General features: G+C 39.1%; 5 protein-coding genes and 1 non-coding gene across 8 annotated transcripts in view; 4 read left to right on the top strand and 2 right to left on the bottom strand.

Annotated features, from left to right (window-relative positions):
- LOC111261555 (uncharacterized) overlaps window positions 1-8,177 on the top strand; it is a 134,960-nt gene extending 126,783 nt beyond the window's left edge. For both annotated transcript variants that reach the window (XM_022835148.2, XM_086968755.1), the window contains 2 exons: window positions 132-332; window positions 1,936-8,177. In XM_022835148.2, coding sequence (XP_022690883.1) covers window positions 132-332; window positions 1,936-4,552 — 2,818 coding nt within the window. In that variant the 3' untranslated portion in view covers window positions 4,553-8,177. The remainder of the gene's footprint in view (window positions 1-131; window positions 333-1,935) is intronic.
- A 1,272-nt stretch (window positions 8,178-9,449) lies between these two features.
- Window positions 9,450-15,003, top strand: LOC111261561 (kelch-like protein 40). Its single transcript, XM_022835154.2, has one exon. The coding sequence runs from the start codon at window positions 9,575-9,577 to the stop codon at window positions 10,505-10,507; it is 933 nt and encodes a 310-aa protein (XP_022690889.1). The 5' UTR covers window positions 9,450-9,574; the 3' UTR covers window positions 10,508-15,003.
- Window positions 15,004-22,506: 7,503 nt separating this feature from the next.
- Window positions 22,507-23,316, bottom strand: LOC111261557 (uncharacterized). Its single transcript, XM_022835150.2, has 2 exons — window positions 23,206-23,316; window positions 22,507-22,928 (listed from the first exon to the last, which is right to left on the bottom strand). Exons 1-2 carry the CDS (start codon window positions 23,215-23,217, stop codon window positions 22,692-22,694), a joined length of 249 nt encoding a protein of 82 aa, XP_022690885.1. The 5' UTR covers window positions 23,218-23,316; the 3' UTR covers window positions 22,507-22,691.
- Window positions 23,317-38,670: 15,354 nt separating this feature from the next.
- On the top strand, window positions 38,671-41,765 carry LOC111261556 (dihydrolipoyllysine-residue succinyltransferase component of 2-oxoglutarate dehydrogenase complex, mitochondrial). The gene is made up of 2 exons (XM_022835149.2): window positions 38,671-39,234; window positions 40,061-41,765. The coding sequence occupies exons 1-2, from the start codon at window positions 38,736-38,738 to the stop codon at window positions 40,906-40,908; spliced, it is 1,347 nt and encodes a 448-aa protein (XP_022690884.1). The 5' UTR covers window positions 38,671-38,735; the 3' UTR covers window positions 40,909-41,765.
- Window positions 41,766-44,559: 2,794 nt separating this feature from the next.
- On the bottom strand, window positions 44,560-44,632 carry TRNAM-CAU (transfer RNA methionine (anticodon CAU)). The gene has a single exon. It is a non-coding gene; the product is annotated as a tRNA-Met (tRNA).
- A 4,494-nt stretch (window positions 44,633-49,126) lies between these two features.
- Window positions 49,127-63,582, top strand: LOC111261558 (uncharacterized). 2 transcript variants are annotated; one of them, XM_022835151.2, is made up of 16 exons: window positions 49,127-49,766; window positions 51,448-51,531; window positions 52,784-53,017; window positions 53,140-53,243; window positions 53,689-53,725; window positions 54,013-54,096; window positions 54,340-54,564; window positions 54,965-55,081; window positions 55,195-55,299; window positions 55,747-55,935; window positions 56,161-56,248; window positions 56,634-56,746; window positions 57,819-57,890; window positions 58,208-58,318; window positions 58,398-58,547; window positions 58,818-63,582. In XM_022835151.2, the coding sequence occupies exons 1-16, from the start codon at window positions 49,749-49,751 to the stop codon at window positions 58,977-58,979; spliced, it is 1,893 nt and encodes a 630-aa protein (XP_022690886.1). In that variant the 5' UTR covers window positions 49,127-49,748; the 3' UTR covers window positions 58,980-63,582. The 2 variants fall into 2 exon arrangements, with proteins under 2 accessions (XP_022690886.1, XP_022690887.1); XM_022835152.2 differs by lacking the exon at window positions 54,013-54,096.
- Window positions 63,583-72,089: the final 8,507 nt, after the last annotated feature.

Below are 72,089 nucleotides of genomic sequence, written 5' to 3'. Positions count from 1 at the left end.
GTTAAATACTATAAACGAAAAGCTTTCCAACAAGTTTTCCGTTCCATACAAAATATTTCTATCTTCATCGCATTATCGTCCATGCTTGTATTTATGTGTTTGTCTGCACATGTGTACCTTATGTGTTCCAGGTCATCGAGTCTCCATCTGGCTAACCCGGGTCTTTCGCCCAGTGGAGTGGCCTCTAGCTACTCGTGCTCATCGATGACGCATCTTCATACTCTCCAGGGCAACGAACGGCCAGTTAGCGGACCGCCAGCCAGCGACAACAACAACGAAGATTTCAGTAAAACTACCGTGTGCCTATCTGAACCGAATACGCCCCAGCACAGGTGCGAGAAACAAACACATAAGTACAATCAAACATTCTTATGCAGCAGAAAGAAGTATAGGTTAAGTATGACTTCACCCTCACCTTCAAAGCATTTTGTGTATTCCCGATCGTGGAAAGATTATATAATATAATGAAAAAAAGAATGTGTTGGCTATAGATACCGTAGATGAGCTCGATTATTCAAACGTTTATTGAAAATAAAAGTACAACAATTTATGGTTTATAACATAATGTAGGCTTACCAGAAGCGCAATAAAAATAGATCAGCTTTGTTGCACTAGTCGGTGCCAGGGCAAAGGCCGCTCTCTATGATAATCGAACTCCGGTTCCACTTTTTTGAAGATGCCATTGTTATTTTCAGTTTACATCCTATCGATTTAGACCAGCTCGTTCCAATCGCATATATATATATATATGTGCAAGCATTGACTGACTTCGTTTGGTTAGGATTTGTGCGTGAAAAAAAAACAGATTTTTTTCTGCAATTTTGTGCTTGTGCTTAGAGTATCAGTTCTTGCAATGTATTGGATAGTTGGCCTGTGTTTATAGTCTTAGCCTCGATTATAGATTATTTTAGATCTATCACAATTTCACTTTGCAATTGTGCGAGCGCCTCTATGATGATAGTACGGGTAAGCAAGTAGATGATGTCGGGTCAGTCGTGAAAGACTTCTACTCAATAAGGCAGCAGATACGAATCCCAGTTGCGCGATGGCCATATACGGCTATTCGGAAGCGATTCTCAGCTTGCCAAATAGCCAGTCGTGTAATAGCCGGCTGGTATAAGTCAGTGATCCATTATATTGAAAGGCTTATGACCCTCCCTCGGACTCTTCGTTTATCCATAATTGTGCATCAACCTGTAGAACAAGCAGATACATTTCCTTCTTGATGTTTCAGCTCCCCGAAAAAGATTCGGCCGCACGTTTCCCTTATTGTACCTTATACTATGAACGTTGACCTAAACAGTGAGCACCTTCTATAGATCGCAAGTAGGCCAGCAATAACAGATGAGATCGCATCGAAAGTATATAATTTTTCGCCAAAGAAAAATCGAAGACGACCTGATACGTGCTTCTTAAGAGCAGAAGGGGCATCGAGGTGATCGAAGTTTTCGTGGCATCGGAGGAAACCTGTTTAATGTTTACGACAATGACAAACATCCTCTTTGAAACGATTTTTTAATTTAATCGTACCTGTTTCGGATGAATGGCATCTACTCAAGTAAAATATCCAAATAAGCTTATTTCAGCTAACTGCTCTATTTGTATATATGTTTATATATTCCATTCCTACGTTAACCCTGAGCCTACTTTTGCCTTTCCTGTCCATATATGCTTATGTATGCACGTTTAGTAGTAAACATTTTAAGAAAATCGTGCAAACAAAGTTTCCAGATGCTGATTATTAACCCTTCAATCTTTGCAAAATTAGTGCTACGTCTTGTTTATTCTCATATTTTTCTTCAGCTGTACCATATTGGAACTGGTTATTATTGGGCGATCTTTATCTGTATAATGCTGAACGACTATGAATGGCCCAGTCTAACCTTTTTCTGATTTTTCTGTCGTCTGCTTGCCTAAAACATCTGATCCTTGCAGGGTGAACGTTTCGGCAGACAATATCGACAAAGATGATACAATTTCACATGAATCGTATCATTGTGTTCTCAACCAGTCGTTAGATGATCCAGCGGTTAACATCACGCTGCCGTTGGACACGTCGACAGCGTCCAAAGGAGCAGTGCACGACGCGAACCGTGAATCGGACAACGAAAGTCCGCTACATCGTGGTCGGACCAGGGCCCAGAGCCGTAGTCCTGAACCTCGATTATCCGAAAAGCAAGGTCGCCAACCTCGGGCTTCCCGATTATTCCCCGGAAGCGATCCAAGTGATGATCCGACCAACGGGGGTCGATTGACACGACACGGCTCGATCGAGTCGAACGAAGTGCCCTACACGTTGCATTATCGCCGTGAATCTAATGCACAGATAAAATACAAGCAGACAGAAATAGAAGAGTACGAAAGGCGTAAGTCACAGATACGCCGCCATAAATCACAGCCCCGTGAACCGCGCAGTCGCTATCGAACGTCACCGGATCATGAGAGGCTATGTCGTTCCTCAAGCGAGAAGCGAGCCAAGGTGAATTACGCCCGCTGGGGTGAACTGCCAGCGGCCGACAGCTATTCTAGTCGCGACGACAGCATCGATGGGACTTTTGAGAGCGAAATCCGTGAACGATGGACGGAAATGCGAAGGCAACGGGAGCGCCAAAGAGCGCGCCACTTATGGCAACAACGGAGCGAAATTGAGAAGAGCTTAGAGGCGGAGGAAGCTGAAGAAGCGCTAAGCTCGCGGCAACGACTACAGCAGCAGCAGGAATTGGAAAAACAACAGCAACACATCCAACAACAACATTATGCCGAACAAGACCATCTACTGGGAGTCACTTCAGAGGTGGCAGTCGAATCGCCATCTGAAATGCCTCCACCGCACCTGCCGCACGAAATTCTAGCGGACTTTAACAGAGCGCAGCTCCTCGATGAGGCCGCCGTAGAGCCTTCTGCTGAGTCCGTGTTGCAGATGATTGTTCTGGAGGGAGCACCCAGTAGCAGCCACCTAGTGGAAACAGAAAGTGACTTGGGAGCCCGTCTTGAGCATCTCGAGGGCAATCTTGAAGAAATTGAACTTCTCAAAGAGCTTGAATTGGAAGCCGTCCAGCAGGAGTGTCAGAGACTGGAGGAAACGCTTGCGTTGAACACTGAGTTGAAAGAGCAATATGAGCGAGTGCTAAAGAGCGAAGGCGCTGAAGTAATGTCGCTTTTACAAAGTCTGCGCGAAACCACATCAGCGCTGCGTAGTATAACCGCAGCCGCTCTTACCACTACAGCTGCGACCGCGACCCTCAGCATGTCTTCGGAGAGCCTCGTCAGTTCGCCAAAGGATCAAGAAGGTGATGGGGATGATGATAACTCTCAAGAGGACGACGCTGCCAGAAAGGATCTACCCTATTCGGAACAGAGCACCAGCTCCGACCGGGGTACAGCTCTTCAGCCACTAGATAGAAGGAAATCGAACACACAAGGTAGCAGCGTTGAAAGGGTTTTTTCCGAACAAGGAGACGATTTCTCTTCTCTGCAGTCAACTCACGTCCCCAAGGTAAGCGTTAGGGATGCATACGTCGCTTGTCTGCAATCGCTTTTGCACGATCCCACTACGGCCGTGCTTGCAACGGCGGCGACGGCTACCGGGACGATGCTGGCGTTTGACACCGTCGGCGCCAAGGAAATGGTAAACGGCAACGGTAGACAGCCGCCCATTAAGTACCATCTTACAGTCATTTCCACAGCACCAGAACATGAAGCAATGGCCGGAACAGAAATAGTAGAAGAGGAGAAAAATGTGGGCAAATCAGAAACAGCTTCACCCTCCCAGCAAAAGACTCAGCTGCAGCGAGAGATGCAGCAGCAGTTACTTCAGCAGCCAGCGCAACAGCAAGATCAGCATAAGGATGGCCAGGGTTATGAAGGACCACAGCTCAAGTTGACGCGAGAGTTCTGCGCCGAAATCGAGGAGTTCCTGTCGAAAGTTCCCAGCACTTCTGAACGAGACCTAACAGCCGAAATAACCAGTAGCCTACGAGCAGAAGACCCCTGCAGTACGTTTAGCGAACGAGGAAGAGCTTCTAAAGAACGCCAAATCGAAACAACATCCTCAGGATTGACATTCGTGGTTGAGTCTTTGGAAAGTCCCGATAAGAGCGCAATGCCCTACCTCCCTCATTCATCTTCAAGTTCCAGTTCGAGCGGGACCCCACCCATGGGACGCATGTTTATAAAGATTAAAAAGAAGCGCATGTTCGCCAAGCACGAGGACATTTCCGACGTGTCGAGTTCAAGTTCGGAGATTCGACTGACACTAGATGAGTTCGAATTCCTGCGTAGGGAAATCGGCAAAGGCCGAAAAATTGGCCAAGTCATCCCCGAGTCTGTGGTCAGCAGCAGCGAGGACATCACGTTCTCGGACGAAACCGAGGCGGTGTTCGTGGGAGATGAGCCCAAGACCCTATGCAACAGTCCCGTATCGAACCCACATACGCCGCTGCCGGACCCTGACGCATCCCTTCGTCTAAGCAAATCGTCAAGCGAAGATAGCTCGATTAACTGCGCCCACGAGCCAAACACAATGGCAAATCTCGATCTCAATATTATCTAAGTCACCGACCGTTAATTTCCTTGAACCAACCAAACGACAAAAGCGGACGCGAGAAAAATCTAAGCAAAAAAAAAGCGCCTTCTCTATGTCGTACGCTGTCCTATGTTCCTGTAATCAATCTATGTTTGATCATATTTGATGCAGACATTAACAAACAGCCTAACAAGCATGAAACAACGTAACGCACAGGTCCTGCTCAAAATCTGGTGTCCATCTCTGGCTTTCTTGAACATTGCATCTGATACCAGCGGCAAGAGTTTATAAACGCACCGGCCTATCGACATATCGCCGCCTATCGCAGGAACATACCGGGTTTAGAAAGTAAAATAGAGGACAAAAAGAAATACATGTGTAACAAGCAATGCTTGATGAGCGACAAATAGCAATAGCAGAGCAATGGCGCACACGGATTATTCAGATTCGGGGGCGGGCTGCTTCCTTTGTCCTAGCCAGTGACTGCATGTATCTGCATTGTGTGTCTGTCAATCAAGCAACGATGAGAGTAGGACACAGTTGCATGCGCAATAATTATTAATGAAAGATTATATCTAGGGACAATAATAATCAAGTCTATAAAAAAAAGGAAACCTAGGCAAAAATAAGAAAAGCACAAATGTTATTTCTACAATGTGGCGACAGACAATGGTGGTGATAGTAAGAGAATGTAAATAGTAATAAGCTACAATATGGTGATTTCTAACCGTACTACTGGTAGTGATGGTGACAGTGAAACGATATGATCATGGTAAATAAACAGAACATCAATAATGGAAATGATAGGAAGTGTCTTCCGAGGCTATCCTTTCTTGTTGAAAATAGGTTAATAGTAAAAAGGGAAAAGCAATGGAGGCCGATGTGATTGCTGGTCACCATGAATCTAAAGAATAATGGTCCTACTGCATTAAACAATAAACGGATGCAAGATTAGCGATGAAATAATTTGCAGTAAGTGGCAAGAACTTCATGTCTCTTGTAATGGAAGACAATAAAGAAGATGATTATCTACTGGCTCCTTGAAGAAGCAAATTGAAAGTTTCGTAGACTCGCAATCTTTTTGCACGCACTGCCAGCATGGGTCTTTACGATGGATAAGTTACACTTACGCAAAATCGAAGGAAATTCAAAATCGACACATTATTTAGGCCCCAGTTTACATCAATACGTTTACTGGTAAGCTAAAAGTTAAAATTATCAATTTTATATTTGGCCATCTATGCAACAACGCTTAACGTTATTTTTGAGGCGAGGTTTTCGATTGCTTCCGTCACATCAAATCTCTAGTTAGAGACAATTTTTTTTAGATCTAGATTTCAACTTCGATAATTATTAAGTCGAAATATTTGAGGGAAATTTGTAAGAATAGCTTTAAGGGGTAGCTTGGGCTAAGTAAGTTAGATACCGTTTACTGGTTACGATTTTAGGCCCCACTTAGTATTTGTTTGTAGATTGAAAACTAGCTATTGGCCGTGTCAGCGTCGACGTGGCCTTTCGCCAGGGCCTTTCCACAACAGTAATGATAAATACAATAATTATTATATATTACGCTTATACATATTATTGTTGCTAGAATGATCGAAGGTGTTGCATATGCTTAGAGAAACCATAACAGTTGAGTACGAACGAGAAGGCTTGTAGGGATTATCTGAAATAACTACTTCGAGCGTTCGAGTACGAAACGGAGCAACTGACCCTGCACTTACTGCCCGAAGCTTAAGTGTATTCATTACCCAGGGCTACCCATTACCCACTATTCAGGGCCGACCTTAATTATACATGAACCTGATTTCAGTCTGAAAAAAAACTACTTCCTTTGAGACTCGCGCAAAAGCGTGTGTAGGATGACTAGAGTGATACGCCCGGCGTAGATCGGACCCCAACCTCCCGGAGGTGTCAGAATTTTTGGGACCTCGTCCACTTCAAGGTTGCGTTGACGAAGTGGCTGACCCCGCTTAGAAGGCATTGTCCTGCATGCAATCTCTTTTTTACAGATTTTATAAATTTTATTTCAAATGAGCGTAAGGCACATACGAGAGAACAAATCTATGCTGGGTTTTCTATAAAGCTGTGTACTCCAAACACAGAGCCCTTTAACGGCCACCTACGCAGATCTCTGATCTAGTAGGACCGATATCAGCGATATCAATGCTTTACTTTTTCTCAAAAACGGCGTAAAAAATGTACCGAGCTGCTGTAGTAATTAAATATCGTATTCCATCTATTCTAATGTCGCCACCATATTATAACTGATCACGACACTGTAATTTCTGTATGTAATAGCACTCGTTATGGTTAGCTCAATTGACGACGTGCAAAACCTTTGTCGTCGTTAAATATACAATATTGATAATAATAATAATAATAGCAGCCGTAAGAATTACGGAATGGAAGACGGAATTGATTCGCTACTTTGTTCTGCCAGCTCTATCAGGAGTGTGTTTAGAAAGAAGAACTTGGTTTTAGCTTGTTATTGGTCTGCGGATATTGTATCAACTTGTTCCGTACATTTGAGCCATGGTACCCATTAGCGCTCACCAGCCATTAGCTGGTGCCTCTAACAGCCAGTGCTTCTAGGAGAACAATTATATGATAACGCTGAAATGGACGAGATTATATCCCGTACACTAATCTCGCTATGCACCGTGGTTTCTTTGTCGACCTTAAGACAAAAACCATTTGGTGGCCGGACACTGTTATCAATCAGGCCCCGCCAGAGGAAAAAAATAACAGCCGACCCTGTATGATGATTGTTAGTATTGTATGTTATCTATTACTACTGTATTATGATAATATTGTTACTATTATCGAAAGATTGTCATTCATACGATTAGACTAGCAAGATGTGCCAGCAATAACAATAAACAGAGAAATAAAAGAGCAACCAATAATAAAGCCACTGCAATCGATAGCAGAACAGCTAAATAGATACCGCGAAAAATTAAAGAGGGATACTTCATTTCGTGTTATGGATATCCACCAATTTCAGACACACACCCATCTTGTGTACATGTTGACAACGGATATGGGTAAATGTGAGATAGATCGATTACTAGCTAAAACTATCCGCTAAAATTACTGTATCTCCACACAAATAATAACAGAATTCAGCAATAGCATTGGTAATAACAACGATAGCAGTTTCAACAGCGGCCGATAAATCCTGATATTGACAATAGAATTACAATCACGATCGTAACAAGCGATAGAAACATCGTGTAACGAATTAACATAAACGAATAAATGAGGCGAGACAAACAGAGCCAAAGAACGAAACGGCATCAATAACAGAAAAAACAACGCGGTTAACGTGTCGTTCCGAATACTCCTCACCCTCCTATACTTGTAGCGCTAGAAAGGAACGAAAGCACGACGATCATAATCATGATAATGAACTGAGAACGTTGCAGAGTGCGACGTACTACGACACTGCTTGTAACCTCACCCCGGCCCTTTTTCTCTATTGAAGTCCTTCTAGCTGACCTCGGTTAGTGTGCTAACGTCCGATTCGTAGAAAGTATGTGCTGAAGGTTACTCCCGAAAAAAGTAGGCGGCGGCGGCAACTACCGATTATAAAGTGTCGAATCACGGCGACAAAAAATAATTGAAATAAAAAGGTTTTACAACGTTATCGCGGAGTATTCATTTCATCGACCATGAAGCCATTGAGAGAGGTTGCTGATATTGGCAAGAAAATTAAAAGGGCCAGCAAATCCGCTAAGTGAGTGGCTATTATGGCCTGCCAAAAAATCTCTACCGAAGCGGAATTAGAAAATGATTATCATCAAAAAAAAAATAAGTACGTTTTTTATGAAATGTGCCATACGAAATCGATCGTCTAACTTAGGTAATTTCTAATTAAGTTCCGAACGAGCATGCAGTAACTAGATGGCCAATTGAATAGCATTCATTAATTCGTGAAGTACAAACTATCCAACATCAGTTCGTTCCCCATTTCCTAAGGAGCGGACGAACGAGACTTTCTGATAATTTGGGCGAGTTTTGTAACTCTTAGACTTTTGAAAATCCCTCTGAATTAACCCACAGCCATCGTTTTGATTTTTCTCTAGAAAAGCGTTATCTTTTTGAGCGTCATCGAACGAAGTACTCGGCGTAATTCGTTGACGCTATTATGCGTCAACAGAATTCAGTTTGTTTCATCAAAAGCTTCAAAAGAACTAACTTCATCTTGTCATCCAAAAGGCAATTGTTTGTTATAGTCATTCGTTTGTATTTTCAAGGATACCACGGACATTTTCGGTACACTTATTACCCTCTTTTTAGCTTAAACGTACTCATGTCTTCAGAACGTCCTGGAGGCTTGCCATAATCATAGGAGAAGATTGAATACTTGACTATACTTCACGAGTCAAACACGAGTGCACCAGTATAACAACGGCTGGGCAAATGTATTACGTTATTCCCCAGGGTGGCGAAATTTTTGTGACCACTTACGCTAGGCCGATTATCGAATACAAGGATAATGATGTACCTTAAGGCAGTGAACACAGATAGAGAGGTACGGTTTAAAAGAATTATGGCAAGTTTACTAAAATGTACTTGATCTAAATGTATTCATTAATTTTATAATTTGGATTGGAAAAATATCATTGTTGGACATGAAGTTACTCTAATGAATATAAAGTTCTTTCACAAGATAATATCAAGTCATTCCGCTATATGGCTCGCTATAGCGTATTATTCTACCATAAAATGGCGATACGGCTGCTTTCAGAATGAATCATCATCTACGGCCGGTTGACTTTTCTTTTCGGTCAGGGAAGCAGAGTTGTTTAAGGTATGACGTCACTAACCCTAGCCCACAAATCGACTCAGGCCTAGATTTCACACTCTTATACTGCTGGTATTCTAGAGTCTGCCCTTGCGTCGGTTTTCTTTGCGGCATCGACCTAGCTGATGTTTAGAAGCGTCTGACGAGTCTTTAACCGCTCGCGCGTGCTATTTGCGACTCGGTGGCTATGAAATCAACTGACTGTCGAGTCTCAGCGACGATAGTATTTGTTTAATATGAGTGAAGGCCAGATCCAAGTCACTGCGATGGAAGACATTTACTTCGTACCTGTAGAAGATCGATTTGCTGAAGGAAAGGATCTCCTTGTTGGAGGAAAGCTAGTGCCAATTGAACAAAAGGAACTGATGGAGTTGTTTATTGAGCGCGAGGACACTGGTGACGTTCAGCTCTTTGTTGATGACTCCGCTGTGAAGGCTCATAAAGCGGTGTTGATTGCGACAAGTGACTACTTCAAAGCGATGTTTCGGTGTGACTTTATCGAGTCTTCTGAAAATGAAGTCAATGTACCGGACTTTGATTTGCTCACAGTTGAAAGATTTTTGAAATTTATTTATACTGGAGAGGTGCATATAACTGAGGACAGTTTCCAGGAAGTGTTCAGTCTGGCTAACCAGTTCCAGGTACCGTCGCTTATCGCTCTCTGTGTTGAAATCTCTACAAAAGACCTCTCTTGGGAAAACTTTGGCCAGCATTATGCTGACGCCCATGAGTTTGCTCTACAAGGACACTTCGACATGTGCCATGACTTTCTTGCACAGCATTTTCAAGACCTCATTCGAAATCGGCCACTTCTTCGAGACATTCGTCCTGAAGCAATTCTCAACGTGCTTTCAAGGGACGATCTGTTTGTTCAATCCGAGGATGATGTTGTAGAGATCATAATTAATTGGGTAAAAATCAATCCGGCTGAAAGAGAGCCCGCACTCACCCATATTCTAGATCAGATTCGTCTTCCTTTTGTATCAATGCGCGAGCTAAGAAGGCTGGCCGACAGCTTTGGTCAAAACCCCGTTCTCAAAATGAAGACCCTACGTAGAGTGATGAGTGAGATGCATAAAGATGACGGAAAGTGGACGAAAGCCAGGCATCATTATAGAACCGCGGCTACACCGTTTATAAACTATGATGGCGAGGAAGAAAATAATTAGGTGATTCAAAGGTGGTGCAAATTTATATTATACAGAGACATGTCCATACATCGAGTGTAACGCCGCAAACTTTCATGTGCCTTAAGAGCCCCGGGACTTTATCGGAACAAAACATGTCTAGACTTGATGTCTAATACTGTGTCTGTGATATCTACAGTTTATAAAACTAACAAAGTCCGAAGAATAAAGACGTAAGCCTGTGCCAACCAATATAACAGGCGGCTTCATAGTATTTGCTAGTTTGGTCACGTTTTGGTAAATAGTATAAAAGGGCCAATGAAAGTTATTCTTTGAAGCAATGCTGATGATAAATGTCCGGAAAGAATCTTCCTGATATAGTCAAATTTTTACCGACGCACTAGGCGGTTCATTTTGCAGAGTTCGCTTGAAAGTCCCATACTGTCAACCCAATAGCTTCCGAATTAAAGGCTGCCTTCGTAAAGTCAAGTCTTTTGCACAAAAACAATGTTGTAGCCATTTGGCAGAACCACTTGCTGTTTGGCCACCTTCATTAGCAGACCTGTGAGAAAAGATGCTGAATCTCTAACACCTCCCTTTTTGCTACAGGAACGAGGTGTTATTTAGCCGTACCATTTGAAATACAAATGTAAACGCCATTTACAAGTAAGGAAAGCAGTAGATCATACTCTTATGTATCATCTTTTGATGAAGTAACCCTTCACTGAGCACATAGGCACAATTTTTGAGTTGTTTGCTTAGCTCGGTAAGCCTGTTTGTTCCTGAGAAAGTCGACGAAGCGTCCCCGTGTGTGTGTTTATGGACCTGTTATGCAATCTAGCAAAACGATACGGCCCACCTCTATCAATACTTTTTAAGTAAGTTCGCACGAAAGTAAGTTCAGTTAGTTTGCAGTCATTGAATTGACGCTGGAGATAGTCTACTTCCAATGAAAACATTTTTTTGTGACTAACTATTCCAAAGCGTGACCTTCTATGCGTTCTCTATCCGCAAAATTTAGAGCATCTTCATAAACAGTTAATTTTATTATTGGAGAACAATAGATTATATATGAATGATGTCGCTGGCAAACACTTATCGGTAAGCTTGATCCTTGCTGTACTAATATGTTTATGAAGGATATAACAAAATAACTCGTTCAATTATACCTATGTTTTAATAACTCAAATATAGTATTTGCTGGAAACGATAATCGAAGGTTTGAGCTTTTGCCTTAACGTTTTTATTACCGAATCGTATACGTTATGACCAAAAAAATTCAATAAAAAAGATTTTCTATTTTTAAACTGTTTTATGCAGGCAACGTTGGCATGGGTCACGATTGGAAATGTGAGTTTTTCAAATACCAATGCAAAACAATAATATGTGAATATAAAAATAATTTAAAATTTTAGATTTGACGAAGCCTTCAAAGAAATGCCCTAAGATTTTCGAGTTTTTACAATTTATTGATGATTTGATACTCATTTTCGTTCGAAGTCTTTTGGCATATCCGGGTATAAAATCTTAAAGACTAACGACCAGTCTGATTCTCATTTTACCCCAACAAAACGATTTCCATATGAACGTAATTTGGAGAAAGTTAGAAAGCTAGAAAGCATCGCAGATGATTTAATAGCCGATTAGGTTTGCCTTTGTTTAAAGAAAAGTGACGCTTAACGGTCTTCGAACATACATCTCTTCGTTTACGAACGTTGCAGATCTACAACAATGCCTCGGTAAAAGATAGAAAATGCCGCCCATAGAAACATCCTAAAGATGTAAAACAAAAACGAAAGGTTCGCTGTGTTCGACTATCTGTGGTCGAGTAGTCAGTTTGGCAAAATGCTGGGCATCGCGTACTGTTCTGGTTGTCAACAGTCAGTAATGTGGGTTCCATATGATCGAATATATCTTCAGGCCTGTAACTTTCTACACCTAAAAAATAAATGATTAAAACTTCGCCGAGTTCTGGTATGAATGAATGAATGGTTCCTATTCGATATCATTTGGTCAGAGTTGAAATTCTTCAGCGTCTCTGGGTAGTAAGGCCTGTACTAGGATAAAACCAATTCCTAGTATATTGCGGGTATAAAGTAAGATTTACGCAGCACGTAGGACCATAGAAAATTCAAATGGAGAACTCCGTTTCAGAGAGAAGCACTAGAGGTCAGTTAGAGATCGACTTGAAGGCCCCCAGTCTGTACAATCGACATTCGAGATAGCGGCTTATTCGTTCGTCTTTTAACGCAAATACACTACGAGCGGCGACTTCCCAAAAAAAAAGTTGGTGTTATTGTTTCGCAACTACTTTCTTTTTTACTACTAAGTTTTAATGCGGCACCTTGGGATCTGTTATGATAAATTAAATAAAGGAAAAAAAAAACTACTTTTGAGCTCTTTATTGGCATAATGCACATAGATGCATCACCATAACCCAGGTAAGCCTGTGCGACAGAGCTCGTTCTGAGCCGTTCAAGAACATCACATACATATTCTTCTCCGAAACTAAATCTATCAGTTATGCCATCGCCATATTCGAAGCACTGTAGATAACGGGATTGTCTACAATGGCACTAACGCACGTCTACGTTCAGCAAAATTGGTACTATAATGGACCCGAGGCAAAAATAGATGTAATATGATAAAATCGAAAACCCAGTTAAACACAAATAGTGTTGGCAATTTGTAATGTACATTGAGATATATTTCGGCACCCATTGGCGATGATTTTCGACACCTGAGCTGAGATTATTTGAAGCATTTCTCTTTACAATATATTCACTAGAGTATTTATACGATGTCTGACATTTTTACACAGTCGTTGTATGTTCTGATTTGGAAAATTTCCCTAATTCGCCTGATCTCCTGACATTTTCGTATTGTACTGCATCCCCTTAGGGCTCAACGCTCTTAAGGGCATCAACGTCACCTTTTGCGTCGTTAGACTGCGTTTCAGTTAGCCGTGATAGTTCCTATTACTGCTGTAACCGTAGCTAGCCACTATAGCCTTCTTCATAGTTATATCCTCTATGACTGTTCTTATAGGCGACGGGACAACATTTTCCGTGAGCCCTGCCTCGGTAACCTACACCGAAGCCGGCGTAACGCGCTCTTTCGCGGCCATGATCAACGTAGCCTTTAACATAATTGCCACCTGCTACTATCCTGCATGGTCGTAGCCCCTTCACCGTATCCACTGTAGCCATGTCTGTGACCGTATTTACCTTTACTATAGTTGAGGTTGGCCAACGCTGACCTTGCTAAAGCAAATAGTAATGTAATCGATGAAGGCTGAAAGGTGGATAACAAATTCAGCCGCTCCAATGGCAGCAAACGGCGTAAAGATTGCTTTAGTGAAATATCACTGCACTTGGTTATATATATATATATATATATATATGTATAGCCTTGAAAGCCTTAAGGACTTTGTTGACTCCATTTTCTGTATAAAATGAAATCATCTAACGCCGGGCCAATCAAAAGTCATTTAAGACATATTTTAGTTATTATAAGGAAAAGTAAATGTTGTAAGACATTCATGCATTATTATTTATAAGAAAAAAATATTACAAAGGAAACAGACTTCATCTTCACTTCTAGGTCGCAGTTCGTGCTACTGTAATTGTACACTGAGCCTATTTTCGAGGCATCTCATTACTACACGTGTCCTGACGTTCCCTGACCTTGTCTGTTCACTAAAGTATTTCATATTGGTAGCGTCGATCGGGAGTCATTTCATATCAAATTAGCAAAGCTCTCCTGTGAACGGATGCAGGTAAACGTGTTCGATAGAGCAGCAAACCAGAGGAAAGGAGTAGGCCACAAGTATTCATGAATTATAAATAGTTAGCTGTAACACATAGTACTCTGGGGGCAAAGCATACACTAACGCTCGGTTGCTGGTGGACGCTTTATCAATCAACATGTCCATCCCTCAATAAATAGCTTAAGATCGTAAAAATTATAGGAGATGGATAATTAAAGCAAGCAAATATAATAACCTCCTGTTATTAACTATTTTTCGTAGCTAACAGGTAAGTCAAAGACGAATTTTGTAAATCATTACTATTTTCTACAGAAAAAGCGAACTTTGTAAAATTGATATTCCTATATGTGATGCTTTTCGCTAGAATACCTTAGATTGCTGTCTTACATAAATTGTATCACTGTTATTATCACTTATATGACTATGCCTACTACCGTCAAACACTGACACACCAGTAACTGGGCTCAAACTCAGTACTCTACTGAGCAAAAATGTGGAATTTGCATAGTTTTTTAAAGGGAGAAAACTACCAAAAACAAGCTTTAATTGTAAAGCATGGTAACGCAGATCCTTCCGACACGACTGGATGGATACCTTCAAGAAGGGATCAATTGTTTTAGCTGGATTATTTGCTAATTTAGTAACAAATGCTCGAACTTACCGCATGTTTGACGACATAGGAATAAATTACACATGCTTTTAAGAATATCGAATGTGAGATCCAGCCGATGGAGACTACCTCAATAAAACGAAGTTTTATTAACAAGTTCTGGAAGTGTTTTTATTGGGAAGCTAAGAAGTCAAATTACAATTGTTTACTATTTGATTCATGAATACTAATTATTTTAGATTGATGCCACTCTTGCCAGTTTACTTTTAAATATTTTATTTTTCAATAACTATCAACTGATATACGTTAGAAAGCAGCTTTTTTCTTTACACGCACAGACTTTCACTTATAGTTACATATTTCCTAAAGTTTCCTAAAGCCTTGGAAGTGTCAGGCCTTGAGAAGTACCTAGAAGTTAAATCCCAATACGCTCAAACTTAAAAGTAGCCAGTAAAATACAAAAAAAAGTTTTTTGTAATTTACTTTACTTTTCTGTATCGAATAAAAGAAACGTAGTAGTGAACATTGTAGCTTGGATGGTATGGCATCGACAGTACGTATCTTTAATTGGGTTTCGTAAAGAATCTAGCCCTATGATTTAGATATGCACTTCTTTTTTTAACTGAGGTTAATCCCTATTAAACGCTAGCTTTCTATATGATCGAGTTAACCTTAAGCAGAATTTTGATAGTCATTATCAGTAGCCCGGAAAGATACCCTCTAACCAAGTCATGAGCCGGCAATATTACGATATTGTACTGTATTGGAGACGGAAATTGATCATTGATCGTTATAAGAGACAAATACTAAATAGTGGTAAACGTTTTTTAGATAATTCTTTTCTCATGCGTGCAACAGACTATTTTCTACGTAGAACTGTTACAAGTTGTGCTAGAGTCCAACGAAAGCGATACTGATTTAAAATGGCATATAGAAATCGACCATGGAGCTCGTGGCAGCCAGCCGCCAAAAGAGGGCAGCACCAGTTCGATAACTTCAACGTAACCTCTGATCAAATTCGCTTTAATTAAAACGAGCAAGGCTGCTCTAGTGGCAAATGCATTCAGCTTGGCAGGCTTAACTTAACTGACTAAAGATAATAATCGTCAGCTCTCGGCCTTTTACTAATAACGTCATGGTACACCGGTACTTTCCCATGCAATACCGTATATATGGAGTGCGGCATCTACGTCCAAAACTGTATATTAAACATAAATATTTCAACGATTTTTTGCATGCGTTAAAAGTGCTATGCCTAGCGGTCATATTTATTCAATGTACGCACCATTTACGTAGATTACGGTCTTCATTCGAAATCGCAAATAAGAAATTCTCGCATCTATTACGCTTCATCACGTGTGTTACATTATTTTCCTGGCCAACTTGGTAGACGATTGTCCTCCGTTTCCGAGAAAGTTTTTGCCGTATAACATAAATCGGAACTTGGCAGAAAGACTAACGATAACTAAAGCATCCTTTTCAATAAATCTTACGTTATTCAGCTTCACATACTTTGTAGGTAAACATGATTTACATCTTTAGATGTCTGACAGAGGCTAAGGAAGAAAACCCCTCAGGTCCCTGTTAGTCTTTTTTCGTTAATAGTTTAAGCAGCAAACTTGAACGATCTGCTTCAATTTATGGCCTAGTTATTCACAAACCCTTCAAACAGTGTGTTTCTGTGCTGCCGAGGTTGCAGCAGTGTACGTTAACTGCGTTAAATGTAACAATCGTTGTATATGCGACAGTTGATAGTTTACATTGATAAAAAAGCTCAGGCGACATTATCGTTATACATAAAAGTAGAGCATCGATTAAGGGCCCGTGTAAATATGAACTTCACCCAACAACCTCTAATTTGCATAGACCTTTCTTTCTTTGCGTGCGGAAAAGAAAGAAGTCCTATGGAACAAATTCGAGCTGCAATATCGTATAGGTTGGCTGATTCGTTCCAAGCCAATCTAGATTCATTTCACACACGGATGCATTGGGTCGCAGAGTGCGTTGAATGGCTACATTTACGATTGGGTTTATGTTGCTACTGCGCCTCCAAGCAGTTGGTATTTCAACGCGTTGTTTAAGTCGAAGATCGGATGTAAGTAACTAACATATTTACACATACTAACATAGAGATACACAGGCGGTAGGCGTTTGATCATAGGCAGAAACGTTCAGCAGAGCTGACTGATCAGTCTATCTAAATAAACCTGGTATTTTAGGCACTAGAGATGAATTTATATTCACGTTAGTGTCATGAAGTCCGAATCGAAGCCTTTTTGGGGTTCTGAGAGGCTAAACTGCGGTGTCACGGTAGATGGGCTCCGTTAAATTAACGTATTTGTTAATGTTGAAACACGAAGTGGCAAGGAACTCGCTATGCTTATTTCAGAAAATCCCATTATTTCGAAGGATTTCAAAGTCCTAAATTAGTTGTTTTAATGTACCGTATTCAATTCCACCCACCTATCAGGATCGGCACAGCCGGAAGCAGACTGATAACACGCCTTTAGTTCCAGCGAGCTGTCGTAACTTTGATAACTAACTCACTCTGACTATTGAACAAATACGATGCGTAAACATAATAGAAACAGTTAAGTGTTTCACATGCAATAAATCGAGTGAAATTATGTTTGCACGCATGCGCTTAATTTAGCTGGCTTTAAATTTTGGGTCCCGATGATCTTGGTTTAGGACCCTTATCTTATGGGCAACAACTGAAGTTATGACAGCTGATTTGTTTAAGTACCTCACTTTTTTTTTTACTTATGTCACCTGGTACGTTTGGTTATTTTACTTAAACCAAACTTTCCTATGTCTTTATATATACATATATTCTTGTATATATAACTGCATTATTTCTTGCCGTATGATGGAGCATTGATCTAATTATAATATATTATTATATCGCATCATCGAGCAATAATAATAACTCGTACTTGCTATTATCCGATAAGTGTCAACCAAAGTGCATTATTATTTGTTTTAGCCCAAGGACAAAATTTTCTGTATCTCTATGGATGTCATTTACTGCAGCTTATCTACACTATAGGGAATTGGAGTGGCCTTTTACGCCCCTGTTGATGTCTTTAACACACATTAATGGTAACCATGGCCTTACTTAAAAGAAACAACAAGCTGCAATCTACACCTGTAGTAATGATGAGATAAATACGGCTAACTTAATGAATGTACCAGACAATTACTTAAAATGTCTCTTTCAAAATAAATCTTATCTTGCTATAATAAAACATAGTACGTTATCATTTCCGATTTACACATTCGTTTAATTCAGTTACTTATTTAGTTTAGGTATTTATAAACTTAGTTTATTTTTTCCTATTCAACTCACTTACGCACCTTGACCAGACTAGGCCACTCTAGAAAGATGGAACTAGCTCATCAGAACCTATTAACTTATAGTTCAAGTATTCTGTGTATATACAACAATAAATATCGTGTGCATTTGGTTTTTTTTCACATACTTGATAGTTCTGGCCAATGAGGTAGGGTAACTTCATAAACGCCGATGAAGATTAAACGGCGCTGAGAATGTAGAGATACAATTCGAGTATGAAGATTGATGACTGCACCTGTTTGAAACTGGCTTACGTTCGATCTCTAGAGGTTTAGAAATGGAGTAAACTGTCGTTAAGGCTACGCTTGTCTAGGTAAGGCTATGTGTCTATGCTGAAATTTAGCCCCTACAAACGAATATATCATATTAATAATTATGTAGCCAATAAACAGCCACGTAATTTATTTATGTTTCCATAAATGATTCGGGCCCGGGTGACGCTATCACCATTAGCAACATTATTTTTTTTCTAATTGTTCTCAGGTGTGAGATCTGACAACATCTTCGAGCAGCGTATAGTCTGACGTTTATTCTAGCCATGCAATCCACAACCGATATAGGCAAAAGTTTCGTACTTTTCGTAGCTTTTTGTAATAGCTAATGGCGTAACCTTTGCATTCGTAGCCCCTTCCGTATCTTCCGGTGTAATTGCCGTAGCAGCCAGTGGAAGCGGAGTTAGCCAAACTGAGGGTATTACCCCAATTAGAAATTTCTAAAAAAATCGGCGACTCAATAGAAAAGATCTGTTTTCGAGGTTTACATTAGATACTTTTTTTTTTGTTAGTCAACACAAGAAACTTCAACAGGCAGCCCATACAGCGCAATGTACGAATAGGTAGATGCCAACTCACCTTCAAATAGTACAGTTCTATTCTGTGCTTGCTATTCAAATCAAAGTAGGTAGTTATTATATGACAGTATTTTTGGCTATGACCGCGTCAACGTTCAAGGAGAAATCAGGAGTAGGATCAGGCACTTACTGCAATTAAAGGCCTCCTCGATAATGTGAATCTGTATATAGATTCTTCCTGTCTCTAAAAACATGAGAATTTTACATATATAGGTAAACTGCTGTATAATGTTAGTACTGATGTTAAGGCTGACAGCATAGCGTAACGTATGGTCGGCCTATTTGAACTTGTCGTGCCAATGTACGCAAACAAGTTACGCATTGAAAATGTCTACTTCATGCAGAGCAGGACATTCATGCATATATCTCTGCACAAGTTTGGGCCTGCACTTACGGCGTTGCTCGTCGATGTTTTGACAGAGCCAAACGTAAGACATTTGATTTGATGCCTATTGTATGTAACAGCTATAGAGAAGTGTGTTTAGCAGAGCGACTCCACAAAATGGAACCCAACAACCAAACGTCTCTAAGATTCTGATCAACAGCAGACTGAGACAAATCTATTTTCGATTATGGGGCCATAGCGGACGGCAGCATAGAATCACGCTAGACTGTTTCCGTAAGAAGGGCCTACGTAGCGGAAACTTTACCAATGCTAATGATTGTCTGAAATCTATTTAGGATCCAAAGTTTTACTCCAGCTTTGTCAGCTAGTTTAGCAACATTTCTGTTGAAAAAAAGGTAGGACAGAAAGTTTTTTTGCACGTAAGGATTGACCCTTGGTTTATTCATGAGACAGATAAGTGGATTGATATTCTGACGTTGAAATTCAACGGTCCGACTGACTTTGGCGCCATAGCAGCTACTAAATGGCACCGTAGATAGACGAATAATAAGTCGTATTTTATGCCACGAGGTGCCGATAGAAGAAAGCACGTTTTACCTTGAATTTTAATTACGATTGAATACAGAATTTCTATAATGAGAAAGGTTGAACCAATTTAAAAAATAAAAGAAGGTGTGAAGTCATCTTTCAGTGAGCTAAGGCGAGGGTTTAATAATAAATAATTACATACATACGATGATATACAATAAAATTCCAGGTTTGAGCCTTATAGGACATGTTTATCGTTCATGTCATTCTTGGTTTTATTGTAAGAAGGCTTGTGTAGCGTGAGATTTGCTTTCGTACTGTAATTTACTTACGTCCTTGAAACGGTAGCTCAAAGGTTAAGTCCTGTTGTGCACCAGAGCACCGCCTGGTTATTAGGCTACAATAGGGAGTACGAGCTTGCGCCTTACGAGGAAAAAATGCATAAATGACTCCGACTCATGGTAATAGTTATCTCCGCAATGCCTGCACAAATAATTCGGTCATCCTTTTGGTTCAATGAAATTCATAGCATTTCAATGGCGAGGTGCTATTTTCGATTATTTGTAGATGTCGCTATGCGCTGTTGATTTGTACATGTTAAAAGACCAGGGCTATATGAAATATTTTCAAGGCGGCAAAAAAAGAGTAAGATACGCAAATACATTTTTCGTATACTGATCACTGATACAGGATTCTACTATAGCAGGTTAGCAAACAAAGCTAACGATACCAATTTTGCCAGCAACAAGTATCATCAGTAGCATTGATATGCCAAACGCAACCTATATGTATTGAAAATTGCACCCATGTACCGTATTGCGAATGATAATACTAAACAATTCGGATTATCATAGTATAGGGGTGCCGCCCCAAAAGCTAACCCAAAAATTATCTATGAACCTCGGCAGATTACGGGAAACTTTATACGATAAAAACGAAAAAAAAAAAAACCATTTCGGCGATGAACATGTTAGTACATGGCTTTTCTACCGCCCTCGTAACAACTGAGCATACGTAGACAGTCGTACCGCAAAGCACGACCGACACAAAGGATCGGCAAAACTCTCGTACTAGCATATTCGGAATACCGTACAATATATTTGAAACTACATGAAGCAGGTGAACGACATGTACAGAGAAGCAACGTTCTGTACCGCTTCAAGACGATACTAAAGGGTATTTATTTTAAGCTACGACAGCAGGCCGTTCCACCGCCCAAATCAAGCTCTTCTAATTGATTACAGTCAGAGAGTGGCCATAACGGCCTTCTAAACAGTAGTACATCTATGATAAAATTATCTGAGTTAATAAAATTAGCTAAATAGGACAAGCGTACGAGTTAGATGAAGGGGTGTATGAGCTAAGACATGTGAAGCTAAGATCATTTACTGACCAACGTTTTAGCTACCAGCCGTTTACGTGAGAAAAGTGCCTTTATTTTAAAATTTATTACCGGTATCGTAGTTTGGCATACCATCAACTGGTTTTCTTCCAGTACGAAACGAAGTGTGTCTATGCCCGGGCTTGAACGTAAATCATGACGTGTCCCTAAAGTGAACACGCTACATCACCCATTAAGCCATTATGAGAACAGATAGCGGGACCTTTTTAAATAGACAAATGCGCTATTCTGTTTCGAAAATTCCAGCGTGAAAAAAGGCAATGATTTATTCAGCACTTTGACTAGTGTTTATCAATTTTGAAGTAACTCTTTTCAGGCGTAATATGTCACCCCTTTTTTTCTAACCTCAAGGGTTTTCGTGAGATTTAGATTCCAATCTTATTTTAAGCTGTGCCCTCAACTTTGCTTCGTGTCAAATATTTTGCACTTCATTTGCTGGCTGTACGAACAGCATCGGGTCATTGTAGGCTATGACGAATGCGCAGGAACAAAAGCACGAGACCGCCAAAGAAGAACGCATCAAAAAACCAGTACTGGACAATTAGCACGGGAAAGGCGTAAAAAACTGATGAAGTCTTCAGCCTTCTTTACAAGTTCACACTATATCTTGGAAACAGTTTTGTGAAACACTTTATGGGCTGCAAAATGGGATTTACCTACGGTTTTACGTCCCGTCTTTAACGGTTCACAGGATTTGTCTGTTCTAGGTAATGGTGCTAAGCGAAACTTTATGCAGAGACACAACTTCCACACTTTTTTTTGCGAGGAATTGAAACACATCGTTTTTTATATTTTTGCTACGGTTAAAAATTGTTATGCAAATTTGGCCAGTAAATGGCAATAATATACTTTTAATGAACAAAAAATGGGTAAAAGTAGTTTATATATATAATAATATATTATATATATAGTATATATAATAATAGTATTATTATTATATATAATGAGATTTCAATCAGTTCAGAAACTTTTTGAGCAAAGACATAAGCTTTTTAACCTAAGCTAAAAGCTACAATTCTATGCAGTAAGTTTTCTATGAGTTTTGTTAGTTTTGGCTGATTATGACCAGCACATTGATACTAATAGTGATAAATAGGGTAGAAGGCTGTTTAACACTTATTAGATATGTACAAGCAATTAATGACATTCCTACACATACGAAACTTAAAAAAACCACCACGTTTTTATAACGAATCAAGAGTTTTTTTTTATTCAAATTTATGTACATTTCTACATATTCTCTTCTGTTTTTGTGTAGCGTAATAGTTGGTCGTAGTCTTGGGACGAGCTATCTATCGTGCAGCGTTCCGATCAGCTACGTCTTTACTAAGGCAGCTGACTATGTTGCTTGGCGATCATACAATTCCTAGCCATGATATCCACCATAACCGCCGTAACTTCCGTAACCGATCCCATAACCCTTTCCGTAACCGCCATAACCGGAGCCGTATCCACCGTACCCGCCATAACCTAGGCCATATCCTCCATAACCCCCATGTCCGCCGTAGCCCCCGTATCCGCTATAGCCCCCGTATCCGCTATATCCGATGTAACCGGCGTTAGCGACGCTAACAAGCGCAAGCACCACGACGAAAGCCGTCATCTGGAATACGTGTAAAAATCAATTGAAAGAAATAGTCTGGGGTCCTCGGTCGCGATGACGTCAGATCAGATGTAATGATCATTGTTGTCGTTGGCTTTAAAGACGACTTAGCATTGACCTCAAACAGACACTAGAATTGACGAAATCGACAATTATTTTTAGAGATCGGTAACAAGAAAATAGATCCTTAGAAAAACAATGGAAAAGCCTCGACCAAGAGCTACACGTTAGAGGCGTGTAATCAGAAATTTACGAGACTTGAGAACGCGGTACTCACGATAAAGTTCATGATATCGTTGCTTGATGGGCTTAGTATGCAATAGAAGGAAAGCTTCTTTGTGCTGTTGTTTCATTGTGGCTTGCGATCTGTTTTATATACTCTCCGAAAACGGGTTCCCCCGCGGTGGAAAGCGGTTCTCACAATGCGGCTGGTTGTGTCGAGTGACCAACGAAGCGGTGACTTCAATCAGCGTGGTTCTTCGAAGTGTAAGGGAAAGCCTAGTCGTTATGACCACACAGTTAGTTGCTGGAGACATCAATGGGCAGGACCAGCAATATTCTGGATGTGGAGGCATAAACCATTCAAAGCCGGTTCGTATTTCTGGGGCCAGTACCCACTTCTTTGTTACATCCGTTGCGGTTGTTTCCGTTCAGCGCCGTGATCACGTGCTATGACAGACCGTCAACCGGTAACTTTCATCTGCCTCAAAAACTAACTTCAACCGAGCACAGTTTGTTTGTTTTTGTCATATGATATTGTGATAAGCAGCTCGGTACTTAGTCAACCCGCTTGACAGTAGCGTTGTATTTTTGCTCATCTAAAGCTTGTTTCAGCTGCTATATATATATATATATAAATAATATTATGCTTAGCTTCTTAGTGCAGAATTATAGACGGCATTATGGTAATTTCATTTGTCATTAAATGATAAGGAGTTCTAAGACAACTGACGTCGCTTGTCTCGTAGACTTTGGCTGATACGATTCTGGTGCTGGAGATTTTGAGTCGCTGACAAAAATTCTAGCAAAATGGGGATTAACCTTTATAAAAATGTACTTTTATTTTACTTTAAAACATATCCGCCATCTTCCCACAATAGTCCTCGTTAATAGTGAAGTTATGATTACTTAGTGAGTTGTTATTGGACCATTTGTTACAAAGAATTTAATAAACCATTTCTGCAAGGATCTTTATTCTAGGAAAGCGTCAAAAGACTTATTCTGTACCTTAACTTTGTGTAAATGCTCTGTACTTAATAGACGTACAGCTATGTCCGTCTCTAAGTAATAGTTCACTAAATAACAATTTACCTTGGGAAAAACGCCTAAAAGATCTATGAGTTAATGTGACCCACGTCGGTAATCGACTCGCACAGGTCTCTGACCAGTGTTTATTTGTGTCTGACAAAGTGTGTCTGACATGTGTTTGTTTACTAAACTCAGGAACCTATGAGGTAGTTCCGGCTCGAAACGAGGCGTAGAGACATCTTGTATTGTAGTAAGAGTCGGCCGCCTGAAAAAGGCTTAACGGTAGTACCAGACATGAAATCCAGAAACATCTGTTTAGATACCAACCGTGAAGTGAACAGGCCGCCAGTGCTGCTTGATACGTACATGACATTAAAAAAATGTCAAATATACGTACATTCCAAGTTCAAATAACCTATACGTTTCCTATTTTAACCTACAACGCGACAGATTATCCTCAATAAAGAGCCCATCTACTACGCACGCAATATACGTTTTTTAATCAGTTAAACAATAATGCTTAGCAAAATTAAACGTCAAGGCAAATCCGCGGATTCTTTTAAAAAATCCTATCAGGTTCATTACAGAACAATATTCCTACTCAACGGTAAACGCGCCCAGTTATATGAGATGCACTGTTTTGGCGTTGTCTTAGTGACCAAATAGTAAGTTGACGGTCGATTAAATGTTTCAGCTAACCCCCTTTCGAATATTGAATTTACTGCTCATTATTCTAATGAGTTGTATAAATAAGAAAAAGCATTTTGTAAACGACCATAAAAAGCTCAATATTTGATCGTTAGTACTTTTTAGTTAAATAGGTTTATATATATAAAGAAAAGAAACACGCATAATATCTAGAAGACGTGTTCATCTTACACACATTGTGTTTCCGTTAAAAATACATATTAAGAAACACTTTTTAATAAATACGAAATGGCAACTGACTACCCGCTTTGTAGAAAACATAGTCCCATTCAGATCATCATATCATCCTGGCAACACAAAAGTAACAGTCAATCACAAATATTTTTAAACATGGAAACCTCTTATTGGCTAATTGTTATCCGAATACGTGGAAGATGACAAATTGGCCTAAATGGCGACATTGCAAACATAACTTACATACGTTCTCCAGCAATCTTTGGAACACTAGTAGTATTATTAACGGAGGTCGAAAGTTTAAAATGGACAGATTGGCCTGATATAATTGGGCCTGGAAACTCGTCGTCGTAAGCTTGGAAGTGGAACGCAAAGGCTTCGCCCCTGGTTTCCTCAGCACAGGCACGTGGTCGTTATCGACTCATTCCCGAAGGTCCACTTGGTCCATTGAGATTCAGGGTACTGATAGTCTCTTACTATTAAAGAACTACTGCATCAAAAAGATGTCCTTTTACTATGTAGCATATTTTGTAAAGCCCATTCAAGTTGAATAGTCTAATGAGCAGTGAACAGGATAATTTTTGCACCATGAAATTATAGCTCGGAAGTGAACTCCTCTGCAGTGTAACTTATAAAAAATAATGTTATTACCGTTTCTGGGCATCTAGCTGGTTTCTGGTTCCATGCCGTGGTGGCATTCGTTTTTACCTTTGAATCAGGACAATGTGATTGGATTACGTACAGGGGGACATGTCGACGCTTAAGTCACAAAATGTGAACCCAAGCCTTTTTCAATAAATGATCCAAGAAGCGATATCAATAGTAGAGCTTCCTTATGAGGAGCTTAATTAGGGTTGGTGCATTTTCTAGAACAGGCCTTACTGCTAACGTGTTCATCCGGCGCTTCTACCGACAGCCATCGCTCTAAAAAAGGCCGATCGTTTGAATTGATCTCTTTAGGCAGTCCGGCGTTTGAACAATACGACAGCCTTCAATGCTTCAAGATAATTAGAACCCCCGCTGCTCGGCCCATAAATCTGAGCTTCCCTTTGCTGAAAGACATATTCTAATGGTAAATGTTACTCTTTTGTTTGATCTGTGAAGGTAAACTAAATAGTTAGATTGCTTTTGACCCCACATAAAGTCTATGTGTACTGTATGCATACCTCATACATATGTCGTGGTTGTTGTATGAGTCTACTTAGGCTTATGACAATCTATGTTACGCAAAACCAATTAAAATTAAATAATTAAATTTTAAAAATGGACTTCATTAGACCTATTTAGAAGTCGACTTCTGTAGCTGTTCCGTACTTTTACTCACAAATAAGGATACAGAACAGGACATTTTCAATGAGTTCGGAGTGCTGCACCTTGACCAAACCCTAGCAACGATAAAACGAGCCTTTATTGTCTACGAATGGCCATAATTATCGACTACAACACCACCCGTCCTCCACTGTCCTTGTTATTAACTACTATTGTTATTTAAGCGTATAAACTAGTGTTACTTGCTATTCATATAGCAGAATAAGGAAAAGTGTGCAGAACAATTATTTGGTATTTATAAAAACGACACAAGCAATGATGACGGTGCTAGTAATCGTAAGTATATCTAATATACCGTTCACAAGAACTGACATATAGAAACATGCTCATACACAACTAAAATACATGTCGCGAACGAACGCCTGTAAAAGTTGACCTTGTAAAAAGTTCGTTTCCAATTTACGGCAATTTTACGTTCGTAAACTCCTAAACGCGTGGAAAAGTCGACAGCGACCACAATAACAATTACGAAGTCATCGTTATGTAGCATTTTTGTCCGTGCACAGATTTAATCGTCGACAATTATGCCGTCACGTTCTGGTCACTGCCACTAATGTGAACTTAAATGGTTGCGTCAAAAATTGTTAGTTAATTTGCCGAGCTAGCATTCATTATATTTTACCCCATCCAACCCCCAATTCTGCCGATCCGCCACTTCGTCAGTGCATTTGCTGGCTGACTTCATTGCTACATCATCCATTCACGCCAATGGGAACGAAGCGTTATTAGTATCTCTATTTGATTCGCTATAGAACGTCCGTGTCTAAACGTTTCCGGTTCTATGTGAGTATATGACATATGCGGGAACAAACAGATACAGCGGAGGTCGAAAAAATTTGTCTACAACAACTCGAATTCAGCAGGAGTTTTTTGCCAGGTCACATCGTTGTGTTTATTATTATCGTTATTACGACATGTAGTATAACATTTTGTCTACAACAATGTGTCGGCACAAATGTATATGCGAGTAAATAAATAACGACGTTAATTAGAATTAGACGAAACTAAGTTTCAGTAAAGGGTTGAATAAGTCGATTTTTGATATCTGGGTCGGAAAATCACAACGATGGTTCAGCATACCGTAATATAGCGGTATAATAGACTACGGTATCTGATGGTATAATGTCAGAAATAGCGAACGTGCAGGGTAGGTGTTTACCCGTGTATGAAGTGGAAGCGGACGCACAGAAAAAAAATATATATATACTTGGAAATACTATTTTAGGAATAAAATGAAGTCCTTATGATGGATTATGTTGGATTGCCTTTCTCAATTATAAACTTACCGACAATCGAAACCGTAAGCAGGTCAGGATACATCGATCATTTGCTTTACCATACATGTATTTTTTATACAAACGAATAAATAACGACAAGGTTCAGGCCTGTCCATGTTTTCCTGTTGTTAAATATATAGAAAATTCCTTAATTAAAAAATCATTCCGATTGAACGGATAGCTAACTGGAACGTCGCTACCAAGACCCGTTAAAAGGTGTTTGAACAAAGTATAAGCACTTATGACCGCAAACAAAGACCAACATATATCTAACAAAAATTTTGTAACGCCAAGTCAAACTGTACACGAGAGTATGCATTTGGTTGCCGAGTTCTGAGACCCAAAGTCTCAAGGTAAAATATAGCAAAACTACCGTTCGCAGCATTATGGCTGCCACTGGTGACAACGTCGGATACGTGCACTTTCATTGGCAAGCAGATTGTTCTTTCGCTGGGTGCTGGGTCGACAGCAACAACAACGGTAATTGCCACCAAAGCGGGACAGGATCACACGTAATTGCTATAAGAAATGACTTGTTTAGAAATATTGGAACCTGTAAAACTAAAATTAACTAAAATAGAACTTCACTAATGCTCGATATATATATATACATACTTACTTGGACTTCCGACAAAAGCGGATTATGATTTAGATAAACTAGTCACTACCGCCAGTTCACCCATTTTGTAACAAACACTATATTAAATATGGTACCATGAACAAATTCTGCCTGCAGTCTGACTGTGTTTATCGATTAAATCGAAAGCTTATCGATTATTGTAAATACCTTACAATACAGTAAATAAAACTTATTTATTTACGTATTTTAGGGCTATTTAATTACGTTGCGAAAACTAGCTACATTATAGAATATTACTGTTATTCATAATCAATCCGATTCAAAGAACTCCGTTCTTTTAGCAAAAAAAAAAAAAAAAAAGTCTATCCACAGGATTTATACTGGCCTGGCAAAAATTCTCAGTACTATCGATTGCGAATAGTTTGAATCAGTGACTATAAAATCTGAAGAAGTCGATGCTTGGATAAATGTATATCCATCCGTGGAAAAAAAAAATAATTCGTTAGAAAACAGTTGAAGTGAGTGATGACCTGGTGACTTGTTGGTGAGGCCCAAGATGCATCTATGGCTATAATGATGAAGAACGACGGTTCAAAACTGGGTATATGGTCTCGACTGTACCGCCAATACAAATGAATGTCATTTTATATATACAGGATAGTTTGAAAACAAAATTAAGACATGAAATATAATCAAAACTTGCGCCTCGGGCGACCAATCGTCAACGATAAAGTTATTTGATACTTGCTAGAAGTTACAGCCGATAATTTCTGAATATATTACTATTAATAGTTTTGTTCAACATGACAAATACTTACTACCAAGCGTTGTTAAGTTGAAATTTCTGTTTTCCAAGAATAAGTCGATTTAGAGCGTTTGGCTTTTTAGGTTAGTGCAAAAGTTTCTTCAGTATCTTTGCCACAAATTAACCCTTTTCTGCCTCAGAAGTTTTAGAAATGAAGGCGCATCGCGATCGAGTCAGAATCGTATTGATTTATTTAATAAAAAAAAAGACAAACGTTAGACAAAAAAGTTTAAACGGCCTGAAGTTCGCTACAGAATGCCCTTTTATATCAAGACTGATCAATCCGTTAGAGCACCCGACTAGAATGGCTAACTTTTTCATGACTATTTAAGTTTATCATTTGGTGATATAACATTAAAAAAGAGTTTTTAGCGGCTTTCCGTGTATATATGTATGTATTTAATGTGTACAATGATAACTATTACTGGACTGAAGTTTAAGTGCTACGTAAAAAGTTAGCCAATTATGGAAAAATAAGATGATTCGAAGATGTTTAGTATGGACTGTTATTTCAATAACCAAAACATTTTATCTATTGTTTATTTGTGGTGCGTGTTACCAACTGGCGCACTTATAAATGTTCACTTAGGACTATTTGTCAATCGCACGTTGAAGTGGCCTCATCTCAAACGTCACTATGCTTAAACCTTGTTTCTAGATAACTCCAGTTGTATAGTTTTTGCGTCTAGCTAAGACTATAAAGAATAAAATTTATGAAGTAATAAATTGTGGCAAAAGGTTCGTTATATCATTCGGCTTCAGAAATGTGTATTTTAAACTATACGCCCTGGCTGGCATAGATGGCCACCGAACAAACAAGGAGTGTTTCTAAAATCCGACGGACCCAGTTATGCACTTAACGACAGTGCCTTAAAAGTCCAAATTTCAACTGAACTAAAAATGGTCTAATAAAAGTCGGAATTTTCATTATAATATATTTATTTATTTAATAATGTGTGTAGGCTAGCTGAATAAGCAGAATCCTTTTGCAAGCACTTAGGCTCACGACGCTTCGAAACCAAAGAACTGTTGGACGTGTGTCTGAGAATAGCTAGCGTATGCAGAATTCTCTATTAGAAATAAACATATTTAGCAGCCACTCACGCTAAACGAAAAACACTGTATCATGTAACATCTTTAGCTTTAAAAGCCAGTATTTTTGTATATTTAAATATCCTCGCACTATCACACCATTTATAGAGGCAATGTCACTTTTCGACTCTGCTAAAAACAACAGCTGCCGGTGGCTACTCTGGTTCTTGCCCATCTTCAGTGGTAGCTTCTGCGCGCTTTTTAAGATTTCTGGGAAGTCTCAATCTATATATTTTGAAAGCAATGCCCTTGTGTAGTCCTTTATACTTCTTTGCCTGCGCCATGTCGGCCTATGTACTTTATGCTAACAATTAGAAACGGTATTCCTCCAAGGCCTTCCACTTTATTAATGCCACATAACAAATAAAAGGATCATAGCGCCTAAGGTATTTACTACAACATAACTAAAGGGAGTAAAACTTAGATGTCTTAACTAAGAACTACTCAATAACCTCACCTTTGGGCATATTTAAACTTAAACTCCTTTTCAAAAAGGTAGTCTTCATTAATTACTATGAACCAGCTTGTTTATTTAGGTACATATTTCATGCTAGTTTAAGTTGGAAGCTGCGCGGGACGAAAATTGCAGTTGGATTGTCTCTTGTTGACTCGTTTGCTCCTTGGACGCTTCATTTTGTATTACGTGTTTATATCACACATTTTTTAGCCGATCACGTCTGTGGTACATGGAGCTATTAAGCCAAATATTCTAAACATATTTATTAAGCAAAACCGTCTTTGTATACCGTACCTATTTCGTCGCTACTTATACTTCATGTCGCTTCCACATCTACGAGTACGCACTAAATATTCACTTAACGAATTCGCGAAGTTCTATGTGTCGGTTCGCACAAAGGGTTGGTCAGCTACGGCGGACCGTCCGTCCATCACAATGGTAAACCAGCATGATTTATCGCTGATGCCTTTTGCTCTGTGCTAGCTCTACGGCAGCTTCTCATTATCATACACTGAAACGTGTGGAAACATCGGATTCAATGGCAAAAGTCCCGCTGGCGAACGGCATCCATTCAGTTACCCCGATAAATAACAAAGACACAGTGAAGATATTATGCTAGCTCTTTAAGTTAACAACTGCTAACAGTACATACGGGTATCGTACCACATTAACGGAAATTATAGAATTCCAAGTCTGACAATCTTACCATCGTACGGAGGATAAGAAATTTAGGCTGAAGTCTATTTATTTACTTATTTAGTAAGATAATGAACAGTTCAGGCATATATAACTAAGGTGTATAAGGCAAACGTGAAAAAATAGAAAAATTCACTACATATTTTTCAATACTCATGTCAAAATTTTAATAAGAAATTCATATTACCTATAAAATAGTAAAACGATACATAATATTTTTAAGAAGATACATAACGCTTTGTGGCTTACTTTAGCTATTTATTTCCTTAAATTAATTTCTCAAATGCATAAGGGCAGATCAGCATAAGCTCCCGTAATGCTACAAATCCCAACAGCCCTCGCAAGTCGTCTTATCCAGAACAGAGGCATTTGAATTCAGTTAGTACTTACTGATGACGACAGAAATCGAAAGAACAACATATTTACTATCATGATCACTCTCTGTGACATGAGAGAACAAGAAATACTTAAACCAAAAGTTATTTCTTAAACGAATATAAATACATACGCTTTTTTATTGTAAAATACAGGTTCACACGAAGGACACTCCCTCGACATCTTGCCTACTCGAATATCTTGGTTCGTAGACTCAGCTAGAAGATGACAGTTTTAGGTTCAGCTAAACTGTAAGCATTCCAAATTAACTGAAAGTTAGGATGGGTTAATGTAGCTGCCTTTTTTTTTTAAACCATGCTCGAGGAACGCAGTTTTACTTCTAAGATTGACTGGGCCTCGCGCGTAGCTTGTAGTTAAGGTTTCTACTACGCGCAGAATTGAAAGTCCACTCAGTCAAAGTACCAACTGGTGGGACACTCACGACAAACAAAGGCCAAAAGAACGACTTGCTTGCCAATGATCTCCTTGAAAGGCCTATTCTAGAGTGCAATGCAGTATCTTGCCAGAAGTTCAACAGAAAAGTGATAAGCGGCCATCGAGAAGTTAAGGGGATAATAGTAAGGCGAAGACAGAATAAGTATGCAATTACCACTTTTGCCTTAAGCGTATTTCGAAACACCAACTTTGTTCATTTCATTTCTGACACGGAAGACTTGAAGTAAATGCTGAAGAAGGGAATGCTAGAAGTGAATTATCCAGAATAACCTAATCAATGTGGACGCTTTATTGAAGTTCTGGATACGTTTAGCGTCAGTCAGAGCGAAAAAAATGATATTTTCTAGGCTATTCTTTATTCTGGTAACTGTTTTACACCTTTGTTCGCCTGGAGCAGAGGAAATGTTTAATCTGTGAACGAGGCCGCCCTGTAGCGGAGGCAGTCAGCGCTAATGATAAATAAGATATCGTTAACGTACAGAATAAAGCAAAAAGGGCCTCTCATAAGGCCTTGGGGAATGCCTACTGACAGCGTACGCTTACCAAAAGAGATGTTTGAGTCTCTTACTTGCGTAATTCTACTATATGAGCAAGATAAGAACAACGTGCCAGAACCATTGTCTACCCAAGGTGACAAAATAATGTTTAGACTATGCTATGTTGCAATGAATCAAAGACTTTGGAGACATCAAGGAAGGCGTCGCTACTTTGAACTTTACATTAAACGAACTCCATTATATCACTGAGAGCTCACTCGGTTCATTGGGATTTATGGAACGTATATTGGGCGCTTGCAAGCAGACTGTGAAAGGGAGAAAATCTAGTAAGTAGAACGATTGCATCCCCGTATTTGACGCTATTTGTTGTTGGCAGAAAAACAAAATTGCTCGTTACTTCCGTTAAGCGTACTGTGCCATACTAATTAGAGCTGGAACTAACATAACAACGCAAGGGGCCGCCCTTAAATTTAGTCGATCTGCGGTTATCGACAAGTATACCTTCTTCTGTTTTGTTGGTTTACACGAACGATTATAAAAATAAAGTACCTACAGAAAAACCTAAAAAAAGTATCATAATCATAGATGCAGGCCGAATGTTCGGTCCTGTTCTGAACGCGGCTCAGACATAAACTAGCAATAGTTAACTAGAAAATCTGATTTGTTTTCAAATAACAATGAGTGTCCTAATATGAGAATACTAAGTGTCCGTGATATATTTAAAATTTAGTCTCACAAGGGTTATTGCTTTTTGCCGGAATATCAACGCTGTGCGGTTCAAACCGCTATAAAGAGAAATTTGAAAATTAGCGCCAAGTAGCACAATGGCAGTTCTTTTCTCAATTCACTTAACGCACTTATTTTAGTTAAGGACAGCTTAGTTGATCAGATCCTGCATTATTTACTTAGTTTACTAAAACTTTAGAAAATATGCATTGCCGACCCGGGCAATGCATAATATTAATGCCCGACAAATACGGGGTTTAACAGCTGCCAAGAAAGCTCCGCCATACACTGCACAACATGTGTGATTAAATAAGTGAAGTCTTGAACTGTTTCTTCTAGTATCAAATATTTTAATATCTTATTACCCTAGAAGTCTATTCTACATTCATATGCCCGTAATAAAAAGTGATCTAATTATATAATATTTAACTGTGAGCCTGATCGATGCTCGTGTGATAAAATTTGCTGAAATAAGCTCAGTTGGCTCCGATACGACCTCTACGAAACTTTGCATATGAAATTTCAAAAGTTCCATAACGAGTGTGCCAGATTAAACAACGTGAGTAACGTAGTACATTAAAACCCGGTGCGATTACGACACCTAGTCTATAATTAGAATGAGCACACTAGAAAAAGTATACCCATACGCGTTTTCTTAGTTGATCTTCTTTCGAACAATTCCACAGTCCAATCTGTTATTGCTCATTTGAAATTTAAAATTGTCTACCGAAAACTAATGAAACACCATACTCGTAATGCAAATGAGATTCCAGTTTCAAAAGGAGCTATATATCTGATGTTTAGAAAAAAAATATTAAGTATGAGAAGATTGGGATAAATCCCCGGAGCGGCACTCTGCTTAGTTTTTTTGTTAAGTCTAGCAAGCAAATAAACATTCCCGAGAGAAATTGCAGCATATAAAACACATAACCTATTCATCAGTATAGAATCGATTACCTTACGTGCAGTCGAATAACAGATGGTCTCGTGTCCTCATTTAACTGTTCATCCTGTTATGATGTAGTGAGTTTGCCCCTTTGAAGACCGTGCTGCTCCTCACCCGAATTATTTAACAGGTAACTAGGATTTAGTTCTCTTTTTGTTATAATAAATATGTTTATCTACTTGGCAGAACGACTTGAAAGACATATTGATTAAGCTACGCATCAACACCCTCACTACGTGCGTGTCGTTCAAATAATAAAAAAAAGAAGTCTCTTGCCGGTGGAGCGTACTGACGAGTATGGCACACGTAAGGATATGTACATAGTGCCATAAAAGTCCTCCAAATCGTGGGACTAAGATCATACAATGAAAACTTGATTCTAAACGAAATCTATAATTGGACGCGTCAATCAATAAGCAGTATTCCTCATGACAGTAGCATAACCGTGAGAACCGTTTTCAGCTTTTCTACATAGGAAAAGGTCTAACAAAGCGTATAGCATTCATGTGATAAAAATCAAGGCGCATGTGCAATCGAGAGATATATTGTTAGCTTTGTCATGCCAAGCAGAAAAGCCCTCGATTTATCATAGACCGTATGCTACAACCAAGAAATGTTATATAGCTAAGGCTCTAAAAACTCTAATAACAAGGAGCCCCCACGAAATGGAAGCGGGCAAGTGATAATCTAGGCAAGCTCTTTCAGACATACATGTACGCCGACTAAGAAACTACAAAATGTCGCTACCAAAAGACCATAGCACGCGCTGCGGCGTTTGGTGCCTATATGCACGCATGAGGTATGTTTCTGGGTAGTGTGGCTACCAACAACGTTTGCCACCATTATCACTACCAAGAGATGGACAGATGTTCTGCTGTTGATCTACTTTGCGACGGCTAGAATTCATGATACTGCGACTGAGCTCTATCAAGGTGCATGTGACGGTTACAGTCACCCCTGTCATATTTTTACATTTCCTGTCTGATTTTACATGGGGTGGGGCGAGGGGCAGTAAGGACCGACGGACTAACGGGAATGCTTACGGGGACATCATAGGGTGTCATTTCATACAAAAAGATATCCCCTAGTACGCCCTTGTGCGAACCCTTCTCGTCAATAGTAGGCTGACAGATAAAGGTCGCTCGTTCCAGAGACGACGACTTTGTGTATACAACAAATAATTTGTGCTTGTCCTGCTCTCTGCTGTACTTTGATCACAATAAACGCTGCTTTAGCTGTAAGTATATGCGTTCTGATGTAGGATATACGGGCACAGTACATATTCGTATTGGGCATAGGGGATAGTTTTATAAATGCGGGGTTCTAGCATGGTCACTTAACTAACAATCGTCAGAAAAACTTCTACGACCAGCGAATAGGATTGAACACAACGAGAGAGTTTTTCTCTTGAAGTTTCGATTCAGTGGTGTACAGCGCGTGTTTAATAACCTGGAAAAGTGACTTGATGCTCAATAAAAAACTAAAAAATGATTTATCGATCGCCTTTACGAACACATACTTCCGCAGAATACGATAGTGCAAACTTTTTGCATAGACTCATACTGACCCATCAATTTTTGACAGGTTGGGACTAAAAAGACGTTTTTAGCCGTGATTACCAAGCTCAATGTACGACTGACCAAGTTCCAACTGGCTGTATTTCAAAAAATTCGTTGTACATAGTATTATTAGCAAGATCAAAAATGGTTCATCAATTTCAAAATACCAAATTTTAGCGAAAATTACGATTTATATGACAAATATCTTTTGGATCCATACATTAGTAGTGATAAATGATCGACTGCATATCGTTATAGATTTTGATTTCCACAATGATAGCTCTGTTCTCAATGTCGAAGTAGTTGGCCTATGAGAACCTGGATTAAAGCTATTTTATATGTTTATACCGTTATACTCCTTCCTCACCCGTAACCTTAATGCAGGGGTCGAGGAGTTCGAGGTACTAAGCATGTTTTTCTTAGTCTACGATATTTCTAACTCCACGCATAATACCATTAATTTAAGACATTCTTATCGCACTAGTCGCGACGTTTATGTCACACAAAATTTCATAACTATATAGAATCATATATGCTTATGTCTTCTTAAGATACTGAATCTTAGTAATACAACCCAATTCTTAGAAGCAGAACGATCATCGCTTTTCACACTCTGTTTTTACGTAATACGTTATGTATTTCCAGCTCATCATTGTTCTTGTTACTGCGGCTGTTGTTAGCCTCGCCGGTTGCCTTGGGTTCCGGAAGGCAGGATTTGACCTAATCGGTTATGGCGGATACGGCCATGGCCTTAACTACGGCCACGCTAGAGACAGCTATGGCTGTGATTATGAGCATCCCGTAGGGCCTTCTCTTAGGGAACAAAAAGTAAACCAGGACATCATGGATTCGGCTAAAACTATGTACTTGGCTACGGAAAAAATATGGACGTTGACTTGCTTACGGCCACAGTTTTAGTTTCTACGGTTAATCGTGGCATCTCGTTAGAGTACAACACACTAATTAATCAAAGGAAGAATTAACCGGAAGAGAATTAATGGCTTTTCAATTTTCTATAGGTACATTGCTTTAGTACTGTAAGTGCAATTTGTGATACGTTTTTAGTTACAAATAGCTCTTGTTGATTAGGTAAGTTACATTTTGAGATGATGCGTATTAGGGTAGGACGGGAACGATGCGAGATGCACTGTCTATGTCTCGTAGGGTGCTATAAATAAGATACAAATAGTTACAAAAGGTTTAACACAGTTGCCTAAACGGCTTGTTCCGAGCTTACATGAAAAGCTAGGCCTCAAAATCAGTCAATCGAAAGCTCAGCTAAATGATTAAATCTTAGCAACTCAGATTGATTTATACTGCGAGTAACTGGGGGTAGCATATTCTGTTAATTCATAGATTGTTGTAGTAATTAAACAAAAGAGATTGGAGAATGAACAACGAGTCATGGCGTCAAAGAGTACCTCAAAATGGACTGCGCAGTATTCCAAATAATGCCTGGACTTAACTTGCGTCTATTGTTGGTGCCCAATACGTATGATTTTTTTCTTCTTTCTGATTAATTGTAAGAATATAAGTCGCATATATTTTTCATTAGACCTGACATTTGACTTGAAGAGTATTCGAGACTTCGCAATTGTTTCTTTATCGTATTCTATAATTTACTCACCTATTGAAAGAGAAAACGAATGGTTTTAACCTCTATGTACACAGGCTATAGATCGCCACGTTATGGACTATGACCGAGCGAATAACAACTATTACGTAAGCGTTGTTGAGTTCGACTGACGGATTGTAACAAACAGTTTCATTAGTGTACTGCTAAGTGTATTTAAGCTATTCTTTGAAATTCTATTGCTTTGCTTACAATAGACAATGATGCCTCTATCAAGGTGAAAATAAATTTCAGACTCGTACGTAAGGAGTATAAATGACATTTAGAATTTTTTTTTAAACATACGTAACCTCACAGTGGATCAGAATGAGAAACTGGATAATGTCAAAAAATCACCAAATTAACACTAAGGATCTCACGGTTATGAGTATGACACCTAGTTTATCCCACGGCCGAAATTGTGCATTTTCTCGATCGTGTTAATTTATACATTCATTATCGTGATTTTTTAATGATTTACAATTCACGCCATGTTCATCGATGATGCACACCTTTAAAAATCGTACAGCACTGCATTTAAAAATGCATTCAAAAAACAACGGCAGACTACTCGGCCCGCAAAAAAGACGACCTACTTTTGGTGTAAATGAATGCACCTTGATAATTCCTCTATGGCTGCTATAGTGGCTTTTCAGTAGTCTTATGCAAATAAACCAAAATCAACTTAAAACATGTATAGGCTTAGATTATCTATGGATTTCGTTGTGAGGTGACGAATTCAAGCTTTGAGAATATTATTTCTGTTATTACACACTTGACCAAGTTTATTAAATCATCAATGAAGTAAAAAAACTGAGTAGTATAACAGTTATCATTATAGCATAGGGACGCTACCGCAAGTTTATAAACGTTTTCTATGACAAGTTATTGCGAGTAATAGCGACACTATTGTTTATTCTGTCAGCTCTGTTTTCTTTTGCATAAAATTATTACTTTATTTCTTAAATTCGATGTAGTTATTGATCTTTTTCGGTTAGTACTACCAACAAGTTAATAACATGTGATCTACCTTATTCAATTGAACGCCGCGATCACACCGAATTTTGGCGCGCATTTACTCGAATGAACAATGTTGTATTTGTTCCCGCTATTTAGCCGTTCTGTTAACTGACTGACTGGTGGTCGTCACCCTCTCGCCACAGAGTTCCCTTTCCCTTCACGGTTAGCTCTCCCAGAAATATGCACCGTCTGCTAGCTTCTGCGGTGTTGTTGACATCGGTTCACCTTTAGCAGCGAGGGACATTCGAAAATGTTGAGATTGCTATCGAGTGTGACTTCTTCAGGCCGGAATGCTAGTCGGTTGCTAGCGGCTCGGCCCCAAATTCCGGCCACCCGTGTGGGGACGCGGGCACTATCGCGCGCTATGTTACGCACCCTCGACCAAAGCGCACAGTATCCGACGTCGATTGCGCCACAAGTCCGTCTCGAGCGGCTGTTCCGCACGAGTCGTGCACTATTCAACGAGCTGGAAACGATTAAGTGCCCGCAGCTATCCGAATCTTTATCTGAAGGTGATATCCGATTGATGAAAGCAGTTGGCGATCAGATAGCAGTCGATGATGTCATCGCCGAAGTCGAAACTGATAAGACCTCCATTCCTATTCACTCGCCAGTTGCCGGTGTTATCCAAGAGTTCTGTGTCGAAGATGGATCTACCGTAAAACCTGGACAAGTTATCGTTAAGATCAAGGTCGGAGCCACCGGAGGCGCGGCGCCTGCGGCCACACCGCAACCCGCAGCTGCTCCTGGTACGTTCAGTTGAGTCTCATTTAGTTGAACCAATGCTTATGAGGGGATTTTTTCTCTCAGGGGAAGAAGGGGAAAACGAAGGGGACGGTAATGCTCCTAAGTGTGTCTGGGCTAATCGTGAGTGTGGTATGCTTCCGTATCTGTGGGTACGTATTTCGTCTATCGATTACGTGGCTTGTAATGATATACAGTGCTTATGCAACGGATTATATGTCGAGATGCAAGCAAACAGAAAATGTAAGCCATCCTCAAAGCTATATTAAGAACTTACGTCTGTTTACAACCTGCTATAAATTTTCCGGGTTTATGAGGACCTCTTCGATAGCCAATATCTTTGGGACTTGAAATACAATTCCAATAAAAAGGAACACTACATTATTCCATAAGAAATCATTTCTACAAATTAAAAGTAAAGGTTATAAGTTACAGCTTCGAAATTTCGAAGCTCAAATTTTCGAGTACATGGTCACGTTTAAACGAACTTAATTTATACATGGAATGTGCATATAAGTATAGAGAAGCGTATAAAAAATCCTTCTTTTGATCTCTAGGATGTACAAAAAGCTGTAAAGACAACCTGCATGCTTGGAAACAAGGTTCCGTAAACCAGTTCCTTAAAGGGACTCATATACGATAGCAATTTACTCGCTAGTCTTCGTCTGCAGCACTTTCAATAAACCAAACAACAAGATTAATCGCTGTGACGACACTATTGAAAACTACATAAGCCTAACAGTTCATTTTTTTCAAATTGTAAGCCCCACGTCTATTACGACACACGTTTTTATTAAGACTTCTTTATTGTTTTCAATGTTGTTATTATAGCTGCGCCCGCACCGACAGCCGCTACTCCTCCCCCAATCACCACTGTGCCTCCGCCTGTACCGCCGGTGTCATCAACTCCAATGTCAATGGCAAGCACCAAGGATATCAAGGCGCCTATCTTCGATATGCCTGCTGCGGCCCCCAGCGCGCGCACTGAGACCCGTGTAAAAATGAACCGAATGAGGCTAAGAATTGCGGAACGCCTGAAGGATGCCCAGAACACTTATGCAATGTTGACGACGTTCAACGAAATCGATATGACCAGCATTACCGAACTGCGCAAAAAACACAAGGACGCGTTCCAGAAAAAGCACGGTGTTAAGCTCGGTTTCATGTCGGCTTTTGTCAAGGCATCAGCATACGCCCTCAAGGACCAGCCGGTGGTCAATGCCGTGATTGACGGGAATGAGACACTTTACCGTGACTACGTTGACATTTCTGTGGCCGTTTCGACGCCAAAGGGTCTTGTCGTACCAGTCATCCGTAACGTAGACGGGATGAATTACGCTGATATTGAGAAGTCAATCGCGGCTCTCGGGGAAAAGGCGCGTACGGGTTCGTTGGCAATTGAAGACATGGATGGTGGCACGTTCACCATCTCGAACGGTGGTGTCTTTGGGTCGATGTTCGGTACGCCCATTATCAATCCACCTCAGTCAGCAATTTTGGGCATGCACGCCATTCAACAGCGGGCAGTTGTCATTAACAACGAAATCAAGATCAGGCCCATGATGTACATTTGTTTGACGTATGATCACCGACTAATCGATGGTAGGGAGGCAGTCACTTTCCTTAAGAAGATTAAGGATGGCGTTGAAGATCCGGCCTTTATGTTCCTTGGTCTTTGAGTGAATAGATACCCGTATAGACATCGAAATAGAGAAAAAATTCAGGGTCATCAACAAGATAGATGACAGCTTCTAAAAGAAATGTTGTATCGTTATAGACGCGCACGTTTTGGTAGTGATTCAATACATACCAAACAGAGAAATATCGGGGAATCTACTAGCTTAAAAGACACTCGAAGGAATGACTTTAGGTCTTAATCGAGAATGGCATAAGGCCAACGGCAGTAAGAAGACAACATGATTCGAGAGTCGATATGTCCTTTTCCCATAGGGGCAACTGTGGGCTAAGTTAGCCAAGTCAAAATGTTGTAACAATATAACAACAGAAACGAAACAGTCCTAAACATAAAAATAACTGCGTTTTAGGTTGGCCAGTCTGTCATATTAGGAAAACAACAGGAGAAAGGCTTTTACCTGGAACGCATGGTACTACGGTGGTTAGTTAGTTAGCCCGATGAATTAATAAAAAATAATAAATTAAAAATGATAAAATAAAAGGATGAAAAAATGTCGCTAATTTGTGAATGGATTTTGGAGGAACTTTCTTAAACGTATAGAGACAATTTATGCGACACGAACGAACAAACAAACATAGACACACTGATGATTGCTTTTTTAGTATTTCAACCCACCAATGTATATATAATTGTAGAACACTGCTACAGCTAATAAAAGAGCCGATTAAATTCATCATTATACTCTAAGATGCCGACCTTTCACAGAAATAATTGGAGAGTATCTTGAAGAATCACTACCACCGGACATTGCAGAATACTATTTGGCTATATGCTTCTGCTGCGTGTGATTCTAAGTGAGTAAAATAATACAAGCTTTAATAAAAAGATCAATTTGTTTTATATAGTAAGGTTTACTCTCACTAAAGCACTGTCTAAAGATGCGTAGTGTTGCCGATATAAATTGTGTCCTGAATCTTCTAATATATAGGTAGGTGTTACTACCGATCTTATAATTATCTGCTGCATTGTTTAAAATAAACATTTTTGTTACGATAGCTTAAAGGTTTTACATAACACATCAGACCAATACATTTTAGAGCTCTGCATCTCTTTAAATTTCGGTTGTACAGTTCAAAGCAGAACTCACAATTGCCGGACAACTATTGTAGGTCTATCTATTATACGTAGATTCTGTAGTATCAGTAAAATCCAATCTGTAAAAACATTGTGGAATGTTGTTGCCGACGGCCCGAATAATGATTATTCAATCGGTCAATTGAAAGCTGCTATACGAAATTATGCATTGAACTGCAGATCTTTGCCGGAACGAAAGTACCCGCCTATGTTTCACTGCAGTAGCCTCTAACGTGCCTAACACGATAGCCACATAGAAACGCAAATAATAATTACTATTACTAGAGTAGTGTAATAGACAAGTTACGTTTAGTTTTTTCACCACTTCACAACAACAACTTTTGTGGCGCTAAAATCTAAGTTGTGGGAGGATAAGATATCGAAATTCACTATTAGATTGGAATTTGTTTCTAGCGATTGCTTCTACTAAGTAACTGTGAAACTTTACAACTAACCGCTATCTAAAACCGTTACCCGAGGCGACAAGCAGCATAAGGTCTCTTTGTTCACATGCGTCACACGCAGGAATGACCTTGTGAAGCAGTTCGTTCTCTTGGCTTCTTTAACGATATATATATATATAAACAGGTTACAACAAACGTCACTATTGGTCTTGTGGCTAAAGAACTTGTGATGGACACCTTAAAAAAGATCAGATTAAGTAGTTCTGTAAAACAAACGTAAGGCTATCTATAGACCGTCTCAGATATGGCGTAAAATGTGCGATTTTCGCTTCCATCGGCGTAAAGGATAACTGCAGACCGTATCAGTTGACGGCTTTACCACAAAGGAGTGGAATGGCTAGATACGATCGAGTAAACTCTACCGTGGTATTATCATTCAAAATGTCATCAAACTCTAGGTAGGCACTTCTATGTCTTCATTAATGGATAAGCATAGTAAAAAAGCGCATTGTTGTTGCAATTGCATGGACATCTGCAACACACAGTGCTGGATAGGATATACGACTGCCTGCGACCAAAGTGTATGACCATAGCCATGGAATCGACGATTTTCAATAGCGATGGTGAACCATGTTATTGTTCTTATCAACAGATGCTACACAATTGGTATGAATAAAAGGACGTTGTTTGCTCATATATTGTCCTACTAAATGCTTCCTTGATATTTACTGATGATTAATTTTTTTTTACAGAAATCTCACATGTAGAACACTTGCAGATTCATATGCAAAATGGCTCCTACACTTCGATCTGTGGCCTAAACTTGTTTATAGGTGCTAATTTTGTACTAACAATGAAATTCTTTTCATTAATATCTACCTTGAAAATTCAGTCTAAGCTCATTATGCTTTCGTTGTGGTTCACGTATAGCTTTTATCCACAGGTTTGGCAAAATGTGTACAATAATCAATATAAGTTCGGCAAAATGAAATGTCCAATATTTTAGTCGAGCAGTGCCGCTACAAAAAGTGTCAAGTGTAATAATGCTATTCATTAACAGCGCGCTCAACTGATTGTTGACAGCGCTCGAGTGAGATCATTGATTTCGCCGTCTTCTACGACTGCTTTAAGACAATCTATCCTTACACAATTTAGCTTTTGAACTGTTGCCAGAATCTATCAATGCGTTGAAGTTACAGCATAATTAGGGTACTGATTGTAAACAATATATCTTTGCAATGGGAAAAAGACGCGGTAGTGTTAATGATCTATCCATTCTATTAGAAGTTGAGTTGCGCGGGCTGATCCGATCCAGTACGACCCATAAGAGGGCACGATCCAGGCTGATTTTTTTTTGTAGGTCGCTTAAGCTCTCTTTTACGCGGAAAATGGAGCCGACTGTATAACTGTTCCTACCGTTAAAGAACACAAAGTTTGTTCTTTCCAGTAGAGCATAACGTTCATTTGGTCGGTCGCAAGCAAAGGCCAGCAGCTTCTTCTTACGCAACATCACACCACTATTCAAAAATAGCATAGAGGTCAGAAACACGTTCGTGCTGATATCTCATCACATATACAAAAATTTCCGTAAAAATTATTGTGTGCATGAATGAGTTACTAAACTTGTATTGCAAGAATAAACATACTAAATATGTGCTGCATAAAAAACTGTATTAAACTATATTGTGCAAGACACTGCTGGGTTGTATTTGTTACAGAATATCTAGGCGCTATCCGACGGTACCTTTATTACAATTAATTTATCTTTACACAGGTAAGATAAGGTGCGTTTAATGGTATAACAGGCGTGATGCGAAGTCTGCAAAAGGCACTCTAGTCACATCTAACACAAAGCAGAACGTCAAAAGATCTGCCACGCCGTGAATTGTTTAGCAACGTAAGCGAAACGTTATATGACAATAATTTTACTCTACTTATTATCTAATTATTAATCTTTTTGCGGAAAAATAATAAAATTTTGTTTCACCGAAAAATAAATTATATGAATATATTTTACATAACAGAAGATGAAAACATATGAAGGGATGACTGAAACTACAATTCGGTGCATGAAAATATGCCGTAACAAATTACCTTACGCGGCCTACTGTATTTCTCTATTCAACAAATTTTGGTAGGAAAATATTTCCGCCACGTGCCCCGGGTGAGGATCGAACTCACGACCTTCAGATTATGAGACTGACGCGCTGCCTACTGCGCTACCGAGGCGGACAGCAGCACAGAGCTTTATAGGAGGATACACAAAAAAATCGTACAAATAGGAAAAAGTGGGGACAATATGGGAAGCATTTAAATTAGGTTTATAAAAAACATTCGATTATAATTTAAAATTAAATCCTAAGACTCTACTTAGAATTAGGACTAAAACGTTTGCTGCCTAAAATCAATTATATATCGAAATCAGAAACGAAATAGCTTAAAAGGCCAATACGCGAAAATGCCTTAACCGTTATGAGCACAAAGGTGTATTGATTTTTAGCCCTGTCAATATACGTGTTTAATATATTGAACGTGTGTGGACAAAACATGCTTGTAGACTTCTAAAGTAACCTGTAAAAATGGCAGCGATTTGCTACCCCTGTAAGTAGCCGTAGAAATACTGTAATAAACACATATTTACGTAGCACTTGTCGAAGATAAGAAATATATAACTATTAACGCAATGGTCTCGTGTGATCTGAAGTCTGGTAATATACAATTCACTCTACTTTTGAGATACCTGATAGTGTTTTTAACGATTTTGATCGTTTCAAGGCGATTCATGCTGTAAAAGGTACAAAGCTTTCTTATATCCTTTAACCCTGCTAAATTTCGTTATCATACAGGTTGGGCCAAATTGTTTTGTCAGGTTTCGATCTCTGTTAACCGTACATATTTTATTTTATTTATAAAACTGTAAAATGCAAATGAAACAAGATGACAAGCGTCAATGTAAAGGCTTTGTAGGTCTCTTACACATATATATCTAAGCGGCCTAAAGTCACAATGATAAATTAGACAAGTACGATTATCGGTATTGAGTTTCCGCGTCTTGTACCGCCGTTGTAACCAACCCCGTTGTTACCAAGCATCGTTGGGCGGATTTCGACTTGAGGGGAAACCAGCAAGTGCCTTTCGGCATGTTTTTCATGTGTTATTTGGGATGCAATCTAAAAGATCAACAACAACAACGAAGCTTGAACCGGTCAAGTAGAGTTGCCAAACATTCTCGTAGTTGATTTTTATTTAGCATTCGAATATATATATATATATAAATAAATAAAATGGCTGGTCACTAGTAAAAGCATATTCGTTTGATTATAAAATGTTGCCCACTTTTTAATGTAATTTTCTTTGTTCATTTTGTCTATGTCATGAACAAAAATTAACTAGCCATGAATATCGGCGAATATACGTTATTTGAAGAATATAGATATCACGCATACACCATGAATCTAATCCGGTCAGTCTCCCCGACATACCTAATCGTCTCCTCTGCGCAGCCTGTGCCGAAATCATAAAGACCCCGAAATGACTTGCTTTTAAGCCGAATAATATTATCCATTTTATTGATATTTCGTTATCATACACTTTATTAAGTCAATGCTGGTAAGTAAAGCGGCATATATATAAGAAAATTCGCATACAACGAGAGTGCTCAAGCAATCTCTATAAGTAAGCAAATAACATAAAAGCGGGCTATTCCAATATTAAGACTGTTCGGATATCCCTAGTTGTATCACAGTCAATTGGTCATTAGGAAGATTTTTTAATGCATATGTAAGCGGGTAAATGTGGTAGAGATATATGTGGCGACCCGACCATCGGAGAAACAAGACTTTTAGTTGGGAAAGCGTATATTTGAGCAGGCGAAAAAAAGATAGAACAAGAAGCGACTTATGTACAAAAAAAATGCGTAGATAGATAACATCACAACGCTGGTTATCCAGAGCTGCATAAGTTATGATCAATTGTTGTTATTACTAGGTAAACATGTGATACGCCAATATGTTGTCATTTGATCAAACCCTTTTATATATTTAACTTTAATAGCAAATATATTTAACTGGGTGGGATTACATTTTTCTTTTAATTGTACTTATTGTGACAACGTCAGTTTTGCTTTTCAGCCATTACAGCGTATATGGCATCGCACGAGGTCAATCTAGCTTTTGGTACTGCTTGGAACGCTTGCTTTATCCACTATTGCCAGTAGTTATACTAAGTAAAAGATACATTAAGAAAATTTTAGGCTAAAGCCAAATGCTATTGGTTGGTATGTAAATTAATAAGGCGTGGTATTCTCAGGCAGTTTAACTGTTGTAACTCACGGTCTCTAGATGACATTTAGCATAATAATATTTTTTTTATGTTTTTTTTTTTAGCATAGCATAACAACATGCATTGAGAGCCCGTGAAAAGTCTGTGCTATGAGAAAGTGATTCGCTCTATAACAGCAACAGAAGCTACTTATAACTCAGTTAAAAAGATTTGAGTGTCTAATACGATTTGAAATATTTAGGATTATTGAAGCAGTTCTGTCTTTTCGGACTACTCAAGTTCTGAATTTCTTCGAGATCTTCTAGCATATGAATAACGTCTTAATGCCCCCTCGGTTAGAACTAAATGGCTGCTTTTTTTTTCTCTAGAGGTTTCTCACTATCCATGTATGGAAAATTTCTCCGGGGGCAGAAAGGTACTTTGCAGCAGGTATTTTCGTAGATAGTTGGCACCCTTATGACCATTATAGTATTAGAAACCCTATGCATTGGTATTTCCTGTTAATTAGACTGTGACACCGAAAACCAGTAGGTCTGTACAGGGCAGAGAAGAATAGATCTGCAATAACTCCCCGTAAAGTATGTTAGTCTTAATAGATTGCCAGATACAAAAGATCTCTCTGGGTTATGAATGTTCACATGATTTGACCGTATATGACTGGGGATAACTGGCAACCCTATAACTGGTCGGGCAGCCAAAAAGTAACAGCAAATAATCTTTATCGAGCGTTAAACCAATGGAAATAAAACTTACTCGATAAAACATTATGCTCTCATCGAATAGTGATTTTTTACAAACTATTGTTAAAACCTCTGGCTACGACAAAATAATATATTATCAGATGCTAAACGTATTATTTATACTCAGTTGATGATATTAAGCTTTACTACTTGCAGATATTACTTCGTCATGTCACCACTTACGAATATTGGTACCAGACCTATTATTCAACTTGTGCCAGCAATCTACTGAGCATGAGGCAGTAGGTTACCATGTTTGGTTATCAACAGAATTTACCTAAGGCTGGCAAAAATCAAGAATTTAAACTCCCTTTTTTTAACATCCTTAGTATCATGAGTTTGTAAGTGCGTTGAAAACGTCGAACTAATGCATGAATAGCGAAAAAGCAACATTAAAAAACTGTGCCTAACTCACCTTATTGTCTACTCGAATGCCAAATTTCATTCAAGCAAAAGATTTCACTTTTGATCCCACCAAATGAAACCGTTATTGATCAGTTTTTTCCTCATCGACATCACTAACATGAACATTTACGTGTGTCTGAGGTTTAAGTTCTATATATTAAGCTTCTATCACACTTGCACAACAAGTCCACTATACTTAACTACACTTATCAAAAGAGTAAACTATACCAATAAACTATAAAATGTTCTAAAAAAAGCTAACTAAACAGAGCGGTGGCTGTCTGCCCAGAGACCAGCTGACGGCGTATAGTTAGTCGTGAATCGGTTGCCTGAGGGCGTTTAATAAGCATAAATATAAGGCTGCAATTTTTTTTCTTATCAGAGCAAAGGATATATCTTTAGCTCGCGGAAGGAAATACGAAATGCTCTAGACAGTCTCACATGAATCTACAGCTTAATAATACATCAATTATCACCAGTATATATATATAAACCTAACAAGATATGACTGAGATAAGCAAAATTATACGGTTACGTCAACTTTTTTAAGACCAATATTAATAGCGAAATCATGTGTACCTATATTTCGTAAATAAAATATTGTGCTTACTAAAAATGTTATTGTAGCTTTCTATTTATTGATATCGAGCAATTAAATAGAAGTTAACTGTCATTTTTACGAAGATAATGCCCTAACTTGCGAAGTTTTGTATATATCAGTGATCAAATGTGGTTTTTATGCTGGTATATACGTTTCTGAGGTCATTCCGTCATTATGATTTAATAATATTGTGTCGTTGATAAAACTTATTTTTCGGTTCATTCATCTCGAAGACAAAACTGGCTAGAGGATTCGGCTTTTTAGGAGAGCTTTGAAATTGACGTTTCCAAAATAACTATCAAGAACCAGCCTGATTTCTAGGGTAAAGGCAATGTTCTTTTATAATCCAGTAATTAATCCACATCAACATTCACTTCAAAATACGCATGTTTCCTACAACGCAAGAAACCACTCTTACTTTTTACTTAGGTGTAATTCCTTATAAAGGACCTTGACTGCGTGTCAATCCATATCAGGTTCACAGATCTGTCAAGCTCGTAGTTTCAGGCTTTTTTCTCATTCTGTATAACTGACACAGAACTTAAATAGAGAAGACAGCGTTTTTGAGCTACGGGAAGGACCGCTGTAGTCAGAAATGTCCTGATCACTATCCTCAGCAGCGCCCTCTGTGTCGTTTTATCGAAAATCGCCGACGTTCTGAGCCTGAGAGGCAAGCTGACACCAACAGGGAGCGATTCAGCGGCGGATTTCAGAAGAGCAGCGGTACGATGGGCGAGGGGCTATAAAGGATTGCCAGACGCCCCGAGTGCAACGCTGATGGGACGAGGTGGAATGGACAAAAGCGAATTAGATGATGGGGCCCCTCAACTGCTGAATGTCGGCTGCACGCTGGTCATAACCTAAAATAAACTCATTCCGCCGTGCACACACTGCTTCTCCGGATTCCTTGGAATTTTAGACTCCTGACTCCTCATACTCGGACGAGAGTGACCAGGAGCAAAAGGAACACGCAGGGCAACATGTTAAGGACTAGAAGAAAGCTCCTCTCAAAGGCTGTACGGCCATCACTTCAGATGTACTCGCGTCTTTGTCGTTGTTTCGTTGAGAACAACAGAAAAGTGCTAATGATTTCAACAGAGACTCGACGAGTACCATCTCAATGAAAAGGCGGCAAACTCGTTTGGATTGGTTGGCATTGTTTCCGTTCCCTTCACTTCGCTATATGTTGTGCAAGTGGTAGTCTAACAGTTATCATCAGTTGCAAATCTAGGTTTTATTTGGGCTTCTTATTGGTTCAACGGAATCGGCGACCTGAAGAAGACAAACTTCGAGTTTAGGCGCTGGATTATTACCGCACATGATGACTGGAGCAGTGGTGCGTGCAAATAATACTAAAAAAAAAAGCTTAACTCTCAATTTCGTGCATGTACAGACCGATGTGTATGTGTGTGTGTGTGTTTATTGGAAGCATGCTGGCTGTGAAAAAAGATTGCCAAGCAGTAGTGTCTTTTTTATTATACCCAAATGTGTGTTTTTGCATTTGAATGAGCGTAAAAATAGTGTCCTATTTAGTGAATGAGCTTTCATTTTTGTTTAAAAGTTACCAATATATAAGCTCGAATCTTCATCATCAAGCAAATGTATAAATGTTTTTAAATTGCTTTTCCTTTTCTTGGCTAATTTCCGAATCGGAATAATCATTGACCTTTTAATAATAACTCCAGTGGTGGGCCCGTATCGCAGTAGCGATGTTTGGCTTGTTCCGTACCAGCGAATATACAAACGAGTAATATATATGAACATCAGTAGTACTGGGTTATTAGAAAGAATGGGCCCTTTTAACTTAAAAATGAAAGGAATTTTTTTTAATATTTCGCAATAAGATTGCTAAACCGTTTTGATTCATGACCGTTTGCCATTTTCTATTAGCACCATAACCCTATCACTGTAGAACTTCTGTGGTTTGTGAGAAAATATATTTGTATCTTTTTGTTGAAACTAAATTGATATCATTAAGAAGTTTTCTATTCAAGTCCTATCGATTATTTCGGCAGGCACCGATATATGTGGTCAGGCGTTTTCACGACGGAAAACAACACCTTTTTCGTTCACTAGTTTCAATTTTTCACAATGGCCTATTGTTAGTTAGTTAGTTTTGTTAGTTATTGACAATGGAACCCAAATCGGTCATTTTCCAAGCGTCAGCATTCCATAATGCACGATTCCTTTTGGTTCGTATCAAAACACATACCATGTCTTTGGTTTTAGAAATGGCTCCGATTTGGTCGTACTTTCGTAAAGTTTCATAGATACGATAGATCGAGTATATATTTTTTTGCGTCAGTTTGTATTGTATTGAACTTTCTTATAATATATATATATATATAGCTAGCTTTCTTTAAATAATTCAAAATTATTTTGTGATGAATAATTAGTTCCTCGGCAATGGCATGACTATAATATCACTGACTCCGTCTGTAATTAGGTGACCGCTCAGTCTTTTACGTTGAACATTTTGAGGGCAAAAGAAACTCCATTCATTGTCAAGGCGCTACATCGTAAGCCTCAATAAATCATTCCAACAATGTCATTACATGTATTGTTGTCAAATTTTGTGCTACCCCACACTACCCCAGACGAAGACCATCTAGCTAGAAAAACGATCAATACTTTTTTTTTTATCAATCGAACATTGACATTTAATAGTTAAGACGCAGAGTTTGCAGATGGTCTCCAAACAATTGCGGTCGACAAGTAATAGCCGGAAGCCTCAGACATGAATTTCTTCAAAGTTTACATCATTAAAATGAATTGAAATATCTTCATTTTGACATGCAAGGGTATTTCATGTCATGAGATGAACCTGAATGAGCAGTGAGTTCAAATTTTAAATTAACGATTTAATTAGACACACAAATCGAATGGTAAAACATATTGACATGGGGGTCCGGAAATTAAAGTTAAAATAAATAAAGCAGATATGTTATTAAGGTCGTACTAATTAGATTATTAAGTGATGACATCCATTAATCTATATTTATTGCTATACTTTACAGGAAGACTTGCGACGATGCATTCGCTCATTGGACGTTAAAAAAGTGAGACGTCTCTTGGACGAACTCCCTGAAGGGAATTACCAGGTTCGACAAATCAACAGTTGTTTAGGAGACAACCGTTACTCTTTACTGTACAATTCTTTGGGCGGGCAATTGATTAGAAACAGAACCTGTATATTTGACTATATACCATGCATACCTAATAACAGATTAGTTTGTATTCAGAACTGCTTGGCTTTATAGTTTCGTATCATCAGTAGACACCCTTCGACACAATCAGCACTTTGCGAAGAGTTCAACTAATTTTAACGTAATTTTTTAGTATTTAACAAAATGAAAAGTTTACTATAGGTCTATATGCTATTTCCTAATATAGTATTCATGTATGTCCTGCGTTGATTAGAGGAAAAACCTTTTATTGAAGGCAGATGATAGTGGGAAAAGGGTTACGTTACAGGGAGTAGGCGTAAACGGGCGAAAAGATACAGATATCACCTAATACTGTAAAAGCTAATTTCGTTTGAAGCGAAGCAGAAAAATCAAGTAAAGAACTTTGTACTTTCGGATCATGATATTTTATATTTTATAGACAAGCTGTTTCTTTATACTATCACACATATCGTGTGCTGTCGCATCTCGACGGTAAGGGGGCGCAGAAACTCATTAGTGTAATTTTTCAAAATTAAATAAATTTCTTTAATAAATATGACAGTGTTTTATTCGATTCTCACACATTGAGCGAATCGTAGAGGTAGGGCGGCAATGAATAACTAGTTAAACCACTAAGAGTAAAAAAGAGATAATTTCAAAGTAATTACCTGTACTATCGGTTACAATAGATTTGCATGTAAATTTGATGATACATGTTTATATATCGCTGTGACCTAACGGCTAGACCCAATTTGGTATTAAGCGAGTATATGCTAAGTAGAATACGCCAAGTAGCGGCGTTTAGTATTCTAATCAATATTAAACTATGCACTCGATTTCAACTTCGTGAAGTGGGAATGAAGTCAGATGTTCCTAGCTAATTCGTAATCGTCCGTTTCGATGCTAGGCTTAAATTAAATAAGTTTGCTTTAATAATAGACTGTGTTACGTTGCTAATTTCCACGAGGTATATTTGTCGATCTTTTACAAGGGTGACATACCTTCCCGCTGGTCTGCAGGGCTGCAGGGCCTGATAAACAGGGCTTGTTCGTGCTTCCAGTACACTGCAACATGCATCTTCAAATATTAGACTCGCACAAAGTTGCGCTAATAAATATAAGATGAACCAATGAGTGGGAACCAATTGAATAGGAAAAAGTGACATAGATCCATGTTCGTTTTATAGAACCTCGGCTTGCTCCAGGAGGTGTGCCTCCTTAAAGATACGCCAACGAGCTCTTCAGCTATCCGCGATTTTATTCTAATGTTGGTTGACTTTGGGGTTGATCCGAACTCCGACCCAGCATCAAGATGTCAGCCATATTATCTACCTCCCTTAGTAGCAGCCATATCGAATTGTAACGTGACCGCTCTACGCACTCTCCTGCAGTGCTCAACGGATCTACTACAGCTTAAAGAGGTTTGTAAGCCACAAAAAATTGCTATTTTTACTCCGCTGCGTACACATAACGATAATACAGATATTTTGTAGAGTCGAGTAACCTGAGGATTTTTCAAATTATTCGAGTAAACCTATTACAGGTGCAACTAAAGTGGATAACTCCTGAGATGAAAAATATCATCAGACAATTTCAACCCGGAATGTGGATCGCCGTTCATAGTGGAAACATTGCCGACGTTCGCAGGTAAAAAGTCGCCTCGAGCTCAGTTTTTTATGATAAACATAAAGGTCGGAATCATATACACCCACACCCTTCTTAGTGGGCCATCATTCGAGGGGTGGCAACTAATTCATTTGACACAGATATAAAAAAGCACTTTAACTACTAAAATAAATGCGAATATTTACGAGCTATAAGCCTAAAAAAACTTTGGTACGACGTCATGTCGTTCGGGATGTTTCTTATAGAATAGAAATAAAAAAAGACCCTCACAATTCCTTACTAATGCTACGCGTTTTATGTCAAGGCTACAAATACTTGTCCGTCTAAAAAGGACGAATTTCTGGGTACAGCAATAAAATGGCGTTAAATAGATCAGTTACTCGTTTTACGAAATTAGTCATTTTGTATTTTTATTCGACTGAAGCCAGTTTTTATTTTATTAAAAAATCTATGGTTTCTATTGCAGGTTAATAAATTTGTGGGTCAGGATGGACACCTTGAAGGTATGTGAAATAACTATATATAGTTAGTTTTCATTTCAATTGCTCGGAACGACAATACACATCGTAAATTAGGGTTTTTCGCGCAATCTTAAGGGAACACCTATGCTCTCTTCTGTTTTACGTCCACGTAATCCACTCTATGAGACACGCTGAAAGAGAATATGTACGCGCATCAAATGCACAATCCTGTAACGTGGAAAAAGGAAAAGCGGTAAGATTTTCCCGATATTCCACCAAAATCCATCTAGTCAAGTAATAAGCACGGTTTATTACTTCATCGCTTCCAGTACGGACAGACCCTGCAGCAGTTAGCAGAGAGCCAGGGCAGCGAGCAGATTATCAAACTCATCTCGGGAATTTCTCCTACGATGGTAATCGAGCGAGATATTATGTATTAGTGAGAGCTAGTCCATTTCGCCCTGCACGATGATGATGATACAGTTGGCCGTAATTGTCGATCGGCTCACGCAGCGACATAGACTAGGGTTTCTATCGTCCTTTTTACATCACTCGATTTATGATCTGCCAGTATAGGAATTTAACTAACAGCACTAAATTTTTAGGACGTTTCCCCCCGTTGACAAACGTCGTATTTTATTCTTATACTCTACTAGAAACTGGTTCACCACGTATTGGCACGAGACGGGCGTAAGGTGAAAACAACATTACAAGGATTGTCGGGTAAATCGACTCCGACTTTGCGTCTAAACCTGCGTCATCTAGCGGGACAAGGAGCGACCGTCCTTCACTACGCTATTCGAAATGGTGACGCCCAGATTGCCCGACTTCTCGTCGAATGTGGAGCACAACTATTTACGGTTATGACGGATCCCCAAGGGGTGAGTAACGCTAACATCGCATGTTCGTAAAGCACCTGTATGATGTCTCTATTTCTCTAGGAGATACCGGTGCTCTTAATGACTATGCCAATATTTGCATATGAAACACATACCTACATTTAACAATTCCAGCGAAAAATTGATTTTTTTTCGGCGGAAATCTACACGATATTTGCGTAAAATGGAAATAGACCACTAGACCTGATTTCAAGCAGATTTTCGCCATTGGGTTAAAATGTTCATGTTTACAATTGAGCATTGTGACTCTAGCGCCGCATATCGGATTCCAAACGTCAGCCGTACAGAAGTCATAAAGGGAGGTTTTAGGAGTAGAGTTTAGGACTATTCCGCATGCTCTGGGTTCACTCATAATTAAGCCACATGTTTTTCTTTATTTAAGGTTGAGTGCCCGGTATTGTTTACCGCTTTGAACGAATCGCTTAGGCCGGAAATGGTTGATGCGCTAATATCGAAGACAACTATGTGCGAATCGATTTTACAGCAACTCCTTTATAAGGTAACATAAAGCTGATAAACCCAGGATTACATCTAAATACATGTGCGTGTCGATAAAGTTAATTTCATGCAATGAGTAATTCTGACATTATATACTGTCACAATATGTTGCAGAGCCAAGGAATTTTGGAGGTAGCTGTCCGTAATTGCGTTCCGCTAGAGTCCTTCTGTCTACTCGTAGACCGTAGCGGGCCCCTCGTTCTTGCTCAGCGTAATTGCGTGAGTGCTTTCGCAGATTAAACATTCTCTAGCTTTTTCGTTTTTATATAATGCGGTTTTCGTTTAACTGAACTGAGGAAGATAATATTATAGTAATATAATAATAGTACAGTAATGAAGTTCCGGGGGGCTCCAGCCCACGCGCTTTGCTATAAGACAACGTCTGTTTCATTTGCGCTATATAATATCATTGTGTGCTATTGTGTGAGTGTATTTTGTTGCTTCAACAAGTTGAGAGATTCTTTGAACATGCGGAGCCAATGAATCGATAATTCTATGGCATAATGTCCTGCTCTTATATGCGTTTACTGCCTAGCCTACGGCAACCACAGGAAAATTATGTTTAAGGCTCCTGTATGTAGTACGCTAACAGTCACTGTCACTGACCCCTGTCCAAAGGTCAAAAAAGTAACGGTAATATATTTTCTGTCGTATCTTCGTTGATAGCAAAATCAAACCGCATGGGATGTGGCAAACGAGTTAGCCTTGTATTCATATTGCGATCGTATCGACGCGACCGTACGCCGTTGGATCCGGGAGCCTCGTGCGAGACAAGTATTAGCATTACATGGCTATCCAAGGCTAACTATGCTTGTCGAACCGGACCAAGAAGCTCAACTTCCTGCCGATGCTCAGGCACGTATATGGCAAAAATCAACGCTGCTTAATTTCCAATACATATAGGACCAGCTTTCGCCTAAGCTGTTCGTAATATCCATCCATTGAAATAGAGAAATCGCAATGAGCAGCGCCGCTGCAATGGTGCTGTGTTCTGATGGACCCTTCTAAAAATTCTAGAGTACTTGACCGTATGTTCTTGGTGATTCGAATCCGTGCATTGTTCCGATACGCTTGTTGCAGGATTTCCTATGCGCTCTTCCGGAATATTGGGGATGGATTGAATACTTGTCCAAGTCCATCTCTAACCAGGACATCAAGTCGTTTCAAGGTATTTTCAGACTCCCTACAGGTAGAAAAAGTACTTTCAAATAGAAAGAATCAATCTCTAGAAGTTTCTCTGCTAAGAGACACCAATTTTCCAATTTATCAGAAGTAATCAGAAAACGTATATTCTGTTACAGTTTAAAAGGACACCATGTTAGTCGTTCGTGCGCCATCGCTGCAGCACACAAACGATTATTTCCTTTCCGAATCTATATGTATTCGTTAATTAATTGTTATTATTTGAAAGGCAATTATAATATAAAAATGTTTTTAATAGTAGCATTACGGCGATAACAGTAGGATATCTCAATTGAGAAGAAAACATTTAAAGTCAACGCATATCGTAAGATCTTCTTATAATTTACGCATGGCAAAATCGATGATTTCAGACTTATCTGCATACCAAGGTGAACACCCTGAACTATTTCGCTGTGATCTTCTATGGAATGCTAGAGTTTGTGGAGACGCACTGCCTCTACTTCACAAAGCAGTTCTCCATAAGGTACGCGATAAACACCGTATTATGACAGTATTATGATATTGTAATATCAATAAAACTAAATGATAGTAAAATAATTGTTTTTTGCGCATCCCTTTCTATTATCGAACTAGGTTGCTTATTTAGTTTCTATTTGTGTACATAATACGAATGAATCGATATATATATATATATATATATATATATATATATATATATATATATATATATGTATATATTTTTTTAAATATAATTCGATTTAGCTGTAAACAGTTACGGAGAAACGCTCTCCTTAATGAAGAGCGTAGCTCTATTTCATGTACAAGCGTCTTTCTTCTAGTTTCATTGGATAAACCGAGCTAAAAATGAACCTTTTTCCCATTTATACCATGTAATTTTTTTATTTCAATTTAACACTCTTATCCTCTAACGGTATAAGGATGTTATGGAAGTTATTTATCGGCCGATACTGACCAATTAATCGTCGACCCTTTTTTTTATAAGAATTTAATTCGTTTCCTAATTATATTATTTAGTGTATTTATGCATCTATTGATGTCGCATATTTTAGACAACAGAGAATACGCGCCACCTTGGAAACCATAGAAGAGTTTGCAGAAATACCTTTTTATAGCCGCTAATAAGCTATAACAAGAAATCTCTACTACTGGCTGGGTGGGTTGATTCGGGATACATGAAAAAAATAATAGTACAAATTTTGACGGAGCCTATATCGAGAACCTGATCGCTATGCTCAGGCCAAATTCTGAATTTGATCATAAAACAATTACCACAACCGCGGAATCTGCCAGCTGTCGACAATATTCCTTGGGCTGCATAACTGAGCGTCTTGTCCATTTAGATATTATATGCTCAACGGGTTTCTTTGAGTAAACCTGCCACCTTTGTTAGCAAAATTAAACTTTCAGGGAGAAAAGCCGAGACAGTATCACTGAATTAGCTATAACATTTTCTCTATATTGGTGTTGAGATGCTGTTGTTTCAGACTTACCAGTATATACCCTGTGTTAATTACCTATTGCTTCGCATCCTTTAATCAATCAAGTAACCTATTACCCGTCTGGTCTTCATTCAGAACAAGTTAATGGTTGTGGAAATTCTGAATGCAATGGAACCCTTTGAAAGCATCGATATCCTTGTCGATGAGGTACGTACAGCCCCACTGGCAATATGAATGGAGTGGCACCAAAGTTATTATTGAAATCGTCGTGAGACAACAAAACCATTGTAAAAATAACTAGTAGGAAATAACTACAGTTCAACATTGATGGCTATACACATAAAGACAGGGGAGTCCCTTCGTGGGATTTCTTTATATATGACTCAGTACGAACGTATTTCATTAAAACCCAGCACTTTCCGTAGTTTATATATGTTTTGAGAAGCTACAATTATAAAAGTAACTACAATGAATAAAGAACAACAAAGCTTTAATTGCTAATTGCCGATTGAAATATGTTACAGTACCGTCGCACAGCTTTACATTACGCCTACGCTACAAAGGAAACTCGACAGACAAAGGACATTGTTGCATTGTTGTATGAGTTTGGAGCATCTGAACATTGTCTTGACAAGGTACTACTTCTATATATATACATATATAACTGTTGTGTCTTTTTGCCATGGCGCTAATGTGCACGCTGCTTACTTTCAGTTTGGAAGAGAACCGCTAGATTTCAAAGAACATTCCGGGACAAGAGCGATGGAATCATACTTGGAAAAGGTACGAGAGCGACATTCAATCCCGGCTGAGCTCGAGCGAGAAATCTGGCGACAGAAATCGCGTAAAGTACGAGAATGCAAAGTGAGTTTCATAGGCAATATTTACATCGTTAGAACCCCTCTTAGTAATTTGTAAAACTTCTCATGCAATGCTTAACCGCGTGTCGAGTATAATAGGAACGGAATGGCTACCAGTAGGACAAAATACACGTGTCCCTTGGCATCTTCATAAGCGTAGACTTCTGTAGTGCTCGAGACGAGAAAAAATTTCCAGTAACTCGTAGAGCAGAGTGTGTTTTTAATAGACAGTATGAGTATCTGGAGTATAATTTTGTTACGTTAATGTTTTTAGGTGCAGACCCATCGGCAGGTGCATGCGCATTGCCACGATGCCCCAGGTAAAATTTATGGCCGTGAAGTGGGGAAAGCTGACATGCCCTGGGACAACCGTCCCGCATCGATGCAAACAACTGATGATGAATATTCCTGGGGAGGCTGGTGTACTCTTCAATAGGTTAAGTTCTTGTGATCAAGGAAATCATATATTACATTTATGTATTGGCTCCGTTTCAATGGCCAGACATTACTAGGTAGATATACAACGTATTACATGATACTCGAGGATAAGGCCGGTATTTGACGAGCTCAAGGCCCTACGCCATTAGCTCGTTATAACGAGTTGAATCAACATTATTCGCCTATAGCTTAACGATATTAGGCGGGGTCATTCTGCGATAAGCTATTTAAGTCGTGCACTCGACGGCTATCACTATTATTAATATCACATACACAGTCTTCTTTTTTAAAGAAGTAGGTGCCTAGCTATAGATATATTTTAGTGGTCGTTGTGCTTGCCGATTATTCAACAGACAGAAAATTGCGAAGCTACCATGAAGTTCAACAAGTAGGAGTAAACCTCACATAAATTTGTGATTCCATTAGAGAGCACCTAAGTTACTTCGTTCGCTCGTATTTGCGGCCTATTACGAAAATTCGTAAATCGCACTTACCCCTCTACACATGCTGTTCTACTCAGAAGCGCTTTTGTCCTGTTATTCCGATAGATTTGGTAGATTTCAACCTATCAACTGACCTTTGCTACTTTTTCTTAACTAACGCCTAACCAAAGTTAGGTGGCTTAAACGTCACTGGACGTCTCTGTCTTGGATGATGCTTGCCGCAAGCATATGAGGGCATTATTAAAAGCGAACGAATTTAAAAACCTCATTTATGCGCAACTTAATTTTTAAAGTTGCTGTTATTACCATTAAGCCCATGGACTTCCCCGTGTCAACAGGGGGCGTCAGCAGCAACAGATGAGAACCGGCGGTGATGTCTTTTTCGGCACCAATTTTATTTCATCTTAATATCCATTTTTTATATATATATATATATATATATATATATATATATATATGAAATGCTTGCACGGACGCCTGTGTATTTTTCCATTATGATCACTGTGAGCCATCACCGTATATTGTCCGAACCGCATCGTGTATGATAAATATATAAATCATAAACTGTATATTAGCAAAATACATGTGTCATGTGACTTCTTTGTTACCCAATAAAAGCAACAAAAAATAGCGATCCGTTTAAATAGTCCACGATGATATGCAGGGACATTGTCTGTTTGAGAAAACTAATGAAATGAACGAATGCTGCAACGAGCTAATTACGCATGTGACGAAGAGAACAGCCAGACGTTGCATGTATTTGCCCAAGTGTCAGTGGGGCATTTTCCAGATGGACGACATACAGAAATCAAGCAAGGGCACCTAGACTAAGGGGCGAACAAGCAGCAGGTAAGACGACTCCGTGAGTACCTGTAGTCACTCATCTGCGGTCGCATCCGGCTGACGCTTATATATACGATCCGGTGCGATGTGAAATTGATAGCCGCTTCGAAATTGCTCAAGAATCATAAAAATTTATGATAGTATGATATTAGAGTAAAAGGAAAATCTAAATCTTATCGGTCTGAATACACTAGTATTATAAGCTATGTACAAGGGGTTTACAAACATATAGGCATCATAAGAATAGATGGAGGGCGGCGTTTGTATTTATCTTTACGCCGCTAAGAAGATAATTAAAAACAGAGGACAACTACCGATAGCCACTTTAACAGTTGTTATTCAAAGCGGCTAATCCTTATGAAATTACAATTTAAAGCAATTTATATCACGAATGAAAAATTCGTTTCGAAGGCCAACCCAAACTAGCCTTAACCAATATCGATCTTTTTACGGAACATGCGTGAAATCCTGTCAAATAACGGCGTCATACCGTTAGACAGGGGAAATATCGCGCTTCTTAGGCGGGTCTGCATTGGCTTAATCGGTATGATGTAAAAAGATGAAATGATCTAGACGTAACTATTTAGTACGTGGATAATGTTATCAGCGTATATGCAGGTCAGATTCAACCAACTGGTTATGTGCTGCGGCTGAAGAGAATTCCATGTTTAGCATATTCTCTCTTGTACCTCAACGAAGACAGTCTATCGCTAAAAATTGTGGCCGGCTTCTCTCCAAATCTCATATAATTCTGAATGTATTATTACTTTTTACCTTGGCCTTTGCCAAATGAGTGCATTTTAAATGAACCTAGACAGATTTTCCACTGACCTGCTATGGGCAAGTAACTCAAGCTAATCGCAACCGTTTTGCGCTTACGATCAATCCAGTGGCTACCTAGCAGGTGGTCCAACCGTACGATTAAGAATGACATTCAGTTTCACTACAAACCTAAGTCCATACTGAGAACTACAAGTAGAGGGCAAATTATATAATATGCTATTGTATTATTCTCTCGAAGATACTTTGAAATGCCAGTGTTATTACGATACAAGAAAATTCTTGATGGTTCGTGAAAATGATTAAGTGTGATGTCCAACCGTAGGGCAAGACCGGATGAGACTGGGCAAATAAGTTTACGAAGCCGCCTATAAAAACGAGCTATTGCTAAATGAACAGACTTAGTAAGCGATAAACAGGCTGAAGTCGACACCTCGATGTCAGTGTGAGGAACCATACTCTTCCACTGCTATAAGAAAAACAAATAACGATACGTACATCCTTTCCTTCTCTCTACGAGTCATCTGCGAATGGAGCCCCAAAGACGCCTAACGCTATTCGCGTGCTTAAACGATTAACAATAAATAGCACAGGATATGGACTGCTGCAGATGGTCACTATAACTTCAATAAACCTCCGCTGTTCGATGAGAACCATGAAGAAGATGTAACACTACTTAATAAGAAACTTTATGAGAACTTGCATACTCATTGTTATATGTAACCGAAAATGGAACAGACTATAAACCGGTTTAGGAGTATTCATCTAGCAAAAACTCGTTAACAACTACGGAAGACGGACAAATGATGAACAAATGACAACTAACTAATAAAATATAGAAACAAACAAAAAAAAAACGATTGTACTCGGAGCTCTGTTTGCCTAGTTGTTGCTATCTACGGCATCGCTGTAGGCGTCATGTATAATTCACACACCACTGCGTAACCTATGAGTAGCTTTTTTTACTGGATTATTAGTTGATCTACTTGTGATAAGTTCTGAGATCTGACACAAGTCACTTACTTTGAAATACTTGAGTAGGTGATTTTAGCCTCACTGATGGTTGGACCTCCTCATATTCTGTTTATATTGCTAACGAAGGTATGATAACTTGAAGTTGATGTTTACCCTGCGTACGTATAATCTAATCTGCTTATTAGCAATAATTTGTTATTAGTTGGGTGTAGTGTTCAAATAAAAAAGCTGATTACGAAGCAATCACTCCTGAGTTGAAGGTCATAAGCTGGCCAGGACTGTTTCGTTACTGTAACATTATGCGGTGAGCAACATCATACATTTTTAGATATTATTAATTAAGTTCCACTTACTTTCCCACGCTTTGCCATTGACTCTAGGCCTTTCGACGCATTCATCATTCAGATGCATGCCGAGCGTAGAAGAACGATGACATGATAGAGCTGATACTCGCTTGGGCTGGTATTGAGATATAGTTGTTACAGTATGTGTATTTTTTATATCCAATGCGATCGCAACTTCTGCAAATTCATTCCCGTTGACCCAAATTCAGAACTGCCTTCGACGACGTTTTTCAACACGTTTGGAACCGAACACGTACATGTACGAGACAACTCATGGCAGATTCGTGCATTCATCTATTAGGGTGACAGATCGTGTGAGTCGCGTACTGGACTGGCCTTATTTTAGGTACCATAAAAATAACAAATACGCAATTATACTTAGACGCCCACCTTGAGTGTTACACATTAAGCACAATTTATATTTAAACTTTGTTCAGGCAGTCTACGCAACTCAATGATACATCTGATCCCGTGCAGGCATTAGCAATCATCGAAAGCAACTTACGGCTCACTCGTGTCCTGTATTCGTGGGTAAAACTTAAAAATCTCAACAAACATTGTAGCAAAACCGATGACGAGAATGTTTTACATCATGGTCAATTCCAACTCTGACGAGCGCGATCAATGTCCAATTGTCGACCGCCGAACCGTAACACTCCACCTTACTTTAGCTTTACCATCAAAACGTTTCTACGATGCATTTGAAATATACCCGTCTATTACTAACCCCTCTAAAGGCGTTACCCCGCCTTACCAATTTAAAGGAATCTTCTTACATTTAGCAACATGCCAAATGTATGTAACTAGATTTAAAAATTCTCTGATATTTATCTATACATTGCACATGCTGTGTGTCATGTACAGGATATAACATATAGGAAAAAGGTACCCCAAACTTGAAAATTTACAAAGACAATCGCGTTGTATATTTGCATCAAGACAAAGACCGTTATAGTGGCTTTCCGTGGGCAATTGAGTCAGTATGTTTATATTTAAGAATTTTCAAGAAGGTCCTTTGGGTCAAATAGGAGGATTAGGTTCTTTAAAAACATCTTTCATCTTCTGCTTCATATTAACTGATTATTGTAACAACGGTAGGATGGTTCACAACATGGATGGCTTTAGCAATCTATATAAATAAAACCGTGTCGAAATCTTAAAGTCATAAAGTTGTTTCAAATAAAGTATAAAAGTAACTAGTTGGTCAAGAGATCATATTGTATATAGTATTAATTGTGGATACTCGTAGGCCCAATGGTCGTTGAAGATAACGCACCTTGATTTAAAAAACCTCCTATGTGAACCCTATTCTATAGGCTGTATTATTCACTATAATACTGTAGGACTACATGTAACTTGAATCTTAGTGGGAGATAAATGTGTTTCTATGCTAATTCCTCACTGATTTTCTTCAATAAGAAGGTGCGTCACTTTGGTGAAGTGCATAGAGCCCACCATTCATTCAACTCAGTAGCCACTCACAATTTCACCAAAAGCTTCGGAACATTAAAATAATTTTCTTTCGTAACTTCTCTAAAACAAGTATGGCGGCATATTATCTTTTTTTCAGTGAATATAACAATCAAGCAACTTGAGCATTGGCTGAAAATTTTGTTTTACTTTCAATAGAAGTTCAAAAGTTTCTGGATAGTGGCTAGGCCAGCAATGGTTCCTGCGATTCCTTTATTGTTTCTTCGCTTAAAGCATAACCATTTTGTACGGAAGAAGACTTGAAAATATCTTCTGTATTAGGTCTTTGCGTATGTTTATGTCAATTCTTCAATCATTGTCAGCTATCGATCTTATAGTCTCCCTCCCTTTAAGTTTTATATTACATACCGCAATATCGGCTTCTAGTTTAAGACTTTACATCCATGCACACGGCATGTGTATTGGTCGTAATGGCAAGAACAGCATTAATTATTTAAACACATTGGCGGCTCTATAAAACCCCTATGATGATACAACATTTGACGAATTTTTTTTGCGCAACGGCGGGACTAAGCGATACCTGCTTAGTCAGTCACTTTCCGAAAAACGCCTGAATACGCTTCCGGCAATATTATCACGGAAACACAAAATGCTTGCAAACGTCTCTTGTGATATATTTCCTGCGTTGAACGATCTGTTATTGTGGATATGGTTTCATCACGCTTCTACGAGGCACCTGTAGCTTCATGAATGCTTGAGGTTTCTTCTAAACGTAGGCCTATATAGCTGTGAAATCGACTGCTTACTCTATAAGTTTAGGTGCTTGACTCAGCTGAGACCAATTGGTCCTTCCATTTCTTTTACACCGAGTTCGCTTTTTGATTAGATCACGAAAGCCTGGCCACTGGTAGAACCAAGACTCGAGAGAGGCGTATCCCTCGCTTCATGGTAAACGGGCAGATGTTTCCTCGAAGTCACCCTTTTATAGGACTCGCTTAGTGAAAACTTTAGGACGTTCTATGGGAGTCTTCGTAACCCTCAGCTACTTACCTAGCGAAGTCAACCTGGTGAATAGTCAACCCAACAGCACACCGCCCAGGCCACAGCTAGGGCAGACTGAATCCGGGGCTCAAGGTCTCCGTTGGCAACAGAGGGTGGAGCGTACTGTCCTAACTTACCTTAACTTAGATCTAGCGAAAACGGGTGGATCTAATTCTAATTTGAATCATCGATGTTCTTATCGCTAGAGCTTTTCTGTTGTATGGCTTTCAGCCGATGACTTTTCCACTCTTACGAGCTCTGGTCGGGAAACTAATTGCACGCACTCGGAAGGCCACGCCACACAAGTTTTATTTCTTCACGGCAGACATACTTACCGGGGACAATTGGATTTGCCCGCACCTTTAGTTACAAGATGAGATGTATGTGGGTTCTTAGAAAGTGTTGTCAGTGTGGGTCACACGTTCATTTAGACTAAAACGTTTTTTTGTAAGGGTTGAAGCAGCGATATTTTCCAACTACAATTTACATAGCATTCTCTCGGATTCAGACCACAATTTCAGGATCGTTGTTGGTACTTGAAAGAAAACACACCCTTTTCTTGATCGTCAGGTCATTGTGTATCTAGTGTGTTGCATTTAGCTCTTTACCGTTCCGCCCGAGTCACATAACATACATAAGTTACCTTTATGCCAAGCCATGTTATCCGCACATGAATATATATACATTACGCCCTCGATTGTGCCGATTTGTTTTGCTAACAAAATGGACCGTAGTGAAATGAGGCCCTAACTAAGCTATAGCTAACATTTTCCAACCTTTTAAAGAGCTTAACACACGCTACCTTAAGATATTTCGTGTCGTTCCTTTAGTCGCACAATTTTATGTGGACATTATAAACAGAAAAGAACATCGAGTACAGCCCCTGTGTACAGAAAGAAAAGTCTTTCTGTGCAGAAAGAAAGGAAGGCTATTGCCGTCTTTCCGACCAAAACGACAATGGATAGGAAATCCTCTTGTGCGCCATGCCATAAGAAGTCCACGTTTCGCCAACAGCTTATGACGCGTGCGACAAAGCATGTTGGAAGCATTGTCAGCTTGCCCGAGATTTGTCCGGAATGATTCTCCCCTTGGGCCTCTCTTTCAATGGCGGGCAGACAGAAACCGTAAATAACATTAATGCTAAGAGATTTCATCTATTGAAGAAGAAAGCTTGGTCATAATCGATGCTAAACAGCTTCGTCCGAATAACGAATATCAATGATATTATGAGATACTTAATAAATGTTCATTTCTTAAGATAATGACGGCTCTGAAGACAAAACAAATATCATTGTGGCTTTATTTGCCCATCCATAACAGGCAACCTTGCTTGCTCGATCAAGCCAATTTCTCAGGCTTAATTTCATACTCAATGGCTATAGTTTAAGAGAAGTGGTATGAACCGTTGTAGCAGAGAATGTTTTTAGGTACGCTGAGAGTCCAATATGACTAGCTTCGCTATGTAAGTGTTGAAGATTATGCTCGAATCGAGTTAATAACGGTGATTTTATCAATGAATTATTAGTGATTTTGCAAAAATCTATTAACAGTCAGTGTAAGTATTTCCGAACGCGATCGCAGTATCTTATAAATCATTAGAAATAAGTGAGCCTGTATGTACTTGAGGTACTTTAGCGAGATTGATTTCGAAGTCCAAGCATGTACAAATTAAGTATCTTCTAGCCACTATTGTATGGTAATTTTAGTACTTATTGTTACTTACTAGCATTTCTAGTTTCGGTGGACCAATATATGCCGACAGATCTGTAGAAATGCGGCTTGTTAAAACAGATTTCAGCGTTTCGCTAGGCAGATTCTCTGACTTCGATCTATGCTATCGTTTAAACCCGGAACCAGCCACCCATTTCACATATCTATTGGTATACAGATTGACTGATCCGAGCGCCACAGTGGCATGCCTCGGAAATTAGAAACAATGATTGATAGACAGAACATGCCACCACATGCCTGTTTTGCTCACTGATTGTGAGGAGATTCATAGCAAACAACGAGGCATTTGAAAAATAACGAAAGTCTGCCCGCAGTCCATGTTTCATTTCACAAACAAAGCCGATTCAAGGATAAGAGAAAAGGGAAATTAATGTATCAGCAGTTCCCTCAAAGGCTGTCTATTACCACGCATGGCTTTTTGTGTGTGCGCTATTTACCGATCGATTTCTTCTAGCCAACAAAATTTTTCAATGCACTTCTCCAGCTCTGTAACCGCCGATAACACTCTCAGGGAAGCTTTAATGCAAAGTTGCTTTGAGAGCAAAGCGTCATATATTCTTGTCACACGGATAGATAAGTTATTATTGGAGGTAACCCACCTCGGTCTCTCGTAACGGTTTAGGAGTTGAAACCTGTGTCAAAAGATCATTGAAAATTTGCGCCTCTATTGTTACAACGTTGCCCTTCCAATAATTTATAACGAAAATAGTCGTCATCGTTTCGTAGCTGAATAGCTTACGTTCAGTATACTGCTCTAAGCAGTTAATCATAAATATTCGCTGAACAAGTTGTTTAGAGATGTAATCATCCTAAATCATTGCTAACCCTATTGCTAATTGAACCGCGTACTTAGCGTCTGTACATCAACAAAAAAACACTAACTATTTTTGAAGCTTCTGCTATCGACACCAGAATCATCGCTGACCAGTATCCACAGGTTACTAGGGCATATTGGACTTGTATCTTTCAAGGACTTATGGGGAAAGTGCATTTTTGTTGTCTCGTTCTCCTGCTCTCTCTCCATTTGTTTCTTGGCTATAAAAATGGCTTCAACAGCATCAAAGCGCTCAGAGCTCACACGTGGCCACACGAGCTCATATTGCTTCAATGCTCGTGGGGGTCTTCGTTGTGAACGTTACATGAACTCCCTCTCTACGTATTTGTGTAGAAGTGAGTTTACCGCCACTGTGTTTACGGCTTTTGTGAGTGTGCTTATAAAACGGGCTCTTCAATAATCCCTGAAAGAGAAAAGAGGCGACTCAGCTGCCTATGGCCTCGTCCGATGCCCTATCTGGTCGCCTTGCCTGGAGCTGCCGGTTATGAGTCTGAAGTCTGCAACTGCTTGAAACCATCCGAAGATGGCGGTACCCGCACTATGTCCTGGTCAAAGCAATTCCGGCAGTGTTGTGGACCGAAATGCTTATGCAACTACAGGCAGCGATCCGACCGAAGGCGCTTGTGAACTTTTCAAATTTATCACTATCCAAACGAAAGCCATACAGCTTTTAAGAGTAGTTGTCGGTGTGAAAGCTCGTACATTCCCAAAGGCCAGGCTTCTCGATTCTCTACGTGGGGGACGGCCTGTTGTTGTATCTATTGACACAGCTTCTCGTTCGGCGTGTCTCGACGTTGCCCATGCGCCACCGTCTCTGTGATGAAGGGTGGACGAAAGAAATACCTATGATACAGTAGTTGCCATACCCACCGTTGACTAACTCGATCTAATGGCGCCGGGTGTCTCCTTCTAAACGCGCAATATAACTTAAGAGTTTTTAAAGATGTATTTATACAATCGTATATCGGGTTAGTTAACTGGCTCCGAAAAGTGGTCTGTTATTATTACAAACCGATTTACGGGGATATTTTACTGCGACGCAAGTAGTAAAGGCCTGTTTTTTCATGTCATAAGGTTTTACGTCGTATGAACGTATAATTGATAAGCTGAACAAATAGTAATATTATGCATACGAAACAGGTAAACACAGGCTGAATAGAAACATGTTTTATTTACTGAAAAATAGCTAGACTGCATGCCCTGCTAAAATCCTAATTAAAGTTAATACGGCGAGGCCAAATATTGGAAAAGTAAAAACTTTAGAGACATACAAAAAACTGATTATGGGTATGGAACGCAGTCTACAGGCGCATCCTGCTTCTAAAGAGAGAAAAAGTGCTTTGATTAAGGGTGCTCAGACCGGCCTTATCCTAATTTTTTAGACAACTATAATCCTAAATAAGATACCTAGATAAGAATAGACGCCTGTTTCAGTAGAGGAAACCAGAGAGCAGCTAGCATCTCCTTTTCAATACAGAATCCCAACAAAGCCCCCTGTCTCTGCAGTCAAATCTTTTTTCATAGGGACATTCTGTACCGAAATAGCGAACCTCATAAGCGTTCGCTTCTGTTTTAAGACAGAGTGATTTTAATTAGAAAAAAAAAACAATCGGTAACCCTAGTTCTCGAATACCTTCATTGTCCTAATTAATTTTCTGTCTGCTGCTCAGTATTCGAAGTTGACCGCCACCACAGATTATACGCACACCTAGAACTGCTAAAGGTTTCAGCTGACACGTACATTGACTGAATGTAGTATGTTTCCAAGTTACTAGGATCCCTTTTCGAGTGTTCTCAAATGTTCGTTTAGATCTAACTATGAATATCGCGAACGTACGGTAAGAACAGTGTGTCAGGAGAACGTTCTCCATTACGCAACAAGCACTAAAACAGTACGTGGCACTGGAGACAGTCGCAGTAGGTCTTCGTTATAAAAAAGCTTTCGTGTTCTCCTAAGCGTCAAAGTTGCTACTTAATATTTGGTTATCGATAGTTAGTATATTCTAAATACAGTATTTTAGGTGGGAAAATGTTTTTGCGCAATATGTATTTGGCGCAATTGCCCATTTTTTCTGCTATTTGCTTTATTACTGGATTTATTACCTTATTATTGGGTTATGATTATATTATATGCTTATTGTTGGGTTTATTACCATGCTAACAAATGTATTCGCTGACCATTCGGGCGAATCGCAAGCCTGTTGCTGATGCTAAACTGCGACAAGGTTTTCGACGTCAACAAGTCTCAGGGTCTTCGGATATCTCGAGTGTCACCTGTATGTCTAACCGATTACTTTGTTTGGGAAGGCCATTATTCAAAAGAACCACTGTAAAAATATTTCATGTTCATACACTTTGTCAAAAACTTTGAGCCGTTTGAAGGCGCTGTTATATCGTGAGTAGCATCTCGATAAAACTACAGACACGGCCAAATAAGTCACGTTGAACTGTACTAGAACAAACAGATGTATTGAATTCTATTATTAAAGTAATTTCGCAGGCTCAGTGAAAATCTGCGTCGTAGAAGCCCTGTGTCTGATAAAAGCTGCAGGCTCTCAAGGTCGATAGCTCTGCGATGGGCAGGCAGTATTGCCTGTGGAACGATGAGAATGAGTTTTTTTTTTTTGAGAAGAACAGAACGTAATAATACTTACGTTTATTAAACGTAATTGCACAATGAATTCAAATTACTAATTTGATTAATTTTTAAAAAGATAGCTAAGTACTAGCTGGGCAATCATACCGTATTGATTAAAATGTCCAAAAGCGTTAGCACTTGTTACGTTATGGCGCCTCGTAACTTCTAAGCACTATGAGCACGTGCCCTTTTTCTACGGAACTGTACAAGATCTAAGCGCCGATGACGCAAAAAGGAACACTTAAGCATCTTTACATTTAAGAATAGTCATGATTATTCAAATTCAAGTAGAATATAGAAAAAAAATATTCGGAATTCATTCAATAATACCAAAAATAATATTGTAAAAAATAGATATATACTTAAAGATAACGGCCTCACTTACTAGCGAAAAATCGCATATGTAAACAGCTACATATATAACTCATGTCTTGGTTTAACAACACCCAACTTATTCACTCGCATAATGAAATTCAGTGGACAGAAACTATACGAGCTTATTAATAGCCAACGAAAGCCCAACGATGTAAACGCGAGCACTCATACCGGCTAACCAGAAGACGCGAAGAAATCGTAGTGGGCAACACATCTTCTTTGAACGTTGCTTACGTCAAATGAAATCGGCATCCGTGATGAGTCAACGTGTTTCATTCAAGGAAACAACTTGTATCGAAAATACAATCTCACGTATTGCCTATGCCATCTTAGCGGGCGATGCCCTACATAGCAGGAAACGACCGCCCGCACGAATCAGCACCTAAGACCGAAAAAGAGGGTCCGGCAGAGACTCAGAAGTGAAGCACGCGTTTGTCCGTACATTTACGGTAGCCCCTTTTGCCTGGCCCCGTAAATTAGAGTCCGTAAAGTCTATTCGAAAGACGCAATTAACAACTGTCAAACAGAATTTCGACGTGTGAGCTCACAGTGTTGAAAACGTTCGTACGCATCGTCTTGTTTTCCTAGAATATTTCTTGTAGTTTCTGGAAATAATTTTCTGTCGTTTCGGCCATTAAGGCCCCTTCTTTAGTAAGGGAATTCATTGTCACCGGCAGGCCGACGTTTTGCTTCAGCTAGAAACGATTTGATGTATGCGATAGTTTCGCTCCATCCGTTCTAATAAAACAAGTTATGAAACCATTATTCTTACGAGGTCTGTTCATCTTCTGTTCTGCTCATATTTAATTGGGAGAGTCTCTGTTCTCGAAAACGCCTACTAGCGGTTAGGGTGCACAGTTGTTGACCCGAATCCACCTCTGCGTCTGGATGCTTCATTAGAACCATAATAACTTTACGAAAAAAGGCTGATGTTGGTTGTGCTGGTCAGACGGGAGCGACGTGAGCTCTCAGAGCTTGTTTGAATGGATCAGCGTAATGAGAAGTTGGATTATATATATTTATAGTGTTATTCGTTAGTATCGAGATAAACATAGTTCTCCTTTGATAAAAACAACGATTTTATACCGTTGAAAACTGGTTCCAGAAATGTAACCTTATTTTTCGTCACTTCTTAAAGTATCGCTTGTTTTTTTTTTTAAAAAAACTCATAAAATTCAAGCGGACAGGCCACGAGTAGCGTATTAAACATATTTGTGTATAATGTGCCGTTTAACGAACAACCAGGAGGAATAGAATTTTCGCTAAATTTGATTAAAAATTAAAGGAAATCCTCGAGAAACCGACATCTGCGATACGAATGACGCTACTTTGCCATTAATGGGAATGTCAGCAACTCTTAAAAAAATTAGCCAAATAAGAATGTTTAGGTTAACTGATTTTAGGTACTCAGGAGATCCTGGGTAACGCGACCTAAAAGCTTCTTTATGAAAATTTGAAAACAGACTTTACCTCTAAAACGCGGAACTTGTAGCCATTAAATTATAAATTATATTGCTTATAGGCTAAAATGTCGTTAATCAATCAATGACAACAACATAACACTATCGAGTAGCTGGAAGAAGGGTCAGTTTTCTGACGCGATAATTACGTGAGTCATTTCGATATAGTGCGAGGTGATCTAGCGTGTAGGAAGTATTTACCCCATCAATTA

This window comes from Varroa jacobsoni, unplaced genomic scaffold (assembly GCF_002532875.2).
Source record: "Varroa jacobsoni isolate VJ856 unplaced genomic scaffold, vjacob_1.0 scaffold_568, whole genome shotgun sequence".
NCBI lineage: Eukaryota > Metazoa > Arthropoda > Arachnida > Mesostigmata > Varroidae > Varroa > Varroa jacobsoni.
Note: the sequence above shows the minus strand (reverse complement) of the source record. Positions and strands in the feature narration are given on the sequence as shown.

Coding starts and splice junctions, on each gene's coding strand:
- LOC111261561 (XM_022835154.2), top strand. CDS start 9,575: ATGAGTGAAGGCCAGATCCAAGTCACTGCGATGGAAGACATTTACTTC.
- LOC111261556 (XM_022835149.2), top strand. CDS start 38,736: ATGTTGAGATTGCTATCGAGTGTGACTTCTTCAGGCCGGAATGCTAGT. Junction 39,235..40,060: donor GCAACCCGCAGCTGCTCCTG/GTACGTTCAGTT, acceptor TTGTTATTATAG/CTGCGCCCGCACCGACAGCC.
- LOC111261558 (XM_022835151.2), top strand. Junction 53,726..54,012: donor TCAGGATGGACACCTTGAAG/GTATGTGAAATA, acceptor CATCGCTTCCAG/TACGGACAGACCCTGCAGCA. Junction 55,300..55,746: donor TTCTTGCTCAGCGTAATTGC/GTGAGTGCTTTC, acceptor CTTCGTTGATAG/CAAAATCAAACCGCATGGGA.